Source organism: Ornithorhynchus anatinus, chromosome 7 (assembly GCF_004115215.2).
Source record: "Ornithorhynchus anatinus isolate Pmale09 chromosome 7, mOrnAna1.pri.v4, whole genome shotgun sequence".
In the NCBI taxonomy this organism is placed as follows: domain Eukaryota; kingdom Metazoa; phylum Chordata; class Mammalia; order Monotremata; family Ornithorhynchidae; genus Ornithorhynchus; species Ornithorhynchus anatinus.
Window position 1 is genome coordinate 55,666,183 of NC_041734.1, and position 60,948 is coordinate 55,727,130.

General features: G+C 42.6%; 1 long non-coding RNA gene and 1 other non-coding gene across 2 annotated transcripts; one reads left to right on the top strand and one right to left on the bottom strand.

Annotated features, from left to right (window-relative positions):
* Positions 1–15,049: 15,049 nt before the first annotated feature.
* LOC114813422 lies at positions 15,050–15,187 on the bottom strand. The gene has a single exon (XR_003761142.1). It is a non-coding gene; the product is annotated as a small nucleolar RNA SNORA7 (small nucleolar RNA).
* A 21,194-nt stretch (positions 15,188–36,381) lies between these two features.
* Positions 36,382–60,626, top strand: LOC114813310. The gene is made up of 3 exons (XR_003761030.2): positions 36,382–36,454; positions 58,106–58,211; positions 59,475–60,626. It is a non-coding gene; the product is annotated as an uncharacterized LOC114813310 (long non-coding RNA).
* The last annotated feature ends 322 nt before the right edge of the window (positions 60,627–60,948 follow it).

A 60,948-nucleotide genomic window follows, 5' to 3' on the forward strand; every position in this document is an offset into this window, starting at 1 on the left:
TATTGTGTGTAGAGCACTGAGCTAAGCACTTGGGGGAGTACAATACAAGAGAGTTGGTGGACACATTGCCTGCTCACCAGAAGCGTAAGGCAGTCATTAAAATAAATAATGGATATGTACATAAGTGCTTGGCTTAACAGATGTCATTGTTATTATTATTATTTTCCACCCCCTGAGGATTGCATGTGCCCAACCCTTCCAAAAACCCCTGGAGCAATGTTTAATTCGTATCCATGGCCACAGTAAAAAGTGGGAAATCAGGGAGTGCTGTTCAATCAGCTATGGTGGGGGAGGGGGTGGGCCTTCTGCAGTGTTGGTGGTCCCACCCTGATGTCCCTATCAGGGCAAGAGGGCAATAGAACCTGGCAATTGCCCCATTTTTCCAATGGTTAAAAGCATCCCAGGACAATATTCATTCAATAGTATTTATTGAGCGCTTACTATGTGCAGAGCACTGTACTAAGCGCTTGGAATGTACAAGTCGGCAACAGATACAGTCTCTGCCCTTTGACTGGCTTACAGTCTAATCAACATGTTGCCTAAGGGTTTACAGAGCAATGCCATCCAACACCTAGACAGGGAATAGCTGCAGGACCAGAGATTATCATAGCATCACACCTGCCTCCATATAGCTTAATCAGTAATAGAGAAACAGTGTAGCCTAATGGAAAGAGCAGAGGCTTGGGAGTCAGAGGACCTGGGTTCTAATCCCAGTTCTGCCAGTTTTCTGCTCTGTGGTTTTGGGCAATTGGGTTAATTTCTCTGGACCTCAGTTTCCTCATCTGTAAAATGATGATTCAGTACCTATTATCCCTCTCCCTCAGACTATGAACCCCATGTGGGACAAGGACCGTGTCAGATCTGATTATCTTGTAACTACCCCAATTCTTCCTTGACCTTTTGCTCCTTTAGCGCCAGCCTGCTCACTTTTACCTGATCTCATCTATCTCACCACTTTCACACATCCTTCCTCTGGCCTGGAACGCCCTACCCCTCCATGTATGCCAGATCACCACTCTTCCTACCTTCAAAGCCTTATTAAGGCCACATCTCCAAGAGGTCTTCTCAGATTAAGCTCTCTTTTTCCCAGTTTACTCTCTCTTCTCTCTCGTCTATGCTGTTGGAGATGTACCCCTTGGGCATTAGATATTCATACCCTCCTCTGTCCATAGCCCTTACATATATATGTATATCTGTAATCTATTTATATTGATGTTTCTCTTCCCGTCTAGACTTTAAACACATTTGGGCAGGGAATGTGACTACCAATTTTGTTATAGCGTACTTTCCCAATGCTTAGTACAGTATTCTAAGCACAGTGCTCAGTACAAACCATTGATTGATAGATGCTTATTACAGTGCTTGGCACAAAGTAAAAGCTTAATAACTATCCCAATTACCTTAATTACTATCACCTCTCTGCTCTTTGCATAGGAAGACTTGCGAGGGGAATTTTGCTGCCACCTAATAGTTGAATGAATCATTCATTCAGTCGTATTTATTGAGTGCTGACTGTGTGCAGAGCACTGTATTAAGTGCTTGGGAAAGTACAATACAACAATAAACAGTGACATTCCCTGCCCACAACGAGCTCACAGTCTAGAGTGGGGGAGACAGGCATCAGTGCAAGTAAATAAAATTACAGATATGTACCTAAGTGCCATGCGACTGGGAGTATTTTCATTCATTCAATCAATCGTATTTGTTGAACAGTTACTGTGTGCAGAGCACTGTACTAAGTGCTTGGAATGTACAATTCATCAACAGATAGAGACAATCCCTGCCCAACAATGGGCTCACAGTCTAAAAGGGGGAGTCAAGCAGCAAAAGTAGTCCTTACCTGGCATGTAATCTGTTTTTTAAATATGCCCACAGATTTCAATTGATCACTCAGTGGTATTTATTGAGCACCTACTGTGTGCAGAGTACAATATAACTCTGTTACACATGTACCCTGCCCACAGCGAGTTTACAGCCTAGACCCTGATTTGTATGGCATCCTCTTGCTAAACTCTCTGGGAATCAGCTGAGGACCAACAAGTTGAGGGTGGCAACCCTGGGGAAGGGAGAATAAGAGTCTACTGTGAGTGGAAAAGGAAGTCATCCTAAACCACTGGGGCTGGCAAGAAGGGACTTAACTGAAGGAGTAAGTGCCAAGCAGATGAGAGTGTTCTACTAGCTGGAAATGCTGTAACACAGGGGGTTGGCAACCTTTTTGAGCAGAGGAGACAAATGAAATGATGAAAACTTTGAGCAACTGGTACCCAAGGAATGGTACAATTTACGGCCCCCCACTGAACCATGACACACCGCTCATGGTTCAATGTGATGATGTCATTGCATTACCTAGCTCCTTCATAGCAGTAATTGTTGTTGCCGGTTGGGTTGGGAAAGGGAGTAAGGGAATGAGAGGGAAAGAGAGCAGATAGTGGAAGGAAGTGGGAAGAGAAAAGAGGGGAGGGGAGAAGAGGGGGAAGGGAGTCAGCAACAGGTAAACCCTTTGAAATGCCTTTCAGCAAAAAGGAATCTCCCGGGGCCAACATTTGAGTGGCGCAGGTGGGCTTCAGTCTCCTACCTGGGGACTATGCGGGGGCCCAGGGAGACTCTGGGGCACCCTAGAGACAGGATTTACACAATTTTGAGTCAGGAATCCTTGACCCAATCTGTGCAGAGAGGGAATTCCGCTCAGCCTCTATCAGCTGCAGAGAGAGGGATGTCCTGTAACCCTGGATGTCCCGCTGGGCCTGATGGCTTTTTGGCCAGTCCCTCCCCCTGCTTTTCACCTGGCCCCTGCTCTGGCTTAGCCTGAGGGGACAATTCAGAGGAACTCTCCCTCCACATTAGCACTGGCACGAGGAGTTGATTGAGGATAGGTTGGGAATATTTGCCCACATTTGTCCTACCTCATGAATGAAGGGGAAGAAAGAGAAGGAAAGAGAGAGAAATAGAGGATGAATTTATTTGGGGTCGTTTTCTTTCTCTTCCTCCTCTACCATTGTTGCCACTTAATGCTGTTGCTCCTGTACCTGACTTGAGTGGGGGTCCGTGACAGTTGCTCATAGTGCCAGGCACCGGGGGGCGAATTAGACCCTTGTCCTAGTAATTTTCTGTCCCGCACTTAGGCCCACAGCTGCACAAGACCCCTAACGCCCAACTTGGGGGCTGCTCTTGAGGCATGTCATAGGTTAATGGTCTCCTTCCTTGCCTGCTGGGATGTCTGCCTCAGTGTTGCTACAGCTTGCTGCTGGCCTGAGCAGGTGAGCAGGAACACTTGGGCTGGGGGGAGGGAGAGGGACAGCAGTTCCAACTTTCCCTCCTAATAATAATGATAATAATAATAATAATGGTATTTGTGAAGTGCTTACTATGTGCCAAGCACTGTTCTAAGCACTGGGATGGATACAAGGTAATCAGGTTGTCCCATATGGGGCTCCCAGTCTTTACCCCATTTTACAGATGAGGTAACTGAGGCACAGAGAAGTGAAGTGACTTGCCTAAAGTCACACAGCTGACAAGTGGCAGAGGTGGGATTAGAACCCATGACCTCTGACTCCCAAGCCCGGGCTCTTTCCACTAAGCACACTGACCCTTCTGTCCACTGAGGAGGGGAGCTACCATCTTGGCTCCCCTTGGATCCCTTTCCATCTCAAAGAAGCAGAGTGGCCCAGCTCTGTCCTGCCTATCATCCTGCGTAGCTGAAAAGGGGAAGGTTCACCAGAAAGGGAAGATAATGGTGTCACTCTAACAGGGCTGAGTCTATAGGTGGACGTCTATGTTCGAGAGCCACATTTGATTCCCAGAACATGTAGCTCATGAACCATAGGCTACCATCCCTATTCCATGATGCTTCCCGCTTTTGGCATCATGACAAAGGAGGCTCAATCGACTTCTGAATTTAGGTTTGCAAGTTCTTAATGAAGGAGAAAAATTGGCAGTTCTTCTAGGGTAAACAATTCCTTTGTCCTCCTCAACTGAGATAATAGGTAGGACATGAGATATTGCCATTACTTGAGGCAGCAGAGACAATAAAACTATCAACAGTCGTAAACATTTAAAATAAGAAAAAACAAAGATAAAAATGTCGGAATCATGTGCGATGCAAAGTGCCATCCACAAGTTTCAAGGTGGATTTAGGAATGTCCCATCCGTCATTCTCTGTAACTGCTGTCATCCAGGAAGGGCTCAAGCATTAAGTATCATTGGAGTGAAGCTGAAGACATTAAAAAATATTGCATCTGTCCAGTGACACTGAAGTATTTCTGATTTATTACACTGGAATTTTAGGGTTTTCCAACATCGGTGGCACTTTAGTGAGAGCACGCTAGGCATATTAAATAAATCATCTGCTCTTCACAATTAATTAAAGATGCATCTTTCTCAAATGAATTACCAGCATCTGATCTTGAGAAACGAAGCCAACCAGCTCCATCTGCCTGCTCACCCCTCCTCAGTGATAGTAAGTGTAATTAGCTCAATCACACGACTAGCTTAACGAATATTTTAAATTAATGTTGGTTCCCCTTCCGTAAAAACTGATCATACATAAGATTTATGTAGCTCAAATGAAAAATGACAGGTATCGGGCTGACGTCTCTAACATTTGATGTTGTTATGCTGGTAGCTGTCCCGGTAGAAAGAGGACTGCTTTGGGAACAAGGAGCCCTGGATTCTAGTCCCATGTCTGCCTGCGCCTAGCAAAGACGGATGACAGCACACATGCTCTTAACAGTGTTCTGCCCCCTTCTTGTCTACACACTCGTCTCATTCTGGCAAGGCTGAGAGAACCGTGAGAGGCTCTGCACAAGCCACTAGTTCTATAATCAATTCCGCCGCAAGGGTTTCCAATGCTGAAATTTCAGGCCTGAAGGTTCATCCATCATTGCTGATGAGAAACTCCCATCAGCCCCTCTCTGTGGAAAGGGAGATTGAATAATGCCTTCTCAGTTCATTTAGCGATACCTAAGCTGACAAAGTGAGGAAATAGTTCCCCTATCTGTAATTTAGTTTTATCTCGGTCTCCCCACTGTAGACTGTGGGCAGGGAACATGTCTACTAACTATTGTACTTTCCCAAGCACTTAGTACAGTGCTCTATGCTCCATAAATACCTTTTAATTGATTGAAATAGGGGAGAATGTACACGCCTCTTAAGGCACAAGGATATGCTAAGATTTTTTGTGTGGAGTGGATACTGCCATTGAGGCCATGGCTATATTTTCATGGCCATTTTATTATTACTATTATTATTAGTAGTAGTATTAAGTAGTATAAAGACTACTACTATTAATAATAATTTCAGTATTTATTATGCATTTTGTATATGTCAAGCACTGTACTAAGCACTGGGATAAATACAGTTCAATCAGATCAGATCCTGTTCCTGTCCCACTTGGGGCTCATAGTCTAAGGACAACTACTATTAATAATAATAATTTCAGTATTTATTATGCATTTTATATATGTCAAGCACTGTACCAAGCACTGGGATACATACAGTTCAATCAGATCAGATCCTGTCCCTGTCCCACTTGGGGTTCATAGTCTAAGGAGAACAGCTATTTTACCGTCAGTGTGCCCACTGCGGCTTGGGTACCCCACTGCGATACTCACTTAATGCAGCTTAAAGAACTGCACTGGGAGGGAGTGAAGGGGCAGCTGTGCAAACCAGACTCGGAGGCAGCGATTCTCCACTTGAAGCAGGTGGATATGTCTTCCTCAAGTGGAGAGCATGAAAGTTGCCAGAGGGAAGTCGTTCTCCTCTCTGCAGACTCTGAGAATGGGCTCTTGGCTCCCTGGACCCTAGGTTGGGAGCATAAGGTTAAACGCTAATCCTGGCTCCACCACTTGTCTGCTGTGTAACCTTGGGCAAATCTCTTAATATCTCTGTGCGGCAGTTACCTCATCTATAAAATGGGGATTAAGACTTGGAGCCCCATGTGGTACAGGGACTGTGTTCAACCTGATTAGCTGGTATCTACCCCAGCACTTACAACAGTGTCTGACACATGCTAAGTGCTCATACTATTAAAAAAAAAAGAAAGGAAAAAAGATGCTGGTAGAGGTAGTGGTAAGTCTTGATGGTATCAGCAGGGCTGTCATAAGGGTAGGGGGCAGACAGAACACTTGTCTGGACCCCCACTGTGATTAAGGTGATCAGTTTCGTCCACCGGTGGCTGCCAAGTTTTTGGGGGGGGTCACTGATTGGAAGAGACTTCCATGCAAAACCGAGAGAGCCCCTGGAAATAAGAGGTCCCGATTAGGGCAATTTAAGAAGAGGAATTACTGTACCATTAATTAGTTCTATTTCTTAAACTCCATCCTCCCCATATGCCCCTCCCCAATCATTAATGGGTCCCCTGGACATGGTCTTCTTGGGCTCCTATTTGCCCAGCCCCAGTCTTAAGCATTAGTAAAAGAGATTAAGATTTGATTACCGATGACCCATTATTACAGTTTTTTCCACAGAGTGACTGGTTTTAATTCCTGGGTGTAGCTACCTCAACAACCCTCAGATTTTAATAATTGTCAAAAAAATCCATCTTCACCTCGTTACAATGGGGATAGTAATTTTTTCATTGTTTCCTTATTTTGGAAACACCCTGTTGCTGGAAGTCTGGGAATTTAATAAATGAACAGCTGAACAAAAGATATTTTGGGGTGAAAAAACAGGTCCAATCTGAATTTTATTCTTAGTGAATATTCCATTTTAACCTCTTTATGTTGTTCCTGATGGGATTTAGTGGATAGACTAAAGACTAGCTTTGAAAGGTAGTGTGAGTGACAAACTCTGTCTAGTGCCATTTACAATGGCAAGAGCAAAAGTAGAGAATGGGAAGCATTCAATTGAGAGAACTACCTTTAAATAGAATAAAGGAAAAGTCTAGTTTTAGTGGCCTTATTTCTAAAGAGGAAAGGCTCTGTTTCAGATTTATCATCTTCCTGGAAAATCACCGCTGTTTAGATCTCTTCCATTGCAAGAATCAATCACAGTACTTGGCCAACAATTTCTGAAATGCTAACGGACAGAATGGATGAGGTTTGTAACTGTAACTGTTTGATGGGGAAGAGTAGATAAAGTGTTATAAGAGATGAAGGAAGGGCTCTCTGTCTTGCACAGTCAGCACTCTCACCTTGGCAGGAGCTCACGGATATTTTCTTTTTGTCCAGGAGGACTTTTTCCCACCGGAGTCACCAGAATAGATCGATAATCATTTGGATGGACTCTGTTTCCCCTTTATATTCCAAGATGCTGGGTTCATTGTTCAGGGGCCTATGCTAGAGTTGTTTGTTCCTGAGGTGCAAAATAATTGCACTAAATCTTCCTTGACATTTACCAAACGTTTCCATTTTCCTGCATTCAGTGATATCTCTAATGACCTAAATAGGAAAGGGGCCAACTTCCAGGTAACAAACTTATTCTTTAGGGGAGAGAAATGGATGAGCAGGCAGCAGAAGATAAAGAATAAGAAGAGACGCATCTACTGTAGAATGAGACTCCTGCTCTTTAAGCCAATTTCTGCAAAAATAAAAAATACCAAAGACTTAATTAGACTGATTTGGTTGGTCTTTTTTTATGGTATCTGTTTAGTAATTACTATAGCCCGGGCACAGTAGTAAAGCATTAGGTCTGATACAAGTTGATCAGGTTGGACGCAGTCCATGTCCCACATGGATCTCACAGCCTTAATCCTCATTTTACAGATCAGGTAACTGAGGCACAGAGAAGTGATTTACCCAAGATCACACAAAGACGAGTGGCAGAGCTGGGATTAGAACCCAAGACTTTGGTGTTATGTTTAAAGAGGTAATTGATCTATAAAGTACTAGCTTGGTGTAGTGGATAGATCACAGGCCTGGGAGTCAGAAGGTCATGGGTTCTAATCTCGGCTCCACTACTTGTCTGCCATGTGGCCTTGGGCAAATCACTTCACTTCTCTGCTTCAGTTATCTCGTCTGTAAAATAGGGATTGAGACTGTGAGCCCCATGTGGGACAGGTATTGTGTCCAGTGCAATTCACTTGTATACACCCCAGCACTTACTACAGTGCCTGGCACATAGTAAGCACCTAACAAATACCATTATTATTATTATTATTAGTTTTCTTTATCGGCTTCCGAGTTCCCCCTACTTTTTCATCTTCCACAGTCAGAGATAGAGAGGTGATTTTGATCTGAAATTCCTTCTGTCTCCTCTACTGAACGAAGAACTGATGATAAGGTCAGCATTCTGTGTTCCCAGACATGGAGTGCCTGAATGAAATTGGCTAAGAAACATGATAATGCAAACAAACATGAGCCCACTGTGGGCAGGGAATGTGTCTTCTTTGTTGTTGTATTGTACTCTCCCAAGCACTTAGTACAGTGCTTTGCACACAGTAAGCGCTCAATAAATGCAATTGAATGAATGAATGAATGAATGAATATGTGCCAAATTTTCATTTTGAGTGAGAGACTAAAATAAGGTGGGGTTCTTAGTGGGCTGGAGTGTGGAAGTGGCAGGCAGACTTCCATGAACTAACACATAAGAAAGATTTATTTTAGGTGTCTTCACCCCTGATAGGAAACTCTTAGCTCTTTTTAGCCCTGCTTGAAACGCCAAGGTCTGATCAAAAACCTGAGCGGAGAGTGAGGGGCCTTTCATCCGGTTTCCAGCTGGTCTGTCCCTTGTTGAGTACAGATAGTGTTTCTGACACCTTTGTGTCTGGCATTTTCATTTTAAGCCACCAGCTTCCCTCTGTTTCATCCCCTGCCATGGAGTCTGAACTCGGCTTGGAAGTAACAAATGTTTTGTGAGGGAGCTGGGAGGGGGGGAGCACAAGTACTCTGGAGCAAGCGTGTTTGTGTGTGTAGTAGGTGGATTCTCCTTCAAAGAAAGGTTCTAGATTTGGACAGATGGCTTCCAATTCAGTTTTACTGTACTCTCCCAAGCACTCAGTTCAGCACTCTGTGCTCAAGAAGCGCTCAACGAATAGCATAGATCGATTGAAATGCACTCAGATGATGTCACCGTAGTAGGCTGGGTGTAATACCCACTTGCGGCCCGTGGTCTCAATGTCTGGAATCCGCAAGGGCTGTCAGTAGCCACCCTGGACCTGGGATGAGCAAGCCTCAGAGTTCAGCCCAAAACACTGGGGGGTAGAAAATCATGGCTTTGTCCCCCTCCTTCCTCCTGCTGGAAACTCAGACAGTTCAGTGACTCCTCCCCCCATCCCCTTAGAGTTGGCACCTGTGAATGGAACCATGAGCAATCCCGTATGTGTTCTAGGAAGGGGTTCATTGCTCATCCCCTCCCTAGACTGTAAGCTCGCAGTGGGTAGGAAATGTGTCTATTGTACTGTTATACTGTACTCTCCCAAGTGCTTAGTACAGTGTACTGCACACTGAAAGTGCTAAATAAATTTACTTGAATGATTGATTGATTGAATTTGTTTTTCTTCACTATGAGAGTTTTTCTCTTGCAAGGGTTTTGTTCTTCAGCTAGAGTGACAAGGAGAAGCAGCGTGGCTCAGTGGAAAGAGCACAGGCTTGGAAGTCAGCGGTCATGGGTTCTAATCCCAGCTCCGCCGCTTATCAGCTGTGTGACTTTGGGCAAGTCACTTAACTTCTGTGCCTCATTTACCTCATCTGTAAAATAGGGATTAAGACTGTGAGCCCCATGTGGGACAACCTGATTACCTTGTATCCCCCTACCCCTGGTGCTTAGAACAGAGCTTGGCACGTAGTAAGCACTAAACAAATGCCATCATTATTATTATTAATGTAATTAGAAGCCTAATTCTCCCTTATTACCATGCTTACCGGTGCTGGGACCTGAAAAAATGTGTTCCTGTGGTTGTTTTAGGAAATGTGTGATTTAAATGTGAAGAGAGTAAGCTTGTCACCTAGCTGGATTTCACACCCTGTGGAATTAGAATTGAGGTGCTCTATAAAGCATCTAGTTTACCTCTGAACTGAATGTTCCATCTCCTCAGGGTTCACACCAAGTCTTGGGTTCATATCCCATTGTCTTTCCTCTCAGCTACCATCTGAGGAAAACCAGAGCCAAGGTGGGAGGTCACCCTTTCAGCTGATGACTTCATATACAAAAAAATGACGTGGAAAAGGTTTTATTGGGTGGCATCTTGAGAATTGCCCTACTAATCTACCCCCATGTTTCTCATGGCCCTTTTAATCTGAGAAACAAAATCAGGGGAGAGCTTTGTGTTTCTTCTGATATTCTACTGTTCTCTCAAAGTCGTCTTCTTCCCTGGTCTCTTCTCTGAGTGTTATGCATACATTCATATGTACATCCAAGTACTTACTGTAGTGCTGCACACAGCACTTAATAAATGTGATTAATGAACGAATGAATGAATCCATCCATCCACATCTACAGATGAGACTGGAGGAAGTTGAGGACAAACAGTACAACTTTTTCAAGTTCTGTATAAAGTGGGTCATTGAGAAAGTCAGGGAAATCAAAGCAACATAGAGCTGATTCTGACCCTATCCCCATCCCCCCAACTGCTCTAATAATGTTGGTATTTGTTAAGCGCTTACTATGTGCAGAGCACTGTTCTAAGCGCTGGGGTGGATACAGGGTAATCAGGTTGTCCCATGTGAGGCTCACAGTCTTAATCCCCATTTTACAGATGAGGTAACTGAGGCACAGAGAAGTGAAGTGACTCGCCCTCAGCCACACAGCTGCCAAGTGGCAGAGCCGAGAGTCGAACCCATGACCTCTGACTCCGAAGCCCAGGCTCTTTCCACTGTGCCACTAGCCCAGGTAAGGTTTCTCATCAGGAAGTAGTGGATCTGTGGGGCTGGAGAAGGTGGAAGGCAGAGGCAGAGTCCTGGGAGACCACAATGACCTATGGTCTCTAGACTGTAAGCTTCTTGGGGGCAGGGAATTTGTCTACCAAATCTAAAAATAATAATAATAGTATTTTTAAGCACTTACTATGTGGCATGCACAGTGCTAAGCACTAGGGTAGATACAAGATAATCGGGTCAGATACAGTCCAACCATAGTCCAACTCTTGTATTAATAATAATAATTACACTACTGGTTAAGCTCTTACTATATGCCAGGCACTGTACTAGCTCTGGGGTGGATACAAGCAAATCAGGTTGGACACAGTCCCTGTCCCACATAGGACTCACAGTCTGAATCCCCATTTTACAGATGAGGTAAATGAGGCACAGAGAAGTGAAGTGACTTGTACAAGGCCGCACAGCAGACAAATGGTGGAGCTGGGATTAGAATCCATGACCTTCTGACTCCCGTGCTCTATCCACTATGCCATGCTGCTTCCCAATTACATTCCCCAATAAGAATAATAATTATTATTATGGTATGTATTAAGCATTTACTATGCCAAGCACTCTACTAAATGCTGGAATAGATATAAGATCATCAGGTTGGTTATAGTTCCTGTCCCACAGGGGCTCACAGTTTAAAACAGTGAGCACTCAATAAATGTCATTGATAAATTGATTGTTTTATGGATTGTTTGGTAGTCCAGAGCTTTCTCTATCTCCATTGCAGCATTACTGCTGGTTCTGGAGACTGTTCTAGTTGAGTTCAGGACCCTACCTGGAAGCCTCATTATTTCAGGGGTTCTGAGGAGGAGGGATGGGGGTGGGGTCTCATTCTGCCACTGTCCCTGCAGGCCTCCTTCACCAGCCTCTGCCCTCTGCTCCATCTGCCCATCCAGCACTCCAGCCTCCTAGAGGAAAGATAATTTAGCAACATGGCCTAGTGGATAGAGCACAGGCCTGGGAGCTAGAAGGTCCTGGGTTTTAGTCCCAGTCTTGCCACTTGTCTGCTGTCTGTCCTTGGGGGAGTCACTTCGCTTCTCTGGCCCTCACTCACCTCATCTGTAGAATGGGGACTAAGACTGCAGAGTGCATAGTTAGAGCACGGGCCTGAGAGACAGAAGGTCATGGGTTCTGATTCCGGCTCTGCCATTTGTATGCTGTGTGACCTTGGGCAAGTTGCTTCATTTCTCTGGGCCACACTTACCTCATCTGGAAAATGGGGAATGAGACTGTGAACCCCCGTGAGACAGGGACTGAGTTCAACCTGATTTGCTTGTTTCCATCCCAGCACTTAGTGCAGTGCCTGGCACAAAGTAAGTGCTTAACAAATATCACAATTATTATTATGTGGGACATGGACTGTGTCCAAACTGATTAGCTGGTATCTACCCCAGTGTTTAGAACAGTGCCTGGCATACAGTAGGTGTTTAACAGATACCACAATTATTAATTATTATTTACTTTTATTGTCCTCTCTCCTAAGCAGATGGTAAGATCCTCTGCATACAGTAGGTGTTCAGTAAATGCTATTGAATGAATGAATGAATGAACGAATGGATGAACAAACGCCAGAGCATTCTCTAGGGTAGCAGCAGCAGTGTAGAGATTGGACTCAATCACATCTGTTCCAGAGCCCACTCAGTGTTACAAAGTTTCAACACGGTCAACCCTTGGGCTCTAAACCAGTAATCCGCTAAGCTCGGGTACTAGGTCATTTGGGTAATTTTCATCCATCCTTAGAATGGACAAGGAGAGAAACTGACAGAAAATCGCTGGCACTGGAGTGGCTATTTCGGAACTGCTGGGTCTGAAGAGCCCAAACTGCACTTCAGGGTATTGATTGGGATTAATGGAGTGGACTGACCTCCCTTCATGGCACTAATGTGCATTTAGCGATGCAGGTTTTAATTATGATGCTGCAGCTCATTTGTCTGATAAAATACGCTGGGGGTAAAGCATTAAAAGATCACATATCTATCCTCTTCTAAGAAAATATATTTTTCTGCCAGCTGTGTTTAGTTATTGCTGCCATTAGGAGCATTTTATTGGATGAAACATCCTGGGATAACTAACTAAAGTAATCCTATATCAGCTGTTGGGAGGTATTGAAAGCAGGGGCATCTGTCTCTCAGAAGAAGCTGATTGGCCAGGGTCTTCCATTCACAAAACTTGGAGGTTCATCACAGGCAAGGGTGAAAGAGAACTTTGTCTTAGATCCTAGGGTAAGAAAATTACTTTCTCTCACACTGGAGACCTGCTATTCTTGTCTGAATGTCAGTTGATCCTGAGGCTCTAGTGTATTCTAGATCAGTGGTTCTTAACTCTTATTCTGTTGGCCACTATAACATTTTTGAGGCTCTGCTTTTTAAAATGCAGGTCTAAAAATGATAAATGGTTTTGAACTGATGTTATGCAGCCAAATGAAAATGCAATGAAATATATGAAAAATACAGCTTCCATCGATCGTATTTGTTGATCGCTTACTGTGTGCAGACCACTGGCCAAAGTGCTTGGGAGAGGACAACGTAACAGAGTTGGTAGACACCTTTCCTGCTCACAGTGACTTTATAGTCTAGAGAGGGAACTTTCCAAAGAGAAAATTTGTTATTTTGATTATTTGTTTGTGGCCTATGCTAAAATATGATCAGCTGGTGGTACAGGAGAACCACAGCTGTGGACTTTTTTTTTAAATGCTACCAAATGTTTGGCGAGGGAAATAGCGTGGGAAATACTCAGCGTGTGATGCTTAGGGCTGCAAAACTGAGACTGAGCAGTAGGTTCTATTTGGAAAAGCCAGGAGCATGGCTTCTGGGGGTTGGTGCCCAGCTGCCCTGCCTGGTGGAGGGTCCCCGGTGGACTGCCTCATGCTAACAAGATTCTCGGGTTGGGGAAGGGAGCCTGCTTCTTGCCTGCTGCTGACTCCCCCAGTCTTCCCTCCCTCCAATCCTGCCCACTTACCACATAGCCACAAAGAAATAATCAAAATAAATTTTCTCTTTGGAAAGTTCCCTCTCTAGACTGTAAAGTCATTGTGAGCAGGGAATGTGTCTACCAACTCTACAAATCATGGTAATGATGATAATAATGTTGGTATTTGTTAAGCGCTTACTATGTGCAGAGTACTGTTCTAAGCGCTGGGGTAGATACAGGGTAATCAGGTTGTCCCACGTGAGGCTCACAGTCTTAATCCCCATTTTACAGATGAGGGAACGGAGGCACAGAGAAGTTAAGTGACTTGCCCACAGTCACACAGCTGCCAAGTGGCAGAGCCAAGTTTCGAACCCATCACCTCCGACTCCCAAGCCCAGGCTCTTTCCACGGAGCCATGCTGCTTCTCGGTATTTGTTAAGCGCTTACTATGTGCAAAGCACTGTTCTAACCACTGGGGAGATATAAGGTGATCAGGCTGTTCCACTGGGGCTCACAGTCTTAGTCCCCATTTTACAGACTGAGGCACTGAGAAGTTAAGTGACTTGCCCAAAGTCACACAGCTGACAAGTGGCGGTGGGATTAGAACCCGTGACCTTTTACTCACAAGACCGGGGTCTTTCCACTGAGCCACACTGCTTTTGTGGCCGTGCATTTGGTGAGGGGACCCTGGCCCTTGGGTTTAGGCCCCTGGCTGGCAGTTTAAATGTCTATTTACTCAGTTGTATTGTACTTTCCCAAGTGCTTAGTACAGTGCTCTGCACTCCTTGAGAAGCAGCATTGCTTAGTGGATAAAGACCGGGCTGGGGAGCCAGAGGACCTGGGTTCTAATCTCAGCTCTGCGACTTGCCTGCTGTGTGACCTTGTATAAGTCACTTACTTTCTCGGTGCTTCAATTTCCTCACCTGTAAAATAGGGATTCAACACCTGTTCTCCCTCTTACTTGACTGTTAGCCCCATGTGGAACAGGCCTGCATCTTTCTGGATTAACTTGTATCCACCCTTGGGTTTGGATGAGTGTCTGACACATCAATCAATGGATCTTATTTAATAAGCACTGACTGTGTGCCAAGTACTGTACTAAGCACTTGGGAGAGTCTTGTCTTATGGCGTCGAGTCGTTTTGGACCCATAGCGACACCATGGACACATCTCTCCCGGAACGCCGGTTCTCCATCTGCAATTGTTCTGGTAGTGGATCCATACGGTTTTCTTGGTAAAAATATGGAAGTGGTTTACCGCTGCCTCCTTCCGTGCAGTAAACTTGAGTCTCCGCCCTCAACTCCCTCCCACACCACTGCTGCCCAGCATGGGTGAGTTTTGACTTGTAGCAAATTTCCTTCCACTCCCTAGCCACTGCCCAAACTAGGAATGGAATGATTAGGCCTCTGCTTGACTCTCCCTCCCGTAGGCGAGACTGGTAGAGTCCTGGAAACTCTCCAGGTGCAACCCCAGGAGGGGCACTTGGGAGAATACAATCTAATAATATAGCAAACACATTCCCTGCCCACAATGAGCTTACAGTCTAGAGGGACACATAGTAAGCGCTTCAGATATACCATAAAAAGGGTAAGCACTCAATAAATACCATTTCTGGATCGATATGGTTCCCAAGCCATAAATTGCCACTGCCACACTAGGCCTTATTCCCTCTGCAACAAACCATTCTGATTACTATAGGATGTTTAGCCACTTTAGCCCAGTTCCTCTCCAGAACACGGACTCTAACGAAACAAATGAACTAGATTTGCAAACACCCTGATTTGCATATTTGCAACTACCCTGTTTTTGGGTGAAAACGGTTTAAAGTTTTATGATATTGGATGTGGAATTGCCGTAAGACTCATGCAAGGAAATCCTGTAATTGAAAAAAGTACACTCACAATGTTATTTCCTCTTAAAATAACACTGAAATAGAGCTGAATAAACATTTACAATTTATCTTGCTCTTGTTTCTGTAAGTTAATGAACATTTACTTTGGTAAGTGTGTAAAGTGTTTGTAAAGTTTTCAAAAACATGCCCAAAGCTTAGGTGAAAGTATGTGGCAAAAAAACCTGAAACTCCCACTCCAATTTTCCTGTTTGAAACTCTGTTTCCTAAAGAAAGTCTGAGATCGATAAGCTGAGCAGAGAAGCATCACACATGATATATTTTATGTACTGTAAGACTATTTGATAGTTGAAAAGGAAAAAAAAACTGCTTGATCGTCAGAAAATTTACCCTTGGAAAAGTGATTTAAAGCCCCCCAAAATGCAAACAGAAAACTCAGTCATAACATTCTGGTTTAAACTGAAAGCCTTAGTTCTTTCTTTCTTCCCCACAAGGAAAGGTTTGGGAAGGAAGCCTCCAGACCTGGATACCAAACCTGGGGGAATTAGCCAGCGCTGGGTACTTTTATAACTTCCTCACAGGGCAGAAGCTGTAAGCTCCTCTAGACTGTAAGCTCATCCTCTAGACTGTAAGCTTGTTATGGGCAGGAAACGTGACTATCAACTCTTGTACTTTACTCTCCCGAGTGCTTAGTGCAGTGCTCTGCACACAGTAACTGCTCAAAAAATACTACTGAAAAAAGAAGAGGCTGCTGCTGCCTTCCCCTATATGTGCTTCACTTCTGCTTGTTAATCACTTTAATAAAAGGCCTCAGTGGCTACTGGAAAGATCGCAGAGTTGGGAGTCAGAAGATTCAGGTGGAAATCCTGGCTCAGCCTCTGGGAAAATTATCTTGGGAAAATACCAGCCCCTCTGTGCCTCCATTTCACTCCCTCACTCCCCAGATCTCCTTGCCAAAACCACTTGAGGCTGGGGTAGCCTAACAGTTTTAAATTACCCCCTTTCCTTCCATTTTGTGTTATTTCATGTAACACTGTGTAGAGTTCTTTTGTAGTTTACATAATTGTTTTCTTTATTATTATAATTTTTCAATAGTTTTGTTCCCAAGATTGGGAGAACAATAGAGGTATTTGTTAGGGGCTTGCTATATACCAAGTACTGAACTAAGCTCTGGTGTTAGATAAAAACTAATCTGGTCAGACGCAATCCATGCTCCATGAAGGACTCACAGCTCTTCATTCTTAAATCCTCTCTTTCTCTGATATTCATATGCTTCTTTAAATCACTTTCTTCCTTTTTCTTATTGTTTTCTCACAGTTAGCCTGATGATCTGCTTTCCAAAGCCCATGTCTGGCCATTCTGTACATTCTTTAAATGGAGCAACAACTGCCCTTATTTCTTCCTTCTGGGAATCAGAAGGACCTGGGTTCTAATCCTGACTCTGCCACATGTCTGCTGTGTGACCTTGGGCAAATTAGTTGACTTCTCTGTACCTCATCATTTCCATTTCATCTGGAAAATGAAGATTAAGACAGCGAGCCCTATGTGGGACAGCGAGTGTGTCAAACCTTGTAGCTACCCCAGAGCTTAGTACAGTGTCTGGCATATAGTAAGTGCTTAACAAATATCACAAATATTACTATCATTATTGCCATCAGTTGGTTAGGCAGAAGGCCAATTGACAGGGATATGTTGATGTTTTTTAGATAAATAACAGACTGAATATACTTTTGCAAAGGCACACAAGTGACCACAGAATTATTTCTCTCATTGAGATTTTCAATTCTCACCTTTTTCTTAAAAAAAAGTAAGTCTACTGTTTAATGCTTGAATCTCTTTAGAAGTTACCCATTAAAAAATAGAGCCTAAGTAAAACTCTTAATGCTTGAATACAAATTCCCTCCCCACACCCACCTCTATACTTGAGAACACTGTCCAACAAGTTGCAACCCTGAGGTTAAAAATGATAACTTATTCAGATCCATAAATGTCTCAGCCTATCCCTTGCATTAAAAAACCCACAGATTTATTTCTGATAAACTTTTCTCTGTAAAATCTTTTAAAACTTCTTGAGTTTCTGCAAATTTCTTACCCTTCACACACACTTCTAATTGTTCATTACCATCTGATTTGAAGGATCTAGCACTCTCTAGTTCTAATCAGAGCTATGGAATTGTTTTGGATAGACTTTCATTCTATAAGTCTGGGAGGGTTTTGTCTGAAAGTATCTCTTATAAGGTCTTTTGAAGAATTTAATTTAATATGATATCCTTCCTTTTTGTGGCTGTCCTAAGTCCAGGTTTGACTCTCAACTTCACAAGTCAAGGCCTTGGGAATGTTTTTCCAGAACTCCCATGGTTTGTACTTCTATCCGACCTTGGACAGGATTTTCTTGCTGGGAGGAGAGATTTAAATTCACTTATTTGAAAGGAAAGTAGAGCAATGGGGTAGGCTATCCCTTCCTTACTCCCTACATGGTGCCTGGGATCAAAAGTATGATTATTCCCAGAGTGACATTTTTATTGAACTGAACAAAAAAATCCTTAATTTTCTCAGGAGGAAGCTTTTCTCATATGCAGTCATGCCTTTCAGCACATTCTTTTAATCTGGTTGTATAACCAAGTAAACCTGCTGATGGTCAGTTTCAGGGTCAGTGATTTCACTTGTGCAAGTTCTGGATGTTCCTGGCTCCCCATTACTACTTCAGGCCAGCTAACCCCATTATCCTCAGAACAAGAGGAAAAGATCAAGGAGAATTTTTTGATTCTTTGAGGCTGATGAAGTGGGACAAAGACATCTGCTTAGAGATACTGAAAGAACCCATGCTGGGAAAAAAGCCTTCTCTTCTTTCTCCAAAGTGACCTCTGATTTAATTGTTCTTTTGCTTTCTAGATTTGGGATTTTTTAAAAATCTTTTTTCAAATGTCATTTTCACATTATACACAAACTACCAAATGGAAAAAAATATCAGACAAGTGCTTTGTTCATTAAGAAATGATTTGAGGTATTCATCTTCTCACATTCTAAATACATCATTGTCTTCTGATAATTCACTAAGAAATGGATTTCTAGCTAGACAAATATATATGTTCAGTCTGAAAGAGAGCAAGAACGATCACACACAGCTGCAAGAGAAAAAGGAAGAGTAAATTTATTCACCTAATAAAGGGGCAAAATTCAAATCCAAAGTCATAAATTGCCTTTGGAATCCCAGCTGCTGAGAGGAGCTGCAAATCAAAGTAATTTGGATTAGGGTTTTATTACCTGATTTCCAATTTCTTGAATCAAAATAGAGTAGTTTCCTTCAACATTAATTTAGCATAGTAGTAATGCAAAAATTAAATAACTGCATATAAATCTGATGAATCAAAAGGTATGCTTTGTCTATGAAACCCCAGGTGCTCAGCACTGCAAGCGCCGGAGCAGATCTGTGACACAGTGGCCCAGGACTCCCTATGAGAAAGAATAATGGGGCTTCCTTGGCGCAGGTGGAAAGAAGCCTGAGGTCACAGAATACATAAAACAGTGGTTCAGCATATCGAGGTGTGCGAGAGTGATCGAGAACCCACTTGGAAGCTGTTATTTTGATCCTGAAAGGCCTGGGGAAGAATATCTCTTACCTGGGTCTGATTTTAGCACCATGGAATCACAAATAAGACCTTAATGCAGGGAAGAGGAGGAGTTTAGGGAATGTTCCAAGCTCCCTTTACTCACGGGAGTTGAGATCCAGGGCTCACAGCATGGCACATGGTCCTTACCCAGTGGTTTTACTTCAAGCCTGGGAAGGAGTGTAGCCTACTGGAAAGAGTTTGCACCTGGGAGTCAGAAGGACCAGAGTTCTAACCCTGGTTCCACCCTTGTCTGCTGAGTGACCTTGGGCAAGTAACTTAACTTCTCTGTGCCTCAGTTACTTTAGTTGCCTCATCTGCAAAATGGGGATTAAGACTGTGAGTCCCATGTGGGACATGGACAGTGTCCAACCTGTTTCTGTTGTCTCTATCCAGTGCTTAGTACACTGTCCAGGACAAAGAAAGCACTTAATAAATGCCATTAAAGAAAAATTCCCCCTGAAACCAGAAACCAGAGCTACAGTTAGACCCAGTTAGGAGAGGCCTCTTTTATGAAGAATTCCAAAAGGCAGCATTCATTTATGATCATTTTTGAATTTTGAAAAACATCTGTTGAAAGAAAAACAAATACGTAAGTAACAGTTGGATTGCCTGAAATTAAGATATAATGAGTTTAAGATGGAAAGGGGGGTGTCGGAAGATGAATTAGCTAAGATTGAAATCATTATTAGTGTTGTTTTTATTTCTAAAATTCATAAAGCATTTTCTTTGTGCCAAGCACTACAGTAAGAGCTGGGGAAAGGAATAAGGTTATTGATCCCAGGGCTACTGGAGGCTCACAATCTAAAAACTTGAGAGAGTACAGACAAATTGGGAAAAAAAATAACTGGGGAAATCCAGTAAAACTCTATGGATACACTACCAGAACGATTGCAGATGGAGGTAGGGCATTCTGGGAGAGATGTATCCATGGTGTGTCTATGGTTCAGAGACGAATCAACAGCATACAGTAAGAATACCATGGTATTCTACTGCTGGGTAGGGCTATGGACAACACAAGGCAGTCTGTTCAGGAAGAAATCTTAGAGAACATTAAAAATAAAAGAAAACAAGTGGATGGATAATTAATGAGGAGGACAACAGGAACTACTCCCAGGCATGCGAAGTGCTGACATTTACAAGATCTCTAGAGAGAGTTGGAGTAGATTGGAGACAAAGAAGCAGTCTCCCTAAAAAGCAAACAGTGATAAGGGAAGGAGAGGGAGGAGGGAGGAGAAAGATTTTCCAAGAGGATGGTCTGACTGGAGGGCTCCCCTGGTTTGTTGTTGAATTTTATGAGGGTGTCCCCTTTAAATTGCTATTATTTCATTTAGGAATATCAAAGAATCTACTGAAGTTGTCTCACATATCCAAGAGTTGTTTTTGATGAGGAAAATGTGTATAGAGAAATGAGATTGGGCCGGTATCTTTAACATCATATAAAAATAAATGTCTTGTAGTTTAAAGGAACCCCAAAAAGATATCAGTAGATCATTTGAAGGATCATTAGCAAGCAAATGAAATATCTTTGCTGGAATAAGGCAGAGATGAGGAAGGCTCAGATAAATTGAACTTCAAATGTAACAAGAACTAGAATACATGCTGAATTTAGCTAATCCAATAAACCAATCCAGAGTTCTCCTGTGAGTTAAGCAAGATCTCTGCTTTGTAATTCATGCTGACTAAATTGGAGTTTTTCCAAGATTACCGTATCATACTATGCAAGGCTAGAATAATATCTTTTAGACTGTAAGCTCCTTGTGGTCAGGGAGCATGTCTACCAACTCTGTTCTACTGTAATTTCCCAAGCACTTAATACAGTGCTCTGCACACGGTAAGCACTCAGTACCATCGATGGACTGATTAATGTGTTTATAGGTTGAATTTTCCAAGAAGCATTTGTGAGATTTTATTTGGAGCATCAAAAAGTGCATGACTGGTAAAAACGTATTTTTTAAGTAAAAGAAAATTTGACTATTCTTAACTAATTCAGTTTCAATAATTCTTTATTATGCTATTTTTATTAGCAAAGCTAGTTGTTACATTGTTTAGTGGAGAATGAGGCTTTCGATGCTAGAAGTGAACTGGAACTGGCCTGAACTTGGCTGCTATGTAAGAAGCAGTCCCAGAATGGGCATTCCCAGATAGACAGAACTGGGGTGTGGGGAGGAGCCATGGCGGGGGGAGAGGGGGAGTTCCTGTGGTTGGGGAGCATTGTGGGAGAGGAGAAAAGGGGTAGGGGATGGAGCTTCTGCCCATGTGCAGGCAGACTGGGGGTGGGCTGTGTCCCTGGGCCATTCATTTGATTGTCAGCAGCTGCAGCTCGATTTCTCTCATTTAACTCCGCCCCCAAGCCCCGGGCTGAGTGTTCAGCATAGTGTTCAGTGCCTGACTGGCCTCTTCCCTCAGCCCCCGTGAAAGCCTGCTTGTTCACCCCCACAGCTATTGTTACCTCCTCTTTCTTGACAGCTGACTCACCTCCAGAGTGGAAAGGGGCATGGTGTGGGAGGGGGGGCAGCAGAGGTGCCAGCCTTTCCATCATATATTTTTTTACTCTCAGCACTATAGGCTTTCTGTATGATTTTAGGAAAATTTGACACGTGTGGCAAAGTTTGTTGAAGAAGGAATTATTTTCTAGCTCTGGCCAATCCGAATGGAACAAGCCCTTTTCTGTTGGTGCTTTGTTAGGGAAGTACTTCCAGTAAAAGTATATATATGGGAGCTCCAGTCTGCTGGGGCAAAAATAAACTCTTGTACAAACCAAACATTTATAGGAATTGCCTCCTGGAGACCAAAAATCAATCAACCAGTAGTACTGAATGAATGCTTACTGTGTGCAGAGCACTGTACAGAATACTAGAGAAGGTATTGTTTTAACAAACACTATGGTATTTGTAAAGTGCTTACTATGTACCAGGCCCGTACTAAGCACTGGGGGAGATACAAGTTAATTGGGTTGGACCTGTCCCTGTCCCACATGGGGCTCATGGTCTTAATTCCCATTTTACAGATGAGGTAGCTGAGGCACTTTGAAGTGAAGTGACTCGCCCAAGATGACACACCAGGCAAGTGGTGGAGCCAGGATTAGAACTCAGGTCCTTCTCACTCCCAGACCCGTGTTCTCCCTCATCTGTAAAATGGAGATTAAGACTGTGAGCCTCACGTGGGACAACCTGATTACCTGTATCTCCCCCAGCGCTTAGAACAGTGCTCTGCACATAGTAAGCACTTAACAAATACCAACATTATTATTATTACTACCCACTGTGCCATACTACTTCTCCAATTGAATCCCTCCTGTTTGTGGAGCTCTGTAACGAACCAGAGAGATTTATTGAGCAGCAGCATGGAGTAGTGGATAGAGTACAGGCCGGGAAGTCAGAAGGTCACAGGTTCTAGTTCCAGCCCCACCACGTGTCTGCTGTATGACCTCTCGCAAGTCACTTCACTTCCCTGGGCCTCAGTTACCTCATCTGTAAAATGGGGAATGAGAATGTAAGCCCCACGTGGGACAGGGACTCTGTCCAACCCGATTTGGATGTATCCACCCCAGCACTTAGTACGGTGCCTGGCACATAGTAGGCGCTTAACAAATACCACAATTATTATCATTATTATCATTATTATTATTAAGCACTTACTGGGTGCAGAGCAGCATGGTACTCAGAGTTTGCTGAACTGCAGCAAAAGTTCTTTGTGGGTAGGGAACAGGTCATGTGCTTCTGAAGTAACTTCAGAAGGTCAGTACTTTGTGGGGCTCAAATAATACCATTACTATTCCTAGGTGCTCAGTGAACATGCAGAAGAAGTAGAAGAAAGGGCTTACATTCTAATGGAGGGGATGGGTAAATCATGAATAAACAGAGTCAAAAAAGAGAATAGAATAAAAGAAAAAGGATATTATTAATAAATCCAAGTAAACAAATAAATTGATAGCAAATAAATCAGCAGATAAATATCCTGAGATATCTTGGGGATGGTATGATCAGGAAGATTGGGTATTCACCTGGTGACTTTTTAGAAGGGCGTCCAAGTAGGGAGGAAAGACTGTAGTTTCTCAAAGGAGGTGGGGAAGAGACTTCCAGATGCAAAACGATATGTGGGTGAAGAGTCTCAGTGCAACAAAAATGGCCCATTCTGAATGTATAAATTTGTTTCAAGTTTTGTGACATTTCCTTGTCTAAAGAGGGAAGAGATGGACATGAAGTGTCAATCCAGTATGTTCCCAGGAGGCAAGTATAAGGAAATAGTGGTATCCAAAAGAATCCTGTCTGTGCTGGCAAACTGCTTTAGAAATTATTGTTCACAACCTCAGCATTATTGTGTTTGAGAAGGCTGAAATCATTTCTGCACTTAAGAAACAGGGCTTCGGGTTATTTTCTTCAAGTGTTCATTTGTTTTTTCCTATGTAGACTTGGCCAGTGAAAGCAAAAGAGCCCAGGAGAAGGACAACAGTCAGCATCAGTGATTCATTTATCTGAGTAGCAGCATGGCTCAGTAGAAAGAGCCTGGGCTTCGGAGTCAGAGGTCATGGGTTCGACTCCCGGCTCTGCCACTTGTCAGCTGTGTGACTGTGGGCAAGTCACTTAACTTCTCTGGGCCTCAGTTACCTCATCTGTAAAATGGGGGTTAACTGTGAGCCTCACGTGGGACAACCTGTTTACCCTGTATCTACTCCAGCACTTAGAACAGTGCTCTGCACATAATAAGTGCTTAACAAATACCAACATTATTATAGTCTATTTTTGAACAGGAATTGGTCAAAAAGAAAACAGGAGGGGACGTAGAATGGCCTAATGGATAGAGCACAGGCCTGGGAGTCAGAGGACCTGGGTTCTAAAGCTAGCTCCACTGATGGTTTGCTGTGTGACGCTGGGTAAGTCACTTCATTTCTCTGTGCCTCAGTTACCTCATCTGTAAAATGAGGATTAAGACAGTGAGCTCCATGTGGGACACTGACTGTGCCCAACCTGATTAGCTCGTACCAAACTCTGTGCTTAGCACAGTATCTGGCATGTAATAAGCGCTTAACAAACACCATCAATAAAGGAGGAGATTCTAGAACATCCCTTTCAATCTGGGAAGTCTTTCCAAATGTACTCCAAGGCTGGCATGGAAGCCTCTTTGGCGTAGAACAGGAAAACATTTAGGGTGAGAGGGTAAAACCAAGCAGATCATTGTTTCAAAGTGATACTTAAAGTAATTATCCAGAGAATAATGGGAAGCCATGCAACAAATGCATAAGGATGGGCTCTCCATGGTGACAAAAGATAAAACGATAGAAACGGAGCTTTTAATTGGAATAAAGGGACTGTTGGCAGTGGCCGAGGCAGTGAAACAAAACACATATGCCAGAACAGACAGATCTCTTGAAGAGCCTTGATCGGCTCGAGTTTGATCGGTGATTATGGCAGAAAAACATTTCACAAGCATCCACAGCCTGCCAAGTGACCCCGGGGACAAAGAGAGGGAAGGCAAGGCTGGGAAACAACGCATTTCATTGGTTTTAGGATTCTGAAGTCTGAAAAAGAGGCCTTCTGTGAACTCTAACCTCAGGTCTTGAGAGGTCCTGGACAGAAAGTCTTCATTTCACTTCACAAAGGGGCCCTTTGCCAGCACCGGCTGTGTTCCTGCCACTGGCTTCACCAAACAGCTATTAATGCTGTGTTTCTTTCTTCATGTCTTTGTTCATCTTAAATTGTACAAAGATAGTCTGGGCTACAGTTGGAAAAGGATTGAATAAATGTGTCCTTATGAGTAGGGAACGTGAATAGCCATGCTTTCATTCATTCAAATGTATTTATTGAGCGCTTACTGTGTGCAAGTCATGGTACTAAGCTTTTGGGAGAATACAATATAACAATAAACAGACACATTCCCTGTCCACAATGGTTCTGCTGTGTTGTGCTCTCCCAGGCACTTGGTGTAGAGTTGTGCACACAGAAAGCACACTCTGCACATGGAACAAGGCTTGGCAAGGTCTGAGAGTCAGAGACCCTGGTTCCTAATCGTGGCTCTACATCTCGTCTGCTGTGTGACTTTGGGCAAGCCTCTTGAATTCTCTGAGCCTTGGTTTCCTCACCTGTAAATTTGCACTCTTTATTCACCCCACCCTCAGGTCCAAGGCACTTATTTACAAATCTATAATTTATTTATACATACAAATGTATATCTCCCCCTCTAGACTGAAAAGTCCTTGTGGACATGGATAGATCATGTCTATCATTTCTACTATACTCTACTCTTTATAATAATTAGTAATTATGGTATTTGTTAAGTGCTTACTAGGTGTCAGGCACTGTACTAAGCACTGGGGTAGGTACAATTAAATGGGGTTGGACACAGTCTCTGTCCCACATGGGGTTCATAGCCTCAATCCCCATTTTACAGATGAGGTAACTGAGGCACAGAGAAGTAAAGCGACTTGCCCAAGGTCACACAGCAGACAAGTGACAGAGCCAGGATTAGAATCCATGGCCTTCTGACTCCCAGGCCGGTGCTCTATCCATTACATCAGGCTGTTTCTCAACCGAGCACTTAGTACAGTACTCTGCACATAGTATGTGTTTGATAAACACGGTTGGTTGACTGTAAAATGGAGATTAAATTGTACTCCCTCCTATTTAGACAGTGAACCCCATTTGGGTTAAAGACTAAATCCAACCTGATTATCATCTTTCTATTTTAGGGCTTAGTACAGTGCTTAACAAGTACCATTAAAATGTGAAGTGGTATATTTCTCTACAATGATTACCTGATTGCTTCTCATTCTTGAGAAAATAGAACTTCAGCTTTGCTAACTCTTTATGAAGGATTCACTGTGGACAGCAGGACACTGGCTTGGCATGCTTGAGGTAGACCAACAAGTCAACTTTGAAGCTGAGAGGGGAGAGTGATGATCTGCTGATTTCATAGACGTGGATGAATTAGGAACTGAAAAAACAGTATTGGTTTATTATTATCTTGTGCCTTGTTTGAACATATAATCCCAATATGGCAATGGGAAGGATTGTAAATGAACCAAACAACACTTGATAGAGCTTTTCAAAGATTCCAAGTAGTTTTTGCTACAAAAGTAACACAGCACTTATGTACATATCCATAATTTATTATATTAATGTCTGTCTACCCCTCTAGACTATAAGATCATTGTGTGCATTCTACCAATTTTGATATATGGTGCTCTCCCAAGCACAGTAGTACAGTGTTCTATACACAGTAAGCACTCAATCAATTCCATTGATTGAGTGTAATATTGTTCATCGGGAATGACCCACTTACAGTAATTTTCTGCTGTTTTCTATTTTTGAAGATGTAAATGTTATTTCTAATTACCTTTAGCACAAAGTTCCTTTAGAAATAATTTGGAATCCCTCCATGGAATTTTGGATAAAGAATCTTAGCCTTTCCTGGTATGAGCTGAGTTGGAAGGGGAATTCAGTTTCCAGCAGCCTTAAGATGCTAAGACAGTTAGACCAGTCATGCCAAACTTGCTCCTGGAGATAGGCTGCATAATAATAATAATTATGGTATTTGTTAAGCACTTACTATGTGCCAAGCACTGTTCTAAGCACTGGGGTAGATACAAAGTAATCATATTGTCCCACATGGGGCTCACAGTCTTAATCCCCATTTTGCAGATGAAATAACTGAAGCATAGGGAAGTTAAGTGACTTACCCAACGTGACACAGCAGACAGGTGGCAGAGCCGGGATTAGAACCCATGTCCTCTGACTCCCAATCCCGTGCTCTTTCTACTAAGCCATGCTACTTCTCTAGCCACGCTGCATATGTCGTTTAATATATTTAAGTGGGCTGAACTTTAAAAATACAGCAAATAGTTAATGAATTATTTGTAGAAGATTAACAATTTATTAAATAGAGCAAAAGGAAGTAAAATGAAGTGTCTTTTTTTTTAAAAAAGAACCAAAATATTTGCATGAGCTTTTCAGTGAGCTTCACCCAAGCCCACATACTCGCTTACTGTACTCTGCCTCCTGGAAGGAACATGATGGGCAGGAAGAAGAGCGTGACTGACAGTGCAAACCACTATCTTTATGTCAGTTCCTTTAAGCAGGTTCCTATTCCCGACACCCCCTTCAGACACTGTGGATGAGAAAGTCCCTCTCTCCATCCATCCATCCGTCCGTCCATCTATCCATTCATTCATCCATTCTTGCTGATTCAATGCAAGTAGATATGGCTTTCATAGATTCCAAACAAAGGGAGAGAAGAAGGCAGGAAAGAGAAAGAAAGAGAAGAGAGAATATGGCAGATAAAAAGCAGATAAGAGAGCAAAACAGCCTGACATACGCAGACACAGACATGCAGAGAGACAGAACAAAAACAGAGATGGCAGACAAGAGACAGTCACCCATATCTACATGTACCCTCTCAAAAACACTCACACACCATTTTCACTCTCCATCCACCTTTTTGTTCTCTCTCTTACTGTACCCCACAAACACACTCCACATCTGATACAGAATACAGAGTTTCTGTCACCCAGAAGATCTTCCTGTTAGACAGCAGCAGCAGCAGCACTGAGAGAGAGGGGCAGTGGAGACTGATCAACCTCAACCCCTGCTGAATAGCTAGGGGTCAATGGGGAGATAGATGAGATTGGAGCCCAGTGAGCAAACTGGCTCTAGAAGAGCAAAGTGTGCAGAAAACATTAGGGTAGAGACAAGATAAACAGATCAGACACAGTCCCTGTCCTACAAGGGCATACAGTCTAAGTAGGAGGAAAAACATGTTTTGAATCCCCATTTTGCAAACAAGGAAATTGAGACCCAAGGAAATAAACTAAGTTGCCCAAGGTCACAGAACTGGCAAGTGTCAGATTCAGGATTAGAACCCAGATCCTCTGAGTCCCAGACCTGTGCTCTACCCACTAGGCCAAACTCTTCCTCACCCTTCTCCTTCCACTTCCTCACTGTGGTCAGCTGCCCTAAACTTCACAGCAGGACACTGCCTTGGCATCTTGAGGTAGACCAACAAGTCAACTTTGAACCTGTCAGAGAGGGGAAAGTGATCATCTGATGATTTCATACAGGTGAATGAATTAGGAACCGGGAAAGCAGTATTGGTTTACTATTATCTTATGCCTTGTTTGAACATATAATCCCAAGATGAAAGGCTGTTTATGCTTTTTCCCATTTTCTGAAGTATTCAGGCCTTACTAGAAAGTTTCTCTCTATGTCACAGCCGGAGATAAATGTCTTTCTTTGTCTAAATAAAGCTCAGTTAGATAATAGCGTGCCTGGCTCACCTCAAAGAGCACAATTCTGTTACTTACTGTGATTACTACCCCATCTTAGCTTTTCTTTTGTCTCTGAAGAAAGTTTCCAAGGAAATTCAATTTAACAATAAGAGTCGGCCATATAACAACAACAAATCCATTCATTCTCTGGACAGAATATAAGCCATTTCTTTCACAAAGGAAGTGCAGTAATGAAAAAAGTCTCTTTCCATAGTGAAAAGGATGTGAGAAGGAGGAAATACTTTTAAACTATTTAAAAGTGAGGCAAACTAAGATGGTTTCTGGGATCATCTGCCTTGGGAAAGGAAGAGATTCTCTGAAGGCCCTAGGCAAGTGATTTGCAAATAAGAAGCAGGCAATTTTGCATGAGGAGATAGGAGAAGACCCATGAATTCTGAACTGGGGAATTAGTGGTTGACAAAGAAACCTGATTTCCAAATTTCAGGTTAATAAGCAACCCTCAGGGTTTGCTGCAGTTCTGCTTTGTGGTATTTTTTTTTTAGAGTACTTCCTGTTTGGCTCTGAATATCCCAAGTGGAGTGGCTCAAGTTGCAGAATATTTCCCAAGTTCTTTATATTTTTCCATAAGCAATATCATTTTTTGAGTTTTGTTCATATTTTTAACCAGTTTTAGTTCCATTTAGTTCTCATCTCTCTGTTCTTACTGCTCGGGGGCACATCTTCTAATTTAATATCAGTTGTGAACGTTCATGGTCTGCTCCCAGAAGTCTAAAATGGATGGTTTAAAAATGGATGGTTTAAAAGAGAGAAGTAGTGTGGCCTAGTAAAAAGAGCAGGGGCCTGGGAGTCAGAGGACCTGAGTTCTAACCCTGGCACCACCACTTCTCTGCTGTGAGACTCTGGGCAAATCACAACTTCTCTGCCTCAGTTGCTGCACCTTTTAAGTGAGGACTGTGAGCCCTTTATGAGACAGGGACTCTGTTCAACCTGATTATCTTGGCTCTATCTACCCCAGTGTTTAGTACAGTGCCCGGCACATAGTAAGCACTTAAGACAAACCATACTTACTATTATAATTATTAAAACCACCTGGCCACTCCTTGCAGACCCCAACTGGCCATCCAAAATGAAAGGAAAGAAATCAGCAGGTCAATCATTTATCAGCTGTCTTCCCCTGAATGGCAGCCAGTGATGACCTGAATAAGCTATGTGCTGCATCTCAGTTGGTGAGGAGTCAGTTATAAACAGCCAGAGTGCCCCGTCTTTGTATTGGAGAATGCACCTGCTCTGGTAGGCTACAACTGTGAAGTCTATGACTTCAGAAGGTCTAAGAAGGGGGTTATAAGGTCTCTGCAAGTCTCCTAAAAGATTTCATCATTTAAATTAACTTTACATTTCTCAAAGCGTGATTTGGCTGGATCGGCAGGCGGTAGTTAATAAACCAAGCATTAACTCCAGATAATGACTGATTTCACTGATGATATGACTAATTTTATTGCTAACTTGGAACAAAAAAATGTACTTCTTCCACAGAATGTACTCTCTCTCTCTCATGAAGTGTGTAATAAAAAGATGACTCCCATTGCTTTTTAAGACCTCTAGGCAGGAGTTTACCATTCTTCCATTGTGGCTATTGAAAGAGTATGAACTCCACATGAAAGCACCAATCAATGAGATGTGTCCTCGGGCAGGTAAAAGAAAATGTAAAAGAGCAAATGGGTGCTGCTTACTAGGCAAATTAAAGGAGGTCAGTGCAAAATATTGTTATATATAGAAAGGAAGATTTTCCCCATATCTCTCAGTATCCCCCAAACCCTCAGTCTTGGAATATTCAAGTATCACTAGAATCTGGTGAACAAACTGTCTTTCCCAGTATTCCATTTTCAACAGTGGCAACAGGATTCTTGGAGCCTATTTCCTTTTATCCACCCCACTGCTTTGTACAGTGCCTGGCATCTAGTAAGGGCTTAACAAGTACCATAAGTTATTATTATGCAACCTTGTGTTGTTTTCTCTCTTTGACAAGCATCCTAAGGTTTAGGGATGAACGATATGGCTTCCCTAAAGTTTCCTCTCTGCATTCTAATCTTTCTCTCTGGTAACCTATCACAGACCACTTATCCATGAACTGATCCATATCCCAATAATTTATTGTAAATTGTATTGTATTGTACTTCACCCAAAGTATACAGTCAATGAAGAAAGATGAGAAAAAGGGACACATTTGGGGAAATCTTTCTGAATTCACCCTCTTTTATATGAGGTGGTAAAATTAAAAATGAATATATTTTTCGCACCCAACCTCACTCTAAACTTGGACATAGAGACTAGGACAATCTTGATTCTGTATTTCAAACTTTCAGGAAAATTAAGTTAATGGTTAAAAGAGTCTAGGCCCCCTACTACCCCTATGTTGGGGCAGAGTAGTAATAATAATTGTTGTATCTTTTAAACATTTACTATGTGCCAAGCACAGTTCTAAGCACTAGGGTAGATACGAGGTTGGACAGATTCTCTGTCCCACTTGGGGCTCATAGTATAAATAGGAGGGAGAACAGGTATTGAATCTTTTGCCATCTTGGCATTATTCTTGACTCCTCTCTCTCTTTCTGTTGTCACATCTTGTTAGTTTTTCCTCCACAGGATCCACTCCTTCCTCTCCATCCAAACAGCTACCATACTGGTTCCAGCACTTGTCATATCCCCATTTGACTATTACATCAGCCTCCTCACTGATCTTCTTGTCTCCCATCTCTCTCCTTTCCAGTCCATACTTCATTCTTTTGCCCAGATCTTTTTTTTCTAAAATGTCATTCTCCATGCATTTTTTTCCACTCCTAAAATGCCTCAAATAGATACCCAATTCTCTCTGCATCAAGCAGAAACTCTAAAACACTATCTGTATTCCAAGTGTTAGAGACCCTGAAGTTACTCCCTTAGCATATGTTGTTTCACCAATTCCCTCCTGAATATTTTTCGTAATTCAAATTAGACTTCAGCAATTAAACACTCCCTAGATAATAATTATGCATATTATTTTAATATAATCACATAAACATACAGTATTTGGTATGAAAACAAAAGATCCTCTCTGCCTTTTTGTTTAGCTGTCTACTAATTCCAAAAGGCAATACTTTATAGACACTGACTCTATCTTGAAGGGACAATCACTGATAATTTCTCAATAATTAAAATCCAAACCCTGATGGAAGTATAGGGTTTCATCACCAACCCTGGTTTTGTGTATTCACAATTAGTATTCTACAAGTCATGTTGATTATCACACCAGGGCCTCATTTTGAGTAATCATGTTACCCTCACTTTCCATATCATCCAAGCTCTTGCTCACTACCCTGGTACTTCCAAATAATTGTGCCTTTTAAAAAAATGGCATTTTTAAAGCACTTACTGTGTGTCAGGCTCTATACTAAGAAACTTTGTGCCATAAGTTCCAGTCTCCATTTTTCTCCTGGTTACACTACCTGTAATTATTCATTCATTCATTCATATTTATTGAGCGCTTACTCTGTGCAGAGCACTGTACTAAGCACTTATGGCCACTAGGTGGATATCAGTCAATCAATGGTATTTACTGTGTGCTTACTGTGTTACTTATTGAGTGCTTACAGTACTAAGTACTTGGGAGAGTACAATACAGTGGTATTCGAAAGACCTTTCCTTGCCCACAAGAAACTTACAGTTTAGAAGAGGACATAGACATTAATATAAATAAATAACATATATGTACATAAGTGCTGTGGGGCCTAGAGTGGGGTGAATATCAAGCACTTAAAGGGTATGTATCCATGTGCATAGGCGACACAGCAAGGAGAGGGAGTAGGAGAAAGAGGGCTTAGTGAAGCAGTGTAGCTTATTATAAAGAGCACAGGCTTGGGAGTCAGAGGATCTGGTTTCTCCTCTCAGCTTCAGCATGTTATCTGTTGTATGGCCTTAAGCAGTGTCTTAACTTCTCTGTGCCCCAGTTATCTAATTTGTAAAGTGGGGATTGAGCCTGTGAGCCCCATGTGGGACAGCGAATGTGTCCAACCTGATTAGCTGTATCAACCCCAGGGCTCAGTACAGTGCCTGACACATACTAAGAGCTTAACAAATTCCATTAAAAAAGTACCCTGGTGAGCGCAAGCAAAGTGATGTGCTGGAAAAGAAAGTGGAGGCATAGGATCATCTAGCACGTGTGGGGAATGTGGCATTGTGGGAAAACATTTTGGCATGGATTCCACTATGGGAAGCATTAAGAGAAGTGAGGGCAACCAGTCTGGCTCTATTTGCTCCATAGACTTATAATAATAATAATAATTGTGGTATTTTGGTCTCCAAACCATAGTTTTGCCAGCAAGAGAATTTTCAGAAACCTAACTTCAGTATTTGGGGATGGAAAGTTGACTTTTCTTAGCCCTTGACTCATGACATTCAGGGAAGATTTAGAGTTTTGATTAATTTTTTTATGGTATTTGTTAAGCTCTTACAGTGCCAGACACTGCATTAAGGACTGGGGTAGATACAAGCTGCTCAGGTTGGATACAGTCCTTGTCCCACATGAGGCTCATAGTCATAATCCCCATTCTACAGATGAGGTAACTGAGGCACAGAGAAGTTAAGTGACATGCCCAAGATCACACAGCAGGTAAGTGGCAGAGCTGGGATTAGAACCCAGGTCCTTCTTACTCCCAGGCCAACGCTCTAGGCCATGCTGCTATGATTGAATCAGAATTTGGAGAGAGAAAATAGCTTTTTAAAAACCACCTTGTAAATGGTAAAAGTTCTTCTGATCCTTGGGACAATTTAAAGTCATTGTCCAATAATCTAGGGTAAATTTAATTGCTGGGAACTAATTTGAATTGAGAAAAAAAGTTCAAAAGGGAATTGCTGAAAGGACATATGCTAAGGGAGTAACTTCAGGGTCTCTCTCTCACGCTAAGAATGCTGGTGGTGCATGAGGAACTGGACTCTCTGAGAGTTCTTGGTGTAAAGTGAAAAATAATTCAGTAAGTCCATGACCAAGGGTCCAGGTGGCCACTGGGTACTCAGAGTGCCAGCTGCAGAATAATAGCAGCAAGATAAGGGCACTGAACCTGCATAGGTCCAGGGCAGACAATCTGGTCATCTGTGGGGCAGATTAAGGAGATTTCCATCTACTAGCATCAAAACTAAGAAGGCGACAATCTGGTCATCTCTGGAGCTGCTCAAGGAGAAGATTCTGCACATTAGCATCAAAACAAAAATCTCTCAAGGAAAGCATTCCTGTACCATATCAACAAGGCGAAAGGATCAGAACTGTTTGCATCATCAGAAGACTTTCCTTGAGAAGAGGCTTCCATATGAGATCATCAAAAGAAAGGAGGAACTTGCTCACTCTGAAGGCCTTTCTGATGTACAGGGAACTAGGCGGAGGAGTCTGGAAAGTTCTGGAAAGACAAATTGCTTTGGCCACAGTCTTTTGCTGCAAAGGTGTGCATCTTTCAGATGATCCTAGGATGGAGCACCGTGGTACCAGTGGGCCATGGAGCACCATGAGGTCAGTGAGTTGCTTTAATAAAAAGAATCTCTGATAAGCCATGATCCTGGTGGGTGGCCCCTCCGTTAATGGTTACCTAGCATCACGGTCCCGTAACCGGAGTGGGTTATTGGGAATAAAATCTTCTTAGCCTTTCTAACCTGCAACCATGTTGCAGGTATCCATGGCTCAGGCTAAGCTAATTGGCGGATATTGTAGCAGGGTGGTTAATCTGCCATCCCCCACTGGGGCAGAGTGGTGCAATCTGTGGCTAAGGTATCTGAGGACAGAGCAGGGCCAAGAGTGAGGAAGAAGTAGGGTAGAGCCAGAAGCAGAGGAGGGGTGACCTTACAGTGGGCTTTGGCATCGTCTTTGTTACTTGGACAACTCTTTCATTCAAGGCAGCCCTAGCGGACCTTACTTGCACTGACACCGCCCCTGACCTGTATCCACCTTCTAATATTAATTAACAATGATAGTAATAATAATAATGGTGGTATTTCTTAAGGGCTTACTATGTGCCAGGCATTGAACTAAGCACTGGGATGGATACAAGCAAATCGGGTCGGACATAAGTCATTCATTCAGTTGTATTTATTCATTCATTCAATTGCATTTACTGAGTGCTTACTAAGTGCAGATCACTGTACTAAGTGCTTGGAATGCACAATTTGGCAACAGATAGAGACAATCCCTGCCCAACAATGGGTTTACAGTCTAAAAGGGGGAGATGGACAACAAACAAAACAAGTAGACAACAGGCATCAATACCATCAAAATAGATAAATAGAAACATAGATATATACACATCATTAATAAAATAGAGTAATAAATAATAGATGTAAATATACACAAGTGCTGTGGGGAGGGGGAGGGGGTAGAGCAGAGGGAGGGAGTAGGGGCGATGGGGAGGGGAGGAAGAGCAGAGGGAAAGGGAGCGCTCAATCTGAGAAGGCCTCCTAGAGGAGGTGAGCCCTCAGTAGGGCATTGAAGAGGGGAAGAGAGTTAGTTTGGTGGATGTGAGGAGGGAGGGCATTCCAGGTCAGTGGTAGGACATGGGCCAGGGGTCGACGGCGGGACAGGAGGGAACGAGGCCCAGTGAGGAGGTTAGCGGCACCAGAGGAGAGGAGTGTGCAGGCTGGGCTGTGGTTGGAGAGAAGGGAGGTGAGGAGGAGGGGGCGAGGTGATGGAGAGCTTTGAAGCCAAGAGTGAGGAGTTTTTGATTTATTCAAAGGTTGACAGGCAACCACTGCAGGTTTTTGAGGAGGGGAGTGACATGTCCAGAGCCCACATGGGGCTCACGGTCTCAGTCCCCATTTTGCAGATGAGATAAGTGAGGCCTAAGGTCATACAGCAGACAAGTGGCAGAGCCAGAATTAGAGCCCATGACCTTCTGACTCCCAGGCCAGTGCTGTATCCACTATGCCATGCCACTTCTAAGTGTCCACTCAGGCTGCACCTTTTCTGGGGGGTCCACTTTCTCAGACTCCTCTCCACTCATTACAGTATTATGACTGGAGAGTGGAAGGAAGAGATACCCAAACAAAAACACCCTCCTGAGGGTACCTGAGGGTACAGACAGAGGGTCACATAGAGGGACATCAGACATCCTGTTGTGAGGACTCCCAAAAGGTGACTGGGGCTAGGCTAGAGGTACACAGTTTCAGAAATTTGCATCCTACATGCTTGAGGCCCTACTCAAAACTATCGGATTGATCTTTGTTTTACAGCTGAGTCACAGTTATGGAAACAGCATGACCTAGTGGAAAGAGCATGGGCCTGGAAGTTGGAAGAACTGGGTTCTAATACCAGGTTTGCCACTTGCCATCTGTGAAACCTTGGTCAAGTCATTTAACTTCTCCGGGTCTCAGTTTCCTCATCTGTAAAATCGGGATTAAATACCCACTGGCCCTTTCCCTTAGACAATGACCCCCATGTGTTAGGGATTATCTTGTATCTATCCCAATGTTTAGTTCAGTGCCTGACATTTGATATTGCCCCACCTTCAACCCCATAGCACTTATGTTCCCATCTATAAATTGTATTATAAATTATTTCTTTATATTAATTTCTGTCTCCCCCTCTAGACTGTAAGCTCATTGTGGGCAGGGAACATGTCTACCAACTCTGTTGTACTGTAGTCTCCCAAGTGCTTAGTATAGAACTCTGCACATAATAAGCACTTAAGAGAGTCTAATAATGATAGTAATTGCTTAACAAACACCACATTTTTTGTTACTTTGTTATTATTCAAACTTTCTACTCAAGTGTGGCAAAGGAATTCAGTAAAGGAAAGAAAAAGTTATATGTTTTAGGAAGCAAAGAAATTGGGTGCCTATAACTTCCGGAGGTAATTATAGCTTCCTGGGAGGAGTTTGCCATCACTGCCGGGTGTGACAATTTTCATCCACTCCTCAGGTGGAGGTGGGGTGGAGCTAAGTTTTTTTAAGTAATTACTTAGAAACCACTTCCCTCTGTGCTGCCTGCTTTCTACCATTGCTTGCTTGGTTCTCCCAGGAATAAATCTTCCCTTGGTTTCTACTGATGTGTGGTGAGTTTTCTCTTTGATAAAATAGGCCCCTATCATAAAGATTGCCCTTTTGGGATGTATGATTCAGAAGCCTTAGAGTGAAGTGCATATGTGGTTTGGGCATACGATGTACATCTTTAAATCTGTGTGGTTTTAAATTTCCATTTGACTCTGAATTTTTTCCTACTTTAATTTTGATTAAACATTGGCTTTGGCCATTATCTGCCTGGGAATCTATTTTAAGCCATGATTACCAGGCTGTTGTATAACTTTCACTTGAGTCATGGCCAGAGTCCCTACCTCCTTTATTCATTGGAAGTGCACAGGAAGCAGGGTGGTTAACCTGCTTATTCCAGGCCCTGTGCCTCTTTCAAAGCCATTTCACAAACAGTATGAGTCAAAAAGCCCAAAAGGTTCAATCAATCAATTACATTTATTGAACCCTTACCATCTGCAGACCACTGTATTGAGTGCTTGGCAGAGTACAGTACAACAGAGTTAGAGTGTTAGAGTTGCCTAAATCAAGTTCAGGTCACATGAAGAGTTTTCCTCATGAAAAATCCTCTGCACAATTCCTCTGGCCCTAAGCAAACAAGACCACTACGCTTTTCATTGTTACAGCACCCCAGAGAGCTGGGAAGGAGGTGTTTCTTTGGTTTTACCATTAAGGGAAGTGAAGCAGAAAATTGTTAACTTTCCTATTGGGATAACTTTTTTAACTGTATTAATATTCTTCTTTCTCCCTCTTTTATATAAAAGATCAATCTCATGTCTAATTCATTTGAAAATTCTCCAGTTCTACCTTTGGTAAAAATAGAAGCCTCTGAGGAGTTTAGATTCTTGCTGAATTTATGAGCTCTCTGAAAGTTCAGTAACTGGCTTATACAAATCTTTTCTTAAGTGAATTAAGTGTCGGTGGGAGGGCCCATGCTGATATATCCAGGAGACCAATGCCCTCTAGTCATCAGATGGCTCTTTTGTTTTGGATGGAAATAACATCACTGATTGAGCTGTTGACAGTTTCACAAAAGAAAGTTGTTGTGTTAATACTTACTAACCAACTTTAACTGTAGAGGATTTGTTTTATTGCTTTTTGTGCTCATCAAATCCCATTTGTTTTACTCATCTTTATGGAAAGAGAGGACCATCCCAGTTTTTCTCTCTCCAGCCCATGCTGAAGAACTCTGTTCCATCCACACTCCCTCTGCTTCCCATTCCTCAGCAAGTCCTTGATCCTGGAAAGCCTCTCTAGTTACCAGCTTCGGGTTCTTCACCCAACTAGGCAGGTCTAGTTGAGCTGGAGAAATCTCCCAGGAAATCAATTTAATAATAATAATAATGTTGGTATTTGTTAAGCGCTTACTATGTGCAGAGCACTGTTCTAAGCGCTGGGGTAGATACAGGGTAATCAGGTTGTCCCACATGAGGCTCACAGTTAATCCCCATTTGACAGATGAGGTAACTGAGGCACAGAGAAGTTAAGTGACTCGCCTACAGTCACACAGCTTCAAGTGGCAGAGCTGGGATTCAAACTCATGACCTCTGACTCCTAAGCCCGTGCTCTTTCCACTGAGCCATGCTGCTTCTCAGTTTAAACACTCATTGGAAATAATATCAAAGGTGTACCCTCTTGGGTCTTATAGACCACCACCATCCTCCCTGTCTCACAAGCCCATAACCTTGGGTTATCCTTGACGTCTCACTCTCATTCAACCCACAAATTCAATCTATCACTAAATTCTGTTGGTTCCATTTATTTATTCATTCAATCCTATTTGAGTACTTATTGTGTGCAGAGCACTGTACTAAGGTCTCGAGACAGTACAATCCAACAATAAACAGACATTCCCTGCCCCAAATGAGCTTACAGTTTTTTTCTGGGGGGAAGATATAAATTAATATTATATAAATTATAATATTAATATAAATAAATTACAAGTATGTACATAAGTGCTGTGGGGCTGGGAAGGGGGGAGAACAAAGGGAACAAGTCAGCATGATGCAGAAGGGAGTGTGAGAAGAGGAAAGGGGGGCTTAAGACTGGAGGATTTGAGGAGGGCGGGTGTTCCAGGCCAAAGGCAAGAAGTGGGCAAGGGGTCGATGGCAAGATAGGTGAGATCGAGGCACAGTGAGAAGGTTCCACCTTCACTAACATCTACCTTTTCTCTCCATCCAAAGTGCTCCCACATTAATACGATTACTTATCTTATTCTGCCTTGATTACTGTATTAGACTCCTTGCCGAACTCCCTGCCTCCTCTCTCTCCCCACTCCAGTTTGTACTTCACTCTGCTGCCCAGATCATTTTTCTACACAAACGTTTAAGCCATGTTTCCCCACTCCTCAAGAAACTCCAAAGGTTGCCCATCCACCTCTGCATCAAACAAAAGCTCCTCGCCATTGACTTTAAAGCATTCAAACATCTTTCTCCCTCCTATCTCACAATGCTACTTCCCTACTACAACCCAGCCCGCATACTTCGCTCCTCTAATGTCAACCTACTCACTGTATCTTGATATTGTCTATCTTGCTGCCAACCTCTTGCCCACGTATTGCCTGTAGCCTGGAATGCCCTCCCTCCTCAAATCCGACAATTACTCTCTCCCCCTTCAAAGCCTTATCGAAGGCACATCTCCTCCCAGAGGCCTTCCCTGACTAAACCCTCCTTTCCTCTTCCCCTACTCCTTTTTCCATCACCCTGGGTTGCTCCCTTTATTCAGCCTGCTTCCCAGCCCCAGAGCATTAATGTATATATCTGTGATTTATATTAATGTCTGTTTCCCCATCTAGAATGTAAGCTTGTTAAGGGCAGGGCATGTGTCTGTTTACTGGTATAATGTGCTCCCCCCAAGCACTTAGTACAGTGCTCTGTACACAATAAGTGCTCAATAAATACAATTGAATGAATGAATATAGATTTATACTCATTTTTTTTTGAGGGAAGCATCAACAAAAATGAGAACCAATTCTGTTAATGGCTCCAAAAATTGAAATCAACTTACTCCACAGTCATTAAATAATAATAATGATATTAAGTGCTTAATATGTGCCAAGCACTGTTCTAAGTGCTGGTGTAGATACAAGATAGGTTGATCCATGTGGGGTTCACAGTTGAAATCCCCATTTTACAGGTGAGGTAACTGAGGCACAGAGAAGTCAAGTGATTTGTCCAAAGTCACACCTCTGACCCACCACCTCTGACTCCAACTATAGGCTGACTAATCAGAGGCCTGGAAATGACCCTTGGTATCCTCCTTCTGTCTCCTTATAGGCCCCTCTGCTCTAGGAAAAGGTTCTAATCAGGACCCAGCTTCCTAGCGGAGGGATGCCTTGGGGCAGAGGAAACGATCCATCTGACCTGTAGTCAATCACTCAGTTGTATTTGAGTGATTACTGTGTGCAAAGCACTGTTTTAAGCACTTGGGAAAGTACAGTAGCACAGAGCTGGCAGACACATTCTTTATCCACAAGGAGCTTAGAGTCTAGAGAGGGAGATGGGTATAAATATGAATAAATAAATTAGATGTGTACTTAAGGCCCTAAGCACTGCTGGCCTCACCAAATTCAAACCTGATTCATCAGAAGACCATGCCTGGGGAACTTTTATCTTGCCATATGGAAAGGGTCTTACCATCTGGAGCATCACCTTTCTATTTATTTCAGATAATATGATGTATATGTTTATAAAATATATAGCTACAAGGAACTGGTGAGAGAGATTATAACACCCTGGAAAGAAGTGATTGTGATTCCTGATTCTGCTGTACTCGTTCCAGCACTTACTTCAATGAAGTACAGGAAAATAGCATGACCTAGTGGAAGAGCATAGGCCTGGAAGTCAGAGGACCTGAATTCTAATCCTGACTTTGCTATAATACCTGTTGTGTGACCTAGGGCAAGTCACTTTACTTCTCTGTGCCTCAGTCACCTCATCCTCAACATGGAGATTCAAAACCTGTTCTCTTAGACCGTGAGCCTTATGTGGAACCAGATTATCATGTATGCACCCCAGTGCTTAGTACAGTGGTTGGCATTTAGCAAGTGCTTAACAAATATCACGATTATTGCAGTGCTTCTCACTCAATACATACCATAAGGAAATCCACTTTATCAAATTCTCTAAGATTCCCAGACATCCTGACCCTTTGCCTTGAACCTCTATAGAAAGTAAACTCACCTGATTCACCTTCATTTCCTAAAATGATTATGTTGTGCCAAACTCACATATCTGACCCTTTCACCAGAATCTTGCCCTTGATCATTAGAGATGACAACCAACTTGATATAGTTGACTAACCGCTGGCTTTTTCTCAGGCATTCATTCATTCAATTATATTTATTGAGCACTTTCTGTGTGAAGACCACTGCAGTAAGCACTTGGAAAGTACATTTCAGCAACAAATAGATAATCTCTGCCCAACAACGGGCTCACAGTCTAGAAGGCATTGGAACTAGTAATAGGTGTCAGCTCCATGGGGGAGATGAGGACCATTGGCCCTCTGCTTTTCCAGCTGTGGAGCCATTGTTTTTACCCACCAAGCTTTTTAGGCTGGATATTAGGCCTCCTTCATCCCACAGTCTTTAAAATGATTTGTGAGCTTTTGAGCAGAGTTGAAAAGAATTAAAACTTTTTTTCTAGCCTATTAGCTCCTTGAAACCAACCTAACACCTTTTTTTAATGCTACTTAAGTACTTACTACAATAATAATGGTAATTGAGGTAGTTGTTAAAGTGCTTACTATGGGCCAAGTAATGCTTGTACTAATGGCCCTGTACTAAGAGATACAAGATAATCAGGTTCCATGAGGGGACTCACAGTCTAAATAGGGGAGAGAACAGATGTTGAATCCTCATTTTGCAGTTGAGGAAACTGAGGCACAGAGAAGTTAAGTGACTTGCTTAAGAGCCTGGGCTTCGGAGTCAGAGGTCATGGGTTCGACTCCTGGCTCTGCCACTTGGCAGCTGTGTGACTGTGGGCAAGTCACTTAACTTCTCTGTGCTTCAATTACCTCATCTGTAAAATAGGGATTAACTGTGAGCCTCATGTGGGACAACCTGATTGCCCTGTATCTACCCCAGCACTTAGAACAGTGCTCTGCACATAGTAAGTGCTTAACAAATACCAAGATTATTAAGCTCACATGGCAGTTAAGTGGTGGAAATGGGGTTAGAACCTGTCTTTTGACTCCTGGGCCCATGCTCTTTCCACTAGGCTAAACTGCTTCTATGTACCTGGCATGAAAAAAACCTTTTTTTTAACTGGCACTAGGATAGTTCTGGGGTAGGTTCAAGATAATCAAATTGGACATAATCCATGTCCCACATAGGGCTTACAGTCTTAATCTTCATTTTACAGATGAGGTAACTGAGGCTCAGAAAAGTTAAGCGATTTGTCCAAGATCACTCAGCAGACAAGTGGCGGAACTAGGAGTAGAACTCTGGCCCTCAGACTCCTAAGCCCATAGTCCTTCCACTAGGCAATGCTACTTCCCAAGCCCTGTTCTGCTTGCTACCCCTTCTTACGTTCCAACCCCCACATCTTGCCCGCAGACTCAAAATGAAAAGCTGGCACCTGAGACTCAGATCTGATCTGGGAACTCTGCTAACAGAAAGAGCCAGTGATGGAGTTTGACAGCCATAGACAAATCACTATGGCTTGAGACCCAACTTCCACATTTAGAAAGGGGCTGCTTCTGTTGGGAGATGGGGGAAGGATTTAGAGGATGGAACTGCTTGTGGCCAGTTCAGTGTTATATGTTTTAAGTTTTTTCCTACTCCTTTCCATGTCCCCTGAGCCTGAATCTAGGCCTCCTTATTTCCTGGAGTCCCGATGCCAGAAGTCACTTCACTTCTCTGTGCCTCAGTTACCTCATCTGTAAAATGGGGATTAACTGTGACCCTCACGTGGGACAACCTGATTACCCTGTATCTCCCCTGCGCTTAGAACAGTGCTCTTCACATAGTAAGCGCTTAACAAATACCAACATTATTATTATATGCTCCCTGATTGGGATTTTCTGGCCACACTGGTACCTGGGAGAGACCAATCAATCATAATTGTTGAGTGCTTAATGTGTGTAGAGCACTGTAACTGTTAACAGAGTCGGTAGACACGTCCCCGCTCCACAAGGAGCAAGGTGCTAATTTCAAATAGTTATCAGAACATGAAATTAGACTACTTCAACAAGTGGGTTGTGGCTACCTGCCATAATGTTACAACTGAGTTTCTATGCAAATTATCAATGCAAAAATGGGCTTCTGGTTGAGGAAAAAAAAATCAGTCTCTTGGGTGATTACCAAAGAAAGACAAAGCAGTTGAGTGCTAGTTTGGGGCAGATCATTCACCTAATGAGCCTGGAAGTTTTGGTCAAGGTCCAACAGGGTTTATTCTGTCCAGCAGACAGGGTGTTCTAATTTTCTCTTTTTAATCTATAAACACATGGGGATAGTGGGGAATTGTGGCTGAGTGCCAGGTAGATGCTAGAAGACACATCCTGAAAAGAATTTTCAGGAAGGACAGTCTAACGGCAGCAAGGCCACAAACATATGAACTGCAGGGAGAGGTTGGGTGCAGTGGAAAACAGTTCTCTGACGATGAAAAAGAGCTGGAAAGCTGCAATAAAATCTTTGCACCCTATTAGGGTTGAAAGAATAGAAACAAACAATAATAGTCCTTCCCACGCTGTTAAATACTTTGAAAGCCACTGCTTTTTAAACAATAAAGCAACCATGCAGTCTCATTAAAGGAGCTAATGGGGAGTGGGGAAAATGCTCTTGGCAAATCTTCTTTCAATTTCCCTAATTAGTTAGCACAGCTGATAAAATGAGCAGTTGAAGAGAATATTCAAGTCTGCTCTCAGTGGCTGTGGACTTTTAGTCGACTTCTGCTCAGTCAGCCCTAGGGACCCTGCCTGGCCAAGGTCATCCTTCTCTAGGAAGGGCAGCCTTTTCTACCACAATCCCCCTGAAGGAGCCTTTGAAGCAAATCTCCCGTCTGCCTCCAGAAGAGTTGGTTGTCGTTCCTGCAAATTGACAGACAGTAACTCCCTCGGTATCTCAGTGTCATCCGTCCTCATCTCAAGACCGTTCTTGTGCTCTGAGATGCAAGGAAGCAGGGCTTTGATGCCTGTAAAGAAATGACTTGAGGTAGAAATATTTTTGAAACTGCCAGAGTCGATCAGTATTATCACACTCTCTAAAATACTTCTGTGGACAAGCTGAACTCTGACCCCAACTCCAGGGTGACTGTAAGAAGGGCATTACAAGCATGATTACTTATTTTAGATTTTCCAAAGAAACCTCTCCCCTCTCCATTCACCTAGACAGCAACTCTCAACTGAACCTGTAGTAGGAGTCCAAATATCTGGTTGACTCAAACCCCATTTAATAGATCATAAAAGGAGTATTTCATTACAAACTGTGAATCAGCCAACAACTTCAGTCACTGGAGCAAAGATGAATCTAAAAATGTGAAGGTTTTGTGGTGGTCTGCCCTTTCCCCCACCCCTCGTGTGGAGTTTGAGGTTGGGTGGACTAAATGAAATATTCCTTCTCACCTGGTATCATTGCATTTTTATGGGCTTTTTTTCATATTTTAAAAAAGAAATCTTGTTGGAGGATCCCTGGCTTCCAAATGTGGAATTGATTAGATTTTTAACTGAATTAAATGTGATCCTGGTAAATTTCATGGGGCTAGATGATCTTCCACTTTGTGCAATTGCTCCTCTTTTCTCTCACCGTTACGACAGTGTTGACTGTTGGTTCAACCTTCACAACCTTGCTAAAATCCATCCTTTCTTCTCCTTCCAAACTGCTACTGTGTTAATCCAAGCATTTAATCTATCCTGCCTTGATTGCTATATCAGCCTCCTCTCTGACCTTCCTCCCTCCTGCGTCTCTCAATGCCAGTCCATAACTTCACTCTGCTACCATGATCCTTTTTCTACAGAAAAGTTTAGTCCATGTTTCCCACTCCTCAAGAGCCTTCACTGATTGCTCCAACCACCTCACCTTGGCATCAAACAGAAACTCCTTACCATGGGCTTTAAAGCATTCAGTCACCTTGCTTCTCCTATCTCACCATGCTCTCTCCTACTACAACCCAGCCCACACACTTTGCTCCTCTAATGCTAACCTGCTCACTGTACCTCTATTTCCTCTATCTTGCTGCTATCTCGCCTACATCCTGCCTCTGGCCTGCAACGCACTCTCTCTTCATATCTGGCGGACAATTACTCTCCCCACATTCAGAGCCTTAATTGAAGGCATATTTCCTTCAGGAGGCCTTCCCTGACAAAGCCCTCATTTCCTTTTCTCCCACTTCCTTCTGCATCACTCTCATCTGCTCCTTTTATTCACACCCATCCTCCATCCAGACCCACAGCACTTATGTACATATATGTAAAATTTAAAGTAAGTCTGTGGGCAGGGAAAGTGTCTACCAACTCTGTTATATTGTTATATCAAGTGTTTAGTACAGTTCTCTGCACAAAGTAAGCGCTCAATAATTATGACTAATTGCTGACCCATCCCAAAGGGCTTGTCAAACATTAATCCTGCCTAGGGTCAATACAGATGAATTCCCTGCTTTTACTGCACCTACTATAAAATGTAACAATTGTCACAAGTCACTCGATGGCATTTGATGATAATAATTGCACCTACTACAACCCAAAAGTGTTCACAGGGGGAAGGACAGTATGAGAATGGGGAATGTGCCCCATGGTCAGTTTAGACAATATCACAGGTTTCTTTAGAAAGAAGGGCATCATTAACTAGATAATAACTTTTGCATAAAACAGGCTTTATTTTGTTCCCTGTATATCTATTTAAATGGTTTCAGGGGCTGTAAATCCACAGACTGGATTGACCAAGGGAAAATTTTAAAGTAGCAGCATTTCAGATTTTTCTCTTTTGAAATAAAACAACACTCTTTTTAGGTGTCTGATGTGGGACACGATGCCATATTGTTCCCCCAAGGTGCTAGGGATCTCCAGTAGACTGAGAGCTCTTTAAGGGGAGTGGATGTGTCTTGTACTGCTTCTGTGCTCTCCAAAGTGCTTAGTACAGTGCTTGGCACTCAGTAAGCATGCAATAAATACCACTGGCTTATTGATAGGGATGCTTAGCTACAACTGGTTTTATAAAATGTGTACACACACACATGACAGATTAAAATCTGCTAAATTATCCCCACTGGTATGCATAGTTCATGGGCTTCATGGATTCATCCTTAATGTTGAGGCTGGAAAAGAAAGCCAATCACCTGGCTTTCTCCTCCCTTCAGGCCACTGTCATTCCCACAGCTAAAGGCCTTCAGTACACATGACAAAAAAAACAGGGGAAGGGGGTCTGATTGCCACTTCTACACTGCTGCCACTGACATGTCAAAAGCTCCTAAATGGAAAGTCCAACAACTCAGGAAGAAAGCCTGAGAAGGACAACCTGTTTGGTTATGTTTTCCCTCTGCTGTGATTGTTCAGTTACTGAAAGAGCAGAAACTTCTGAGGCAAAACCCGTGAGTTTCTGAAGGGGACCTGGGTGGGGAAAGGGACAGAGTAAGAAAGTATAAAGTACCCAGCAAAGGTAGAAGGGACAGAGAGCCACGAAGGGTAGAAAGGAGAGTGAGAGAGAGAGAGACAGTGAGTGACAGAGACAGATATAGACACAGATCAACCGAGCCAAAGACAGAGTGAAAAAGACAAGACAGGAAGTGAGACAGGGCAAGGGGGGACAAGCAGAATGGAAGAATGAAACGTTTGCTGGTGAGTCGAAGCTGTAATGCAATTACAAGATCAGAAGAAAGACAAAAGATGACAGGACCAAGGAAAGGAGGATTATTGAGGTGTAGGCAAAAAGTACAGTGAGTAGGGAAAATGAGGAAAGTGAGGACAATATGACAGAACAGAATCAGCTAGAGAGTGGAAGACAGATTTAATACCTTTGATTCATTCGTTATTATTACTGTGGTATTTAAGTGCTTACTATATGGCAGGCACTATGCATTCTCACTTGACTCCCTGTCTCCAGTTTTCCCACTTTCCAGGCCAGACTTCACCCTGCTGCCTGGATTATTTTTCTAAAATGATGTACTACACATCTCCTCACTCCTCAAAAATCTCCAGTGGTCACCAATCCCTCTCCATGTGAAGCAGAAATTCCTGATCATTGACTTTGGATCACTCTTTCAACTCTATCAACTCAACTCTCTCTCTCCACTGTCTTTTCCCACTGCAGCCATCTTGAATTGCTCATTCCCTTTGTCACCACATCTCTTTCTCATCTCTTCTGTCTCTGACTCCTGGCTCATGTCCTTTCTCCTACCTGGAATCCCACACCCTTTAAATTCACCAGACCACAGCTCTGTTGGTTTTCAAAGTTCTGCTGAAATACCACACCCTTCAAGAAACTTTTCCCAATTCATTTTTTTTCTCCCTTGGTTATATCCTCCCAACTCCCTCCTCAGCAGTTTTATGCCACCTCTACACTCATGCATTCATAGCTCTTCTGCATTATTATTTAAGCATGTACTCATCCCACATATCAATCTTATTTTCCATTCCCCTTGTCCTCATTTCTGTAAATTAGTTTGTGTCTGTCTTCCTCCATTAGGTTTTAAGTTCCTTGGGGGCATTGACCATATTTTCTAACTCTATTTTACTCTCCCAAGTGTATGGTACAGTACTTTTCACCCAGAAAGCATTCAATAAATATGATTACTTGATTGACTAATGGATTGATTGATTTAAGTTTAAGTTCCCTGTGAGCAGGAATGATTCCTATTCTCTGTCAGTCAATCAATAGTATTTATTGAGCACTTACTGTGTTCAGAGCACTGTTTTAAGCACTTGGGAGAGTACAATACAATAGTCTTAGGAAACATGTTCCCTGCTCACAAGGAACTTACATGCTAGAGGGGGAGACAGGGAGAAGAAGAGAGTATAAAGATATGTACTTAAGTGTTTTGGGGCTAGGATGAGTATCAAAGTGTTTAAAGGGCACACAGTCAAGTGCTTAGGTGATGCAGAGGGCAGGGCAGGTAGGGGAAACCTGGTCAAGGGGTAACTACAGCTTAGTCAAGGAAGACTTCTTGGAGGAGAAGTGCTTTTAGGAGTGTCTATCTACTCTCCCAAATGTTTAGTACAGTGGACACAGTAATCATGCAAGAAATACCACTGATGGAAGGCCAAAGGGGAAAAGGAGGAAAATGAAGGGTAGAGAGAAGAAAAGACAGGTGGGATGTATAAGATAGGAAGGGGGAAAATACTGAAAGGAGGAAGAGTACAACCCTATCTAAACAAGTGAAGACCAGATATTTTTTGAGGGGAGGGGAATCTGAGGAAATCATTCAGGATGCCCATATTCCTCAGCATTCTGTGTTGTTTCATCACATCACCAGATTTCTGGAGAGCTGACTGGAAAAAAAATTACAAAATATCAAGGCTTTCGTTACTCTTAGTTGTTAATTGATTGGACAGCAACACTGCACTGCAGTTTTAGGACAATAAAGTGATGAAAAATTCCATATTCTGCCAAACCATTAGAGGGAATGGAGCAGAAATTGTAAGTGATGTGCTTTTTCCTCTCTCTACATCCTGAATTTTAAAAATAGAGAACTGCATCCACTGCCACAGTAATCAGAAGACATTTCCCAACCATCCCTGACCAAAAGGGTCAAGCGTAATAACTGGTATTATGCCATTTTATTTTTGGAATCCTAAATTTAAGTGTTAAATGTCCCCATTGAAATTTTCTTTCATGGCAGCGCATACACATGTCACCGAACTCTAATACTGAGCAGAACAAAGCTTGGGTCGGGGAGGAGAGGAGGGAGTTATTCTTCCAAGGATATGTGCCTCTCCCCCCTACTTCCCTCAAGAAGCAGTTCCTCTATTATCATCATTTATTATTTACAAATCGCTGTAGGTGAACACGGCATTTGATGAGTCACAAAAGACAAGGACCCTACCCCTTCAGGGCCCGCTGTTTAACCAGCATTGTCTGTATCTGAGCTGAACTGAAAAGACGGCAAGGTAAGGAGATGTGATTAGTGGGGAGTTTAACATTGGAAGTCAGAGCAGAAGAAATCTATCTCATTAGGAATTTAGAGAAAGAGGAGGAGAATGCTCAGTGAATGAAGAATTGGAGGTTGCTCCAGGTTAAGAAAGGCGGAGGATCCAGACAAAGATTTTGAAGAAAAAATGACTTTGGCAAAACTGACAGAATAAAGCATCATTTTAGCTGTGACATTTTGGGTGGATTATGGGAGGAATGCTGAGAAATGAGAAGGCCAGAATCACCTAGCAGATTTCCAGCTGCCCTGATGCTACTGAGATGGGATTTAAATCAGTGAGATCATGGGACTGATAAGACCAGTGCGGAACTGACCTTGTCTCACAATTTCAAATCAAGGACATGTAAAGATCACCCCTTGCTGCCCAGGAGCATTGGTCACGCTCAATGTCTGGTGCCATTTTGTATCAAGGTCTTCCTGAAGCCCCTTTTCCAGAATAGTCACTCTATGTCAAACTGTTCTAACTTGTCATCTGCTGTGGTCTCCTGATTGTCCCCTAATAGGCCACATCAGATTTTAAAGTTTTGCTTCATTGTATGTTTAAAGGATTCCTTTTGCCAACCTCTCACAGCCAGCCCATTTCAGCTCACCATAAAACAGTTTTTTGGGAATCTTATTGACCATACTGGACTAGTCAGAACCCTCTGGTTCTCAGGACAGCTGGAAAACAAAATCTTTACTGTAGATTCCAAAGTCCAACTTTAGTGGTGGTGTCAAATGTTTCTCTGGACTGTAAGCTCATTGTGACCAGGGAATGTGTCTATTTATTGTTGTATCGTACTTTCCCAAGTGCTTAATATAGTGCTCTGCACACAGTAAGCACTCAATAAATCCGACTGAAGGAATGAATGAGGTACAAACAGTGTGCAGAAGGCTTTAATGTCAGTCTTCCCCCTCTTGAATGTAAGCTCCTAAAGTAGAGGAATCATGTCTACCGACTCTACTGTATAGTAATTTTCCAAGTGCTTAGGGCCACTCTCTGCTCACAGTTAGAGTCAATAAATACCACTGATTGATTAATGACTTTGTTTCCACATCTGACACACGGTGAAAGTCATGTTGTCTGTCCCCACTCTGAGGACTGAAGTCTTGTTCAGGTTTTAATCTGTAAACTCCTTGTGGGTGGGGATTGTCAATGCCCTCTCCAAAGCTCTTAGTACAGTATTCTGCACATATTAAGGAATCAGTAAATACCTTTGATTAACGGATTAGGGCAGGCATTGTTGAAGTGTTATCCACTTGTCAGTAACTGGAGAACTCTGGCTAGGGTAATGCCACCAATGGAGAGCAGTGAGAGCTCTCCATTTTTGACTTTCAGTCGTACCTTCTTCCTTCTTAAAGATTGTGATAATAGTGACTTATTTGAAACTGAGAAGCAGTGTGGCCTAGTGGAAAGAACATGGACCTGGGACTCAGAGGAGCTGGGTTCTAATTATGTGCTTAGTACAGTGCTCTGCACTCAAGTGCTCAATAAATACGACTGAATGAATCCCGACTTTGCTGTGTGACCTTGGGCAAGTCACTTTATTTTTCTCTGCCTCAGTTACCTCAGCTGTAAATTGGGGAATATGACTGAGCTCCATGTGGAGCACGAATTGTGTCCAACTCGATTAGCTTGTATCTATCCCACCACTTAGTACCATGCCTGGCACATAATAAGCACTTAACAAATACTGTTAAAAAAATTCTGAGCATTTTCCTAGAATTCTACTAGTTGAGGCATTCTATATGCTGTGCAGGTTCCTGAGAACAACCAGTCAATCAGTGTTATTTATTGAGCACTTACTGTGTGCAAAGGACTGTACTAAGTGCTTGGGAGAATACAATACAGCAGGTAGACACGGTGCCTTCTCTTTCTGCTTGAAGAAACTGACAGGCAGGGGTGAAATTAGAGGTAAGAGCCTTGTCATTTGTCATAGCTCTAACTACTGAAATGAAGTCATTTGAAATTAAAGCCATGACTTCATGTGTTGACAGACTAGCCCTGAGTTTATATATTGCACATTACTTCTGGCAGTTTGGAGTGGGCTAGTGTTTTAGCTTCATTACTTTTCAAAAGTTCACTGCACCTTCAGATTTTGAGCTGATGCATTTCTGTTCACTGAAAGGGAGATGAGTCAGGAAATATTTCAGAGAAAAATGCACTGGTCTCTCACACTAAATGCTTTTCTCAGGACACTGAGAAGCAGTGTGGCCTAGCATGGGCCTGGAAGTCAGAATAATAATTATAATGGTAATTAAGCGCTTACTATGTGCCAAGCACTGTTCTAAGCGCCAGGGTAGATACAAGGTAATCAGGTTGTCCCCCATGGAGTTTACAATCTTAATCCCCATTTTACAGATGAGGTAACTGAGGCACAGAGAAGTCAAGTGACTTGCCCAAAGTCACACAGCTAATAAGTGGCAGAGCTGGGATTAGAACCCACGATCTCTGACTCCGAAGCCCGTGCTCTTCCACTAAGCCACACTGCTTCTCTGAGACCAGGGTTCTAATCTCGGCTCCACCACCTGTCTCCCATGTGACTTTTTTGATAAGTCACTTAACTTCTCTGTGCCTCCGTTACCTCATCTGAAAAATGAGGATTAAGACTGTGATACCATGTGGGATGTGGAGTGGCTCCAACCTGAAGTAGTTTGTATCTACCCAGAGCTTAGTAGAGTGCTTGGCACATAGTAAGCACTTAGAAATACCATTTTAAAAAAAGACACTCCAGCAAAATAAGGTTCTGTATTACAAGCCAGATTCAAGGCAAACACGAACCCTCAACATGTAAATGGTAGAGAAACAGTGTGGCTCAGTGGAAAGAGCCCGGGCTTGGGAGTCATAGGTCATGGGTTTGAATCCCAGCTCTGCCACTTGTCAGCTGTGTGACTGTGGGCAAGTCACTACACTTCTCTGTGCCTCCGTTACCTCATCTGCAAAATGGGGATTAAGACTGTGAGCTTCACGAGGGACATCCTGATGACCCTGTATCTACCCCAGCACTTAGAATAGTGCTCTGCACATAGTAAGTGCTTAACAAATACCAACATTATTATTATTATTATTATTATTATTGAATGGTAAAAGAGTAATAGAAACTGTAATATGTGTAATACACACCAGGTGGCTCCATGCACTGCCTTATATTGTAATCACTTTCACAAACTTTTATAGCATCTTAAGTTATAATCACTTCCACAAACTTTTATAGCATCTTATGACCACCTACCCCAGTAAATCCCTTTGATGGAGGTTGTGTTTTTCTGGGTTCCTGTTATTGCAGCACCTTCTTGTTAGAGGAAGCAAAAATTGTGCAATCATGTCCTGGCAGAGTTTGGGTTGTTTGGGTTCACCATGGCTGGTGTCCTAGTGTTTAAGATCCCTGCCTACAGACAGTCAAAAATCTAGTCTTGCTGCTGTTTTAATAATCTCATGAGAAAGTTAAGCTACAGGAAGTTGAATCTGAGCACACGAAAAAATATTTCGGAACAGCTCACCTCATTTGGGCTCCCCCTCTAGACTGTTTAGCTTGTCGTGGTCAGAGAACGAGTCTACCAACTCTGTTGAATTGCACTCTCCCAAACAGTACGGTGCTCTGCACACAGTAAGTTCTCAATGGATACCACTGATTCAGACACTGATAGACCTGAGGGTTGTAGGAAAGCAGGGCATTGGGTATGGCATTAGGATGTTACATGAGGTTTCTAATTAGGGAATCCTTCCACAGCTCCTCTTGGTCTTCCAGGGGGCTGGCATCCTTATAAACCATTAAGGGTACTATGAGCAATAAACCACCCAACCAATGGTTTTAATGTTCCAATAAACCTAGAGGTTTTGGACATGTTTGCTGAAGTCTGTAGATTTGGATTTGTCCTGTTTTTTTTTTTCCCAACTTCCTTGAGTGGCTTCTTTGCCCTTTGTTTCTTTATCTGTAAAGTGAAGTACTTCACAGATTAATGATGGGATAAAATGAATTTCGCTTCCAAATAATCTGAAATGATTTTCCAGTATGCAGCTGTTGGCTTTGGTTTGTCCCTTCTTCCATGGCCCGGGGAGCAAAGTGATTTCGGCTATTAGAAACAGGCTGTTGAGACGTTATGGGACATTAACTTTTAGCATGTGTGGAGAAGCCAGAGGCAATTAGGGGCTGATACATTTTATCTGTATTGAATTCAGGTTTGTGACACTCAGTGCCACTCTAGACACCTTTGGTTGAGAAATGTAAGGGTTTTTTTCATTTGCCAACGTATTATGACAATATTAATATGAAGTGTTTTAAATGGAAAAGGAACAACCTATCATAGATGTAGGTGCTCAAATCATTTACATTTTAAACCTATCTAAAGTCATGGCACATACCCCTTTCCTATCTTTGTTGTCATATGCTATAGTGAACCATAAGTTTAACTGTGGTTCTTAGAGGCCAGGGATTTTGGAAGTGTTCAGCATAACAACATCAGCCTTCAACTTCCTTCTGAGTTGCCCTGAGGAAGCTATGGATTCTGGAGGCCATCTTTTGTTGTCCAACAGCTTGAGACCCCTTAAGACACTTAGGAGGAAGGCCAGATATAGCACTGCACTAGACATTCTGAGCGGCGGCCTGTGGTGCAGAAAGCAGTGTTTTGGAGTTAGAGAACTACTTTCTCCGCCTGTCTAATTAAAATGTATCCCCAATGAATAATTCTTGGCACAACTCACCGCTCAATAGTAATAACGAGGATCATTATAGGTTAAAGACAAATACAACTGTAAATAATTAAAACATCTATGATGCGCTAGGTTCTGTAGAGCACACACATAAGACGCTGTCTCTAACATATGAATATAACGTAAATAATGTTGTTCTGGGGTTCTGTCTCGACAGAGGCACCAAGGAATGTTTGAAGGAAAAGTATAATGGTTACCCTCCTTGTCCCAGTTCATGGTTACCATGTTCCTTCTAGCATCCCTAAATTCTAATAACTCATCAACTCACCAATGTGGACACACACTCGATCTCATTATCTTAAGTCACTGTACAACTCTACCCTCACCAACTCTGAAGTCCCTCTATGTGACCACAACCTCTCCCCCAGTCTTTTCTCCCCCACATTCCCTCCCCACAAATCTATCCTGTACCCCCACAGTGTCCTCCAATCTTTTGGCCCCATCAAATTTTCTTAAGTCATTATGCTCCATTCAGTCCCCATATCCAAACTACCTTTGCTTAACCAAACTGACACCTTCAAAACCATCATCTCGACTGCACTCTGACTCGCTCCCCTATCCCTTCTCTGATCTCATACCACAGACCCACAGCCCTGCATCACCTCCACAGTCTCCTTCCTTCCCTCCTTGTGCATGAGCCGCAGGGCGCTGCTGGCGGGAATCCAGATAGCAGGCCGACCTCAGGTTCACCTTGCTGGTTTTAATGCTGCCCTCTCCTCTGCCCAGCAACAATTTTTCTCTACCCTAATTGAATTCCATACCTATTTGCCCTCACTGGTTGATTCAGACTCCCTCATCTCTTGTCCTTAGTGATTTCGCCGTTGACTTTATTGAGAAAATTCAAACTGTCAGGCGTTTTCACCCTAAAATCTCCCATGCTCCTCTCCAGTTTCTCCTTCCTCCTGCCACTTCTTGGACTGTCCTATCTTCCTCAAGAGGAGATCTTCCTCTCAAAATCCACCCCCTCCACTTGTGCCTTTGACCCCACCCATTTACACCTTATTGAAGCATTTGTCTCCTCCCTTCTTCCCTCCCTGACTAACTTCTTCACTTATTTACACTCTAGTGTCTTCTTTTCCATTGCTTTAAAAGATGTTCATGTCTCCTCTACTGAAGGGAAAAAAAAACCTCCATTGACCCCATAGCTCCCTTCAGCTATCTCCCCACCTCCCTCTTACCATTTCTCTCCAAACTCCTTGAATGAGTTGTCTATACCTGCTGCCTCCACTTCCTCTTCTCCAGTTCTCCCCTTGACTGCCTCCAGTCTGGCTTCTGCCCCCTTCACTCCACAGAAACTGCCTTCTCAAAGGTAGTCAGAGATATCCTTCTTGCCAAATTCAACAGCCTCTGTGGTATCCTAATTCTTCTCAACCTGTTTCCACTTCTGGAAATATTATCCAACACTGGCTTGGCTGACACTGTCCTCTCCTAGTTCTCCTCCTATATCTCTGACCCCCTAATTCTCAATCTCTTTCATCGGCTCCTCTTCTGCCTCCCACTGCCTCCCTGACTGTGGGAGCCCCTCAAGCCTTATTTCTGCATCTCCTCTCTTCTCCATCTATACTTGGAGAACTCATTTGCTTCCAAGGCTTCAACTACCATCTTTATGTGGATGATTCCCAAATCTACATCTCCAGCCCTAATCTCTCTCTCCTTTTCTGCAGTATTATATTTCCTCCTGCCTTCAGGACATCTCTACTTGGATCTTCTGCTGACACCTCAAACTTAACATTTCCAAAACAGAACCCCTTATCTTCCTGCATAAGCCCTGTCCTCCCCTGACTATCCCATCACTGAAGACAGCATCACCATCCTTTATCTCAAAAGACCATTACCTTGGCATTGTCCTCAACTCATCGCTCTCATTTAACCAACATACCCAGTCTGATACCAAATCCTGTATGTTTAATATTCACAAGATCACTAAAATCCACCTTTCCTCTCCATGCACACCTTTACCATGTCAATCCAAGCATTTATGCTTTCCTGCCTTAATACTGTATCAGCCTCCTTGTTGACCTCCTTGCCTCCTTTCTCCTCACTTCAGTTCATACTTCACTCTGCTGCCCAGATAATTTTTCTACTTAACCATGTTTCCCCATAGCGTGGTCTAGCAGATAGAGCTCGATTTGGGAAGTCATTCATTCATTCAATAGTAGTATTTATTGAGCGCTTACTATGTGCAGAGCACTGTACTAAGCGCTGGGAATGTACAAATCGGTAACAGATAGAGACAGTCCCTGCCCTTCGATGGGCTTACAGTCTAATCGGGGGAGACAGACAAGAACAATAGCAATAAATAGAATCAAGATGTGCATAGGCACTACGGATTTGGAGTGAGCGGATACCTAAGTTCTTTGAAGGGGCATACTCAAGGGGCTGTCTGAAGTGTCACGCAGCATGAGAACGTGAATCAAATGGTCAAGCAGTAGTTTTTAATAATGATGATTGTATTTAAGCGCTTACTATGTGCCAAGCATTGTTCTAAGCACTGGGAGACATACAAGGTTATCAGGTTGTCCCATGTGGGACTCAAGTCTTAATCCCCATTTTGCAGATGTGGTAACTGAGGCACGGAAAAGCTGGGTGACTTGCCCAGGGTCATATAGCTGACAAGTGGCAGACTAGGGATTAGAACCCACAACCTCTGATTCCCAAGCCCGTGGTCTTTCCACTAAGCCACGCTGCTTCACTTTTTAGTGAGTGCTTGCTATGTTGAGAGCACTTACTACGAGCTTGAGAGAGTACAGTATGGCAGAAGTAGCAGCCACATCCCCTGTCTGTAAGAGGCTTACAGTCTAGAGGGGGAGACAGGCATTCATATAAGTAATTTGTGATGTAACATTTGTAATAATAATAATGTTAGTATTTGTTAAGTGCTTACTATGTGCCGAGCACTGCTCTAAGCGCTGGGATGGATACAGGGTAATCAGGTTGTCCCACATGAGGCTCACAGTCTTACTCCCCATTTTGCAGATGAGGTGACTGAGGCACCAAGAAGTTGAGTCAGAAGGACTTGAGTTCTAATCCCACCTCTACCACTTGTCTGCCATGTGACCTTGGGCAAATTACTTAAATTCTCTGTGCCCATCACCTTACTAGGACTTTAGCAAATCTTTCTTGAATCTCAAGCAGCCTGTGTGTCTTGGAAGAAAGATGAATCAAAATGTTAGCTATTTGTATTGTGAATTAATCTGTAATGTGTGTACAGTTCACCATTCTGTATCCTCTGCATCTCTGAAGAATTAGTGGCTAGGTCCTCTTCAGCTCAAGTAACCAGTTTTTACTTTCAGTGGGTCGGCAAATTGGATATCCTTTCAACAGTCTTTCTGGTCATCCTTAGATATAAGCTACTACTAACCCGAACATCTTCCTTCCAAATGTATCGATGTACCAATATCTAAGTTTAGTTCTGAAAATATTTTCTTATTTATTGCATATCAATCTCATTAAGGGCCCTGAGAAACATGTGTTATCTCAAGAGGAAACAACTGCAAGTCTGAGAGACTTTTATCAGAATATATAAGCAAAGTATTGACATTTTTGGATTCAAGTTTCCTCATGAATAATGGATAGGAATTTCACTGGGGCCATTGTTCACTGTTAACCCCATTCACTAGTATTTTTCATTTGACAAAAAGGCAAACTAAGTGAGAATTATGGAAAAATCTCATGTTGGATCAATACTCCTAATAGATTTATTTATTATGGCACCCTTTTAGGGGCACAATAAATCAATAAAGACTAGCAATTACCTCATAGTTATACCGAAGAATCAAGGTGCACGTTTATCAAAGATGTGGCTGTAGCTCTACTCTATGGCAATGTATCCAGGGATTTTTTCAGATGCAATGAATTCTGACAATTATGCATGCTTTTATGACATGTTTTTCCTAGAAGATGATGGCAGAATTAGGAACCACTCTTTCTACAATGTGTATCTACCTGCATAATAAAGATTTTTAAAAATGTATTTGCTAAGCACCTAGTATGAACCAAGCCCTGTTCTAAACAATGGGCTAGATATAAGATAATTAGGTCAAATACAGTTCCTGTCCCACATGGGGCTCACAGTCTAGGAGGGAGTACAGATATTGAATCCCCATTTTATGTTTGAGGAAACTGAGGAACAGAGAAGTTGTGACTCCAACTCTACACAGTGGGCAAATGGAGGAGCTGGGATTAGAACCCAGGTTTTCTGACTCTCAGTCCGGTATTCTTTCCACCAAATAGTTACCTCCGTAGAATGGGATAGAACAGGACTATGCCCTATCCAGTATCCTGTGCCATAATAGTAATGATAGAAAGGACCCTGGTGTTGAAATCAATCAATGCTGTTTATTGGGCACTTACTGTGTGCAGAGAACTGTATGAAGCCTTTGGGAGAGTACAAAACAGCAGGGTTGGTAGACACCATCCTCGCCCACAGGGAGCTTATGGGGAGAGACAGATGTGGATAGGGAAAATAATACATAATAATAATACATTATAAGAATGCAAGCATAAAAATATCTGATTAATCACCTTGGGATGGCTCTTGTCTCTGTACTGTATTGCAAATGGCATGAGTATAAGGTCATGAGTATGAGGTCATGGGTTCATATCCCAGCTCTGTCACTTGTCAGCTGTGTGACTGTGGGCAAGTCACTTAACTTCTCTGTGCCTCAGTTACCTCATCTGTAAAATGGGGATTAAGACTGTGAGCCTCATGTGGGACAACCTGATTACCCTGTATCTACCCCAGTGCTTAGAACAGTGCTCTGCACATAGTAAGTGCTTAACAAATACCAACATTATTATTAGGAGTACTACATGTGAGTTTGCTTTCATGTAGGATTCTGCAGAAGGCAAAATCTGCATTCCAGGGGAACTCACAGCTGTTGACTCTAACACACACCTCCATTCTACAGATGCTGTTTTGCTAATTACCTGCCTGTGTACACTCTGTCACCTCCCAGATCATTTACAGTAAATGAGTTTCTGCCTGATGAAGATTTGGATCACTGCTTTGAAAAGGTTTGTGGTGTTTTTTGTTTTTTTTTTTGTTTTTTTTTCAAATCTGTACAAGGAAAGGAAAATTGCTCACCTTTTGAGGTAATATAATTTCCTATGATTTTAATAGTTTAGATTTATCCAGTGTTTTTTCCTTCAATAGCTGCTTATGGTGTCAAATGGTCTATTAATGGTTTCTGTGAAATTAGCATTTCCAAGTTACCACCCTGTTCTGTCATAATTTTCTGGAGTCTCCTCTATTCAGAATGAAAATTGTTTAAATCATTCTTCATTCAAAGGACCCTACTATCCACAAAGACTTTCTGGTCCCACAAATAGAAACAGGACAAAAAATGATTAGTCTTCCTACTATACTAATTAATAAAAAGTTGTTCATATAGGGCAGATTCCTAAGCTGCTTTCAATCATTTTAAGACACTCCAGGTGCCTCAAAAAACATTAGGTTGCAGAACCATGATTAGATACCTTTTGTCAAGATGATATGATGCACATTTCATTTTCTAAACACTTAGCAATTGCTCTACCCCAAATTCTCACCACATGGACACTATTATTGCCTCCATTTGACAGTTGGAGAGTGGGGAAGGGGCTTGACCAAGGCCAATTACCGGGCTTCCTATTTCACTTAAAAAAATGTGAAACCAAAGGGAAGAATTGCATTTAGGGATGACACAGAGGAGTCCATTAAAAAAGACAACTCCTCTCCTGCAGCTAACAACCTTATCTAAAGTGTTTCAGGGTTCATTTCCTCTCAGTACATACATAACTTTCTAGGACATCTGTCTTTGTAAAAGCATATCCTCCCCTGAAGCCAGATGCTCTCATTTCCCTTCTTGGGGCCATGAGGATTCACAGCCTGTTGTTAAGACAAGGACTGTCCTGCTCCTTCAGTCACTCTTCCTGCTGGGTCTGGCTCACGCTGGTCTCTGGGGGCCGCCATGCTTCCACTTGGGCTATTTTGGTCCAGGACACCTGGTGTTGCAAAGCAGTTTTACTTTTTCTCCATAGGTCATTTGATCCTGCTAAAATATAATGGCTTGTTTTGTACACTGGGGAAATAACTCACCCGTAAGTCATGTGACTATATTTAAAAAAAAAGGGGGGGAATCCCCACCCTTCCTAGGGGAAACTCTAGTCACATTTCATACTGAACAAATAAATGGAAACAAAAGGAGGCATTTAATTAGAATGTAATTATTCATCCATGGTGGGCTCCAAGCCCCATGTCCTGTTCTCATTAGAGGAACATCATCTCTTCATTAACAGGCAGTGCCATGAGGAGTTACTTCTCTGTAAGCCTGCTGACTGGAGTACTAATGGCTTTTTGGAAAGAACACCAGCTGCAAGAAATCACCTCGATGTCACAGCTTGGAGTCACCCACAGCTGCCACCAGAGAGGGGCCTGTACAGAAGCGGATTGGAGAAGCACCCAGGAGGTTATGACCTGGAGAAGCCCATAGTTAATGCTCTTTATAATCCAGCTGTGTGAGTGAGAGGAATGGAAGTAAAAGAATCTGGGGTGAAGTATAGAGTTGGAGAGAGTCATGACACTATAACAGAGGACTCTGTGGGCTTGGAGGTGATGTGCCTTTCAGGAGGGGTAATAAGGAGAGATTAGGTTTAGCAAAAGTTGTTTTGTTTTGGAATCAGAAAAACCGACTGACCAACCTCCAATTTGGTTTCCTTCTGTCTATAGATCTGTTAATAGAGGATGGAAGGAGGGTCTGTCTGAGATGTTCATGTTACAGTGCTTATTTCATCCTGACAAGGAGACCTAGATTAATGTCCATTTTTTTCTTTTTTGGGGGGGCTTTTTTTGGGCCCCAGTTTGGAGTCTCCTGATGTTTTTGTTGTCAGGGATCCTTTGTCAGTGGAAGACAAAGACTCAGTGTAAGTCTTTCTCTGTACTTTCAAACATTTTAAGTGACCCTCAACTTGGAAAAAACTTAAACTGCTCTCAATCCACCTTCTCTCTATCTCACCTGCAGGTTCCTCTTGGCTCAAGCCCTGACCCAAGTGGTCCAAGTACAGAAAAGCTGACTTGAGATACAAGTGGATTTTCTAGGCAAAGTTTCACTGGGTCATGCACTGAAATATATTTTTCAGATAAGGAAAATAGCCTCTATTCTCATGTACTTGACTTTGTTAAGAATCTCAGGCAGCAGCAGCTCTTATAGATTAAACCATTGGAGCCAAGAGGGTCTGAAATTAATGGGCAGCAATTTTCTGCCATTTGTGATAAATGTCTTGCCTTCTATTGCATATAAAAATCTTGAAGAAGAGTCGGAGCATAAATACAAGACAGAGAAATGTTTCTACTTGCTTCCCTCCCAGCCATTTCTCTATTGTCTTTTCCAGATTGCAGCCCTTAGCTTTTTGTTTTGCACTGAATAGCAATAAAAAAACACACAACTTTAATGTTCAACTGAAATGCAAACAGAATAAAAATGTTCTTCTGCTTCATAAAAAGTGAAAAGAATTTGGTTAGGGGCAAGAAAACCCATTATTGAGCTTCATAAAGAGCAGAAGTAGGGAGATGAAAGGGATGGGAACACTTTACCTTTTCCAAGCAACACACGGGTCTCTCATAATCAACTGTTTTGATTTACATTCTGTTCCCCATCACTAAGAAACATTATCTCCTAACAATCTTAATTTTGATCCTAGATCTCACTCCTGGGGACTTGCTTCCTTTGGGAGCCATACTTCAGAGTAAAAGGAGGTGCTTCTTATACTGATT